The 66,312-nt window shown below is 53.3% G+C and overlaps 1 protein-coding gene across 3 annotated transcripts; it reads left to right on the top strand.

The window, feature by feature from the left end:
• The first annotated feature begins 36,569 nt into the window (after window positions 1–36,569).
• Window positions 36,570–51,334, top strand: DUSP8 (dual specificity phosphatase 8). 3 transcript variants are annotated; one of them, XM_082627189.1, is made up of 7 exons: window positions 36,570–36,689; window positions 42,639–42,977; window positions 44,420–44,558; window positions 48,740–48,906; window positions 49,463–49,622; window positions 49,774–49,897; window positions 50,126–51,334. In XM_082627189.1, the coding sequence occupies exons 2-7, from the start codon at window positions 42,747–42,749 to the stop codon at window positions 51,168–51,170; spliced, it is 1,866 nt and encodes a 621-aa protein (XP_082483315.1). In that variant the 5' UTR covers window positions 36,570–36,689; window positions 42,639–42,746; the 3' UTR covers window positions 51,171–51,334. The 3 variants fall into 3 exon arrangements, with proteins under 3 accessions (XP_082483315.1, XP_082483317.1, XP_082483316.1); XM_082627191.1 differs by lacking the exons at window positions 36,570–36,689; window positions 42,639–42,977; window positions 44,420–44,558 and adding an exon at window positions 45,954–46,703; XM_082627190.1 differs by lacking the exons at window positions 36,570–36,689; window positions 42,639–42,977; window positions 44,420–44,558 and adding an exon at window positions 47,036–47,404.
• The last annotated feature ends 14,978 nt before the right edge of the window (window positions 51,335–66,312 follow it).

The raw sequence follows: 66,312 nt of genomic DNA, 5'->3' as shown, positions 1-66,312 counted from the left end.
TGCGATTCTCTACCTAAATGTAGTGAAAACATTTCGTTTATAAAACAAATTGTGATGGGCGATGAAAAGTGGATACTGTACGATAATGTGGAATGGAAGAGATCGTGGGGCAAGCGAAATGAACCACCAAAAACCTCACTAAAGGCCGATCTTCATCCAAAGAAGGTGATGTTGTATATATGGTGGGATTGGAAGGGAGTCCTCTAGTATGAGCTCCTTCCAGAAAACCAAAAGATTAATTCCAACAAGTACTGCTCCCAATTAGACAAACTTAAAGCAGCACTAAATGAAAAGTGTCCAGAATTAGTCAACAGAAAACACATAATCTTCCATCAGGATAATGCAAGACCGCATGTTTCTTTGATGACAAGGCAAAAAATGTTACAGCTTGGCTGGGAAGTTCTGATTCATCCTCTGTATTCACCACACATTGCACCTTCGGATTTTCATTTATTTCAGTCTTTACAAAATTCTCTTAATGGAAAAAAATTCCATTCCCTGGAAGACTGTAAAAGGCACCTGGAACAGTTCTTTGCTCAAAAAGATGAAAAGTTTTGGGAAGATGGAATTATGAAGTTGCCTGAAAAATGGCAGAAGGTAGTAGAACAAAATGGTGAATACGTTGTTCAATAAAGTTCTGGGTGAAAATGGAAAATGTGTCTTTTACTTTTACTTATAAACTGAAGGAACTTTTTGGCCAGCCCAATATATGGCCAATGACTACTGACAAGGGTGCCAAGATCAGTGAGGAAAGGATAGTCACTTCAACAAATGGTGCTGAGAGGGACTTCCCTGGTGGTCCAGTGGTAAAAAATCCACCCTCCAATGCTGGGGACTCAGGTTCGATCCCTGGTCGGGGAACTAAGACCCCACATGTTGCGAGGCAACTAAGCCCACACGCCACAACTACTGAGCTCGCATGCCTCAGTGAGATAGCCCACGTGCCGCAACCTACAGAGCCCACGTGCTCTGCAGCCTGCATGCCACACCTAGAGAGAAGCCCAAGCACTGCGACGAAAAGACCATGCGCCATAACAGAGATCCCTTGTGCCACAACTAAGACCTGATGCAGCCAAAAAAATAAGGAAAATAAATAAATACAATAAATATTTTTTTAAATGGTGCTGAGAAAACTGGGCCTCCATATGCAAAGGAATGAGTTAGAGCCTTACTTTACACCATATACAATACCTAATTCAAAAGGGATCAAAGGCCTACAATTAAGAGGTCAAAACTATAAACCTCTTAGAAGACATGGGGGTAAATCTTTGTGACCTTGAATTTGGCAATGGTTTCTTAGCTATGACATCAAAACACAAGCAACAGAAGAAAAGAATAGATAAACTGTACTTCACTGAAATGTAAAAATTTTGTACGTCAAAGGACACAACCAAAAATGTGAAAAGACAACCTGCAGAATGAGAAAAATATTTACAAATCACGTATATGAGAAGGGTCTAGTAACAAGAATATATAAAGAACTCTTACAACTCAAAAATAAAAAGAAAGATAACCCAATTAAAAAGTGGGCAGGACTTGCCTGGTGGTGCAGTGGTTGAGAATCTGCCTGCCAATGCAGGCGACATGGGTTTGAGCCCTGGTCCGGGAAGATCTCACATGCCGCAGAGCAACTAAGCCCCTGTACCACAACTACTGAAGCCTGTGCACCTAGAGCCCGTGCTCAGCAGCAAGAGAAGCCACTGCAATGAGAAACCTGCGCACTACTACTAAGAGTAGCCCCCGCTCACCACAACTAAAGAAAGCCTGTGTGTGGCAAAAAAAACAACGCAGCCGAGAATAAATAATTAATTTTTTAAGTGGGCAAATGATCTTCATAGATATTTCTCTGAAGAAGATATAGAAATGGCCAACAAGTACATGAAAAGATTTGCAACATCCTTAGTCATCAGGGAAATTTAAATCAAAGCCAGAATTAGATACTACTGCACACCCACGGAATGGCCATAATAAAGAAGGTCAGTGTGGTAACGACGTGGAAAAATTGGACCCCCCATACACTGCTGTTGGGAATGTAACTGGTTCAGAACAATCCAGCCGTTCCTTGAAAAGCTAAACATCAGGTCATCATATGGCCCAGGAATTCTTCTCCTGGGTTTATAACTAAGAGAAATGAAAACATATGTCCACACAAAAGCTTGTACACAAATGTTCATAGCAGAAAAGAAAATGGATATAGACACAGAACTTATACCTTTCCCAAAAATTAACTCAAAATGGATCACAGACCTAAATATAAACCACAAAACTATAAAACTCCTAAAAGATAAGGGGAGAAAATCTGGTGACCTTGGGTTGAGTGAGGACATCTTAGACACAACATCAGAAACATGATCTATAAAAAAATAAGCCGTACTTTGTTAAAATTAAAAACATCTGCTCTGCAAAAACACTATTAAGAGAATGAAAAGACAAGCCACAGCCTGGGGGAAAAATTAAAAACCTTTCCAAAACACATCTCAGATACAGGACTGGTATCCAAAATATACAAAGAGGGGCTTCCCTGCTAGCATGGTGGTTAAGAATCTGCCTGCCACTCTCTCACTTTGTCCCAGCGTGAGAGAGTGGCATGGACATATATACACTACCAAATATAAAATAGGTAGCTAGTGGGAAGCAGCCGCATAGCACAGGGAGATCAGCTCGGTGCTTTGTGACCACCTAGAGCGGTGGGTAGGGAGGGTGGGAGGGAGGGAGACGCAAGAGGGAAGAGATATGGGGACATATGTATATGTATAACTGATTCACTTTGTTATAAAGCAGAAACTAACACACCATTGTAAAGCAATTAGACTCCAATAAAGATGTTAAAAAAAAAAAAAAAAAGAATCCCCGTGCCAATGCAGGGGACAAAGGTTCGATCCCTGATCTGGGAAGATCCCACATGCCATGGAGCAACTAAGCCTGTGTGCCACAACTACTGAGCCCACATGCCAAAACTACTGAAGCCCACGCACCTAGAGCCCGTGCTCCATAACAAGAGAAGCCACCGCAATGAGAAGCCCGTGCACCGCAACGAAGAGGAGCCCTTGCTCGCTGCAACTAGAGAAAGCCCTCGTGCAGCAACGAAGACCCAATGCAGCCAATAAATAAATAAATAACAAAATATACAAAGAATTCTTAAAACTCAACAATAGAAATCAAACAACTCAATTTAAAAGTGGGCAAAAGATCTGTAAGTACACATTACCAAAGAGGATGTTCAGATGATAAATAATCACATGAAAAGATGTCCCATGTCATAGAGCATTCCGGATTTGCAAATTTAAATGACAATGAGATACATCTCTGTACACCCTGGTGGGAATACAAAATAGTGCAGCCCCTTTGGAAGACAGTTTGGCAGTTTCTCACAAAACTAAACATGCTCTTACCATACTATTCAGCAATCACATTCCTTAGTATTTACCCAAAGGAGTGGAAAACGTATGTCTACACAAAAACTTGCACATGGTTGTTCATAGCAGCATTATTTATAATGACCCAAAATTGGAAGCCACCAAGATACCCTTCAGTAGGTGAGTGGATAAATAAACTGTGGTCCATCCAGACAATGAAATGTTATTCAGTGCTAAAAAGAAATGATCAAATAACTAATAAGGACCTACTGTATAGCACAGGGAACTCTACTCACTACTCTGTAATGACCTGTATGGGGAAAGAATCTTAAAAAAAGAGTGGATATATGTATATGTATAACTGATTGACTTCGCTGTACACCTGAAACTAACACAACATTGTAAATCAACTATACTCCAATAAAAATGTTTTAAAAAAGAAAGAAATGAACTATCAAGCCACGAAAAGACAGAGAGGAGCCTTAAAAGCATGTCACTAAGTGAAAGAAGCCAATCTGAAAAGTTGACGTACTGTATGGTACCAACCACATGACATTCTGGAAAAGACAAAGCTGTGGACACAGTAAAAAGATCGGGGTTTTGCAGGTGGGGGGCGAGGCAGTAAGGAGGTGAGATGAATAAATGGAGCACAGGGAATATTTAGGGAAGTGAAACTATTATTCTGTATGATACCATAATGATGGACATGTGTCATTACACTTTTCTCAAAACCCACAGAGTGTACAACACAAAGAGTGAACTCTAAAGTAAAATATGGGGACTTCCCTGGTGGTCCAGTGAGTAAGACTCTGCGTTTCCAATGCAGGGGACACAGGTTCGATCCCTGGTCAGGGAACTAAGATCTCACATGCTACAGGGCAACAAAGCCTGCGCACCACAACTACTGAGCCCTCGTGCCTCAACTGAGACCCAACGCAGCCAAAAATAAATTAATTGATTTTTTTGAATACATAAGAAAATAAAAATAAATTTAAAAAATAAACTATGGACTTTGGTTAAATGATAATACATCAGTATTGGCTTACCAAGTGTAACAAATGTACCACACTAATGCAAAATGCTAAAACTATGGGAAATTGGGTGGGTAAAGGGCGTATATGGGAATCCTCTGTACTTTTCACTCCATTTCTTCTGTAAACCTAAAACTGTTCCAAAAAAATAAAGCCTATTAAATGTTTTTAAATCTGTGTGTGTGTGAGCACATCTGACTCACCTAAGCTACTCTTCATTTTGTTTTGTTTACTTGTCATTCAACTCCACCAGAAACTCCATTCTAGTAGGAGCTGGTGCCCAATCTCCTCATTCCTCCAACTCTGTCGCCCCTTAAGTGTGATGTAAGACTTCTTGCTGCCCCGTGGTGCCCACTCCACCTTCTAGGGCATCTGTGCTGGCTGCACCCTCCCAAGATGAGGGAGGCAACCTGGGCTCTGGCCCCGTGGACCATCATGCAGCACAAGGCAAGGGTCAGACGCCGTCAGGCCATCAGGTGGAATCCACTCTGCTCCCCAGTGTGTCCACTGCTCTTCCAGGAATAGAGAGGACCCATCCCTCCTTTTTCTTACCTCCTTGGGGACAAAGAGTGAGGACACTTGACTTGACTCCCCCTCTACTCTGTGGTTCTCTGTGGTCGAAGTCCTTCTCCAGACCCACTACATCCCAATCCTTCCCCAGGCCAGGGTCTCTGACTCTTTCCCAAGTTCTCATTAAGCCCAGAGTTTCAAGGAAAGCCTGAAACTTCATCTGCAACCCCATGCATGAGCTCCCTCCCTGCCAACCCTCACATGCGTGGGAATCAAAGTTGGCAGTCGGGGAAAGGTACTACAACTCAAGCTGCCATCTTCCTAGAATCCCCTCCAAATTTTACTTCTGAAGAGAGATGCAAATTTTCTAAATATTAATCAACAAGATCAAACAGTGTATCAAAATAAAACACACACTGTGACCAACCTGGGTTTATTCCAGGCATGCAAGGACGGTTCCATATCAGGAAATCTAGTCAAACCAGATGGATGTAGAGATCACCACCTGACCATTTACTAGGAAGCCTTGAGATAAGGGCACAACCAAACACGGTGCTGCAGACTGGTCAGTGAACTTCACTGTGCAATCAAGTAAAAGGCTAACTTCATGAGAAAAAAGGTGCATCTCTACCAAGATCATCATGTAATTCGCAGGATCCCTTGTCAGGGCCAGAATCAGAGATAGAGACTGAAAGAAAAAGGAAGGAAAGGAGGGGAATTCTCATGCAAAAGGGAAGATGTCCAGCCATGGGCAGCTGGGTTGGCGGCCCGAGGAGGAAGGTGGCCAGCAGCAGCCGGTGCCCGAGGGGATTCAGGAGAAGTGACATCTGGGACTCAGGCTTAAGTCTTCCTTTTCAGTAAAGTAATCCTCTTATGCCCTCTTCAGGGCTTAGAACCATCCCTTCAACAAAGTAGCCTTGTATCAGCAACAACTTGGTGTTTAAAGCTTTTTTTTAAATTTTTTATTTATTGATTGATTTTCAACTGCATTGGGTCTTCGTTGCTGTGTGCGGGCTTTCTCTAGTTGTGGCGAGCGGAGGCTACTCTTCATTGCGGTGTGCAGGCTTCTTGTTGTGGTGGCTTCTCTTGTTGCAGAGCACAGCTCTAGGCATGTGGGCTTCAGTCGTTGTGGCACGTGGTTTCAGTAGTTGCAGTGCGCGGGCTCAGTAGTTGTGGTGCGTGGGCTTAGTTGCTCCACGGCACATGGACCTTCCCGGACCAGGGATCAAACCCGTGTCCCCTACATTGGCAGGCAGATTCTCAACCAGTGCGCCACCAGAGAAGCCCCCGGCTTGGTGTTTAGAGAGGAAACTTCTTTCTCTCACGGAGCAAGGCTGAGGAGGGAGACAGACCAGCAGCTGAAAGACGTACCCTCAGGAGGGAGTGGTCTGGGTGGAGAAAGGAAAGAACAGGACCCAGAGGCGCTTGTGAGGCTCAGGAATACTCAAGGAGGGGAAGGGATTTTCTTCTAAACACCAGGATGGGAACTAGACCATTCTTATTTGGATATTAAAGGAAAGGTACCCCCAGAAAGCTGACAAAGTCTCGGGTAAAGTGAGGCAAAAATACCGACATACTTATTCATGCCTAGAAATCAACCAAAAAGTCATCTTCAGGTGACTGGATGATGGGCAATCTGTTTTCTTCTCTAGCTTTTATTGTTTCCAGTAAAGACCATGCATGACCTTTAAACGCCACCCATGTAAGATTAACACTGTCAGGGAGAAGCGAGCACAGCAAAGGTAAGAGCCCCTGGGCGGACCATGTCATCCGTAGGTCACCTGAGGTCAGCAGAGAGACCAGGTGACCAGTGCCCTGGGGCTCCTAGGGGAGCACTGGCAGCCTAGAGCTGAGGTCCTAATTATAGGGGCCAAAACAAAGGGGAAGAGGACAGACAGGAAACAAAGAAAGTGGATGATCACCTGAGCCAGGAGGAAGGCAAGAGCAAAGGGGAAAACAGGGCTTAGAAAAATAGTATAAACAGTCACAAGGAAGTGACCATGCACCCAGCACCTGGCCCTGGCAGGTATATAGAGGCTCCTCACCCAGGAGGCTCCACACCTGAGCACCTGCCCTCTCTCCCCACCTGCCCCTCTGACCTACTCCACCCTCCACCCACCAGAACCATGGGCTGCTGTGGCTCCAGCTGCTCCGTGCCCGTGTGCTGCTGCAAGCCCGTGTGCTGCTGTGTGCCAGCCTGTTCCTGCTCCAGCTGTGGCAAAGGGGGACTCTGGCTCGTGTGGGGACCATTTGCTGTCAGTGCAAGATCTAAAGCTTGGAACCCAGACGTTGAGTGTCTCACTGTTTGGTGAAACCCGTATTCTTGTGGCTTCCCTGAATCAGCTCCTTTGCACACACCCTCCCTGATATACCCACCACCTTCTACTTCTCACTTGTGTATGTATCTCGCTCCACGGCTCAGCTCTCCCTCTGGGACCTGTCTTTACCCTCCTCACTCAGGAGATGTGTATTTTCTAGTCACTGGAGATGCATCTCCTTAGAATCAGGGGCCGCTGACCGCCACGATTGGCCTTTCTGACTCATGTGTGTGTCAGTTTCTGCTCTTCCTGGGCTGGCTGAGATCTGCAAGGCCAGGTCCGTGTTCAGAGTGATGGCTGAGGACCCTGTGTCCCACTGGGCCACGTCCTCTTTCCCTGGAACCCTCCTCTCCCTACAAGGGCTTCCTTCCTTCCTCTGCCTCCAACTTCATCTGTTTATAAAAATAACAACCAACTTTCCCTTCAATAAAACTTCTCCTGTCTCTTACCCCAACTGTATACTTGGATTGACCCCTTCCTTGTAGCCTTTTTCATGTGTAGTGATGATTAGCATCTTCCTCGTAAATGTGCTTTGGATCCGTCAGCTGTGCTGGGAGATCCAGGCCAGAATGCCCAGCGTGTTCACAAACTGTCCACTGGCTTCTGTCTTTCCAGAGGCCACCAAATATCCTCACCCTCTCTGCTTCCAGGACAAGAGGCTCGGCCCCAGGCGGGTGGCAGTGGGTGCCCGCACATGGGGTCCCGATGGGCAGACAGTCGTGAGTGCTGACAGCCATCAGAGCAGGGACTTGGTGTGTGCACCCAGTTGAGTAAGAGATGCCTGGCCTCCCGCCTCCCTCTCCTCCCAGGTCCCAGTACAGGAATGCTGGTCCTTGGAAGGACCCCAGAGCCAGCCACATTCAGGAGGGGAGGTGTAAAACACCAGGATCCCCTGCCCATCAAGCCACAGTCCACCTTTTTTTTTTTATTATTATTGAATGAAAGATTCTTTAAATTCTATAGAGTGCTTTACAATTTTCAAAAGTTTCACGCATAGGTCAACGTAACAGTATAGAGAGCCCAGAAATAAACCCATGCACCTATGGTCAATAAATCTATGACAACAGAGACAAGAATATACAATGGAGAAAAGACAGTCTCTTCAATAAGTGGTCTGGGAAAACTGGACAGCTACATGTAAAAGAATGAAATTAGAACATTCTTTAACATCATATACAAAAATAAACTCAAAATGGATTAAAGACCTACATGAGACTTGATACTATAGAACTCCTAGATGAAAACACAGGCAGAACACTCTGACATAAATCGCAGCAATATTTTTTGGATCCATCCCCCAAAGTAAAGGAAATAAAAGCAAAAATAAACAAATGGGATCTAAATAAACTTAAAAGCTTTTGCATAGCAAAGGAAACCATTGACAAAATGAAAAGACAACCTACTGAATGGGAGAAAATATTTGCAAGTGATATAACTGATAAGGGGTTCCAACATATATAAACATATCCAACATATATAACATATATATCCAACATATATAAACAGCTCACACAACTCAACATCAAAAAAACAAACAACCCAATTAAAAAATGGGCAGAAGAACTGAATAGACATTTTTCCAAAGAGGAAATGCAGGTGGCCAACAGGCAAGTGAAAAGATGCTCAACATCACTAATCATTAGGGAAATACAAATAAGAACCACAATGAGATATCATCTCACACCTGTCAGAACGGCTATCATCAGAATGAACACAAATAACAGATGCTGGTGAGGATGTGGAGAAAAGGGAAGCCTTGTACACTGTTGGTGGGAATGTAAATTGGTGCAGACACTATGGAAAACAGTATAGAGGTTCCTCAAAAAACTAAAAATAGAGCTACCATAAGATCCAGCAATTCTACACTTGGCATATAATCTGAAAGATACAAAAACACTAATTCAAATAAATACATGGCACCCCAATATTCATAGCAGCATTATTGACAACTGCCAAGGTATGGAAGCAACCTAAGTATCCATCAACAGATGAATGGACAAAGAAGATGATATATTGGGCTGGCCAAAAAGTTCGTTCGGGTTTTTCCGTAAGAAAATCCCAGTATACACAATGGAATACTACTCCCATCCTGGGGAGAGGGGGCAATATAGGGGTGCAGGAGTGGGAGGTACAAACTATTGGTTGGAAGATGGGCTCAAGGATGTACTGTACAACGTGGGGAATATAGTCAATATTTTGTAATAACTGTATATGGAAAGTAACCTTTAAAATTGTATAAAAAATAATATTTAATTTACTTTAATTTTTAAAAAAAGAAAAAGAAAAAAGTTTCACACAGATGATTTCATATAATCCCTTAATAACCCTTTTTTTCTCCTACCCCTATCTTGTCTCTCCCCCTTCCCTCTCCCCACTGGTAACCACTAGTTTTTTCTCTGTATCTGTGAGTCTGCTTTTTTTGTTTTAGTTACTAGTTTGTTATATTTTTTAGATTCCACATATAAGTGATGTCATATGGTAGTTGTCTTTCTCTGACTTATTTCATTGAGCATAATGCCCTCCAAGTCCATCCATGTTGCTGCAAATGGCAAAATTTTGTTCTTTTTTATAACTAACATTCCATTGTATATATACACCATATCTTCTTTACCCATCCATCTGTTGATGGACACGGGTTGTCTCCATACCTTGGCAAGTGTAAATAATGTTGCTGTGGGGGACTTCCCTGGTGGTCCAGTGGCTAAGACTCCGAGCTCCCAATGCAGGGGGCCCAGGTTCAATCCCTGGTTGGGGAACTGGATCCCATATGCTGTAACTTAGAGTTCGCATGCCACAACTAAAGATCCCACATGCCACGACTAAAAGACCCCCATGCCTCAACTAAAGATCCTGCATGCCGCAACCAAGACCCGGCGAAGCCAAATAATTAAATAAATAGTTTTAAAAAACAAACACAATTGTACACAGTAAACTTATGCGATGTCATATGTCAATTACACTCAATAAAAATAATTTAAAAATAACAATAACGCTGCTGTGAACATTGGGGTGCATGCATCTTTTTGAATTAGTGTTTTTGCTTCTTTCGGATATACGTCCAGTAGTGGAATTGCTGGGTTGTGTGGTAGTTGTAGTTTTAGTTCTTAGAGGAGCCTCCACACTATTCTCTCAGTGGCAGAGCCTTTGACTGCACGGTCCACCTTTGATTCAAATACAAACTTAAAATTTTAGACTTTAACTTGAAGGGTGACCGGAAAGGTACAGCACTGCTCACAACGCCTCAGGAGACCCATCTCCCCACAGGACAGGCGAGTTCAGTGTGTGGCGCATGGGGGGGATCTGAAGAAAGTTAAATTGTGTTGTGCCGGCCGGCCAGTCTCAGAACAGGTTACATGTTCAAGGTGTTAGAAAGTACATCGTTTCTGGGGAGGAGGGGACATGAGTCACTCAAGAAAGGTCTGCAACGACACGAACACTGAATGAAAAGAGCGAGGAAAATACAATAGCCAGAAACATGGGTGAGCAATGAGTTCCAATAAAACATGCAGTGAAATCTAAATAACTGTTGATAAGTAGGGGGAGAAATCTAATGTAATTTTGAAGGAAGGAATTCCGAGATAAAGGAGAGATGACGTGAGGGAGAAAAATAATCTACAAGTAACATATTCGAATTTTCAACTACATTGAGGAGGGGAGGGGAGGTCATAAAAGAATGCCAGAGGTCTCATCTCACTAGGGAACATGGTTGTTGTTTATTGGATGATGTTTAAAGAAAATGCTGTTTAACATATTTTGGTCAAGAATTCAAATTTGGGGAAAAACAGAATTCAAATAGGGGAATTCTAGAAAGGTGCCATCAGTAGTGGACACATAGCTTTTGTATATTCCTATATCCCCACGTAAAAAAACAGACAAAGCAACTAGACAGGAAAAACAAAAATTCATAGCTGAAATTTATAACACAGTGAGGTAAACCCCAAAGTACAAAAGTCCAAGAGCCACAGGTCCTCGCGGTATCAGTAGCCACGCAGGAGAAGCAAAGGGACAGCTGACAGACCCAAAGACAGGAAACCATCAAAACAACCAACAGGTATTCATTGGAAAAGCACAGCACTGAGCATGTGAAACCACAAGGGTCTTCCTCACTCCAGCAGAGAATGGGAGCAAGGGCCCTCAGCAAGTCCTGACGGGCAAGGGACACAGAGCAGAGAGGCCATAAAACAGACAGAAATGCAGCCTGCTCGTGAACAGTGGAAAGAAAGTACACAAGACACAGATGGACAACGTAAATCAGAAATAGAACATTTGAGAAATGAGGTGAGGGCACTCAAGGGAAAATTAGAAACTGAAGAAAAAGCATTTTAGAAATAATGACTAAAGGACTTCCCTGGTGGAGCAGTGGTTAAGAATCTGCCTGCTAATGCAGGGGACATGGGTTCAATTCCTGGTTGGGGAACTAAGATCCCACATGCCGCGGGGCAACTAAGTCCGTGTGCCACAACTACTGAGCCCATGCACCACAACTATGGAGACCACACATTCTGCAACCCACATGCCACAACTAGAGAGAAGCCTGTGCACTGCAATGAAGAGCCTGCATGCTGCAACTAAGACCCAACACAGCCAAAAATAAATAATAAATAAACATTGAAAAAAAAAGAAAGAAAGGCTAAAATGAAAGGGACACAAGAGCAAACGAGCACAACAAACTTTAAACGCCAAAAGGCAATGAAGAAAGATAAAAAAAGGATTCAAGAGAGAGGGATCGAAAAGAGGAAAAGAAGATCCAACACATAAATAGTAGGGGTCATTGGAGAAGAAAACCAAAGCTGAGTATAACAGTAACTACTACGGGGAGAAAAGAGAATAAAGGAAAAGCACTAATCAACCCAAGGAATGTAAGAGAAGTGAGAAGAATATAGATCAATTGAGGCAATATTAAATACAAGATAAGAAGGTGGATTTAAGCCCAAATGTGACAGAAATTACATTAAAAGGAAATGAACAAAATGCTCTAGTTTAAATATAAAGATTGTTAGACTTGATTTTTAAAAATCCAACTACATGCAATTTCAAAAGCAACATTTAACCATAAGGATATAGAAAGGTTAAAAATAAAAGGATTGAAAAAGAGATGACAGGCAAAGAAAGCTATATTAATACTCAGCAAAAATGAAATAAAAGCCAAAATGAATTACTAGGGAAAGAGAATCACTTCAATAAACTAAGAGTTCTAACCATTTAAAATCTATGTGTACATAATGACAGAGTCTTTTTTCTTTTTTCCCCCGGTACGCGGGCCTCTCACTGTTGTGGCCTCTCCCATTGCGGAGCACAGGCTCCGGATGCACAGGCTCAGCAGCCATGGCTCACGGGCCCAGCCGCTCCGCAGCATGTGGGATCTTCCCGGACTGGGGCCCGAACCCGTGTCCCCTGCATCGGCAGGCAGACTCTCAATCACTGTGCCACCAGGGAAGCCCGACACAGTCTTTTGTTTAAAAAGTAAAGCAAAATTTGACAAACTACAAGGTGAAAAAAGATAAAACCATAATCATAGTGGAAGATTTTAGCATTCCTATCTCAGTAATTTATACACAATAAGACAAAAAAAATATCAGGGCAGATCTGGAGTATCTGAACCTCAAAATTAACAATATGACCCACTGACTTAGAACACACATGCTTTTTAAGCACACATAGAATATTTTCAAAATTTAACAGGGCTGGCCATAAAGCAAGTCCACAAATCGCAAAGGGCTGAAGCCCTATAGGGCCCCATCTCCACTGCGGAAATAAACCAGAAGCAAGTGACAGAAAGGCAACTATGAGTTTTCCTAATGGTTAGAAATGAAGAAACAAGCACTTTGACTGATTCAGCATCTTACTGTAGGAAGAGAATGAAAATGGGGCGAAAGTGTCACATGAAAATAGGAGAGTTACATGAGATATGCAGTGTGGTCCCATTTCGGGGCAGGGCAGAGAAATATATACATCTTCAAACAATTAACCATTCCATTTGGACAAGGTGAGAAGGGAGAAAGCAAGACGTTCGCTCTTTTCTCTGTATGGTTTTCACATTTTACACTGAGTACATAGTTTATCTCTGTAGTTGTAAAGGGCTTGTATCTCTTTTTTGTATGACCCAATTAAAATATGCATCTATAGAACATCCAGACGCACACATATTTATGCATCGTATGTGTGCCGAGAGTCGTATGGAACCTAATGATAACTTAATGAATCTCCCTGTTTCCTTATTTAACTTTTTTCTCCTTCCTCATCATCCTATAACCCCCAATCCCATCACCCTCTCCACCAACAGGCACCCAAATTGTGCACGTCTTTTTAATCTGTCTTCCATAAGTTTATATATGTGCATACAGTCATGACAAGTACATAGCATTTTTTCAGCATGTATCTTTATAAAGCTTGTTCTGTTTCTCATTTTTTAAAAGCAAATCTGGGGAATTCCCTGGGGGTCCAGTGGTTAAGACTCTCCCCTCTCACTGCTGGAGCCCAGGTTCAATCCTGGTTGGGGAACTAAGATCTCACAACTGAGTGGCGCAGCAAAAAAAAAAAAAAAAAAGGCAAACCTGGTGTTTTTGAGATTTATTTGTATTGGCACATGAAAACACAGGGTGTGGGGACTTCCCCAGTGGCACAGTGGTTAAGAATCCGCCTGCCAATGCAGGGGCCACGGGTTCAATCCCTGGTCTGGGAAGATCCCACATGTCACAGAGCAACTAAGCCTGTGAGCCACAACTACTGAGCCCACATGCCACAACTACTGAAGCCTGAGCACCTAGAGCCCTTGCTTCACAACAAGAGAAGCCACCGCAATGAGAAGCCTGTGCACCACAACAAAGACCCAACGCAGCTGGAAGGAAGGAAGGAAGGAAGAAAGAAAAAAGAAAACAGAGGGTGTGACTTCTGGCCACTAAAGAGTGTTCCTGTTGCATTGGTACCCACACTGCAGGCATCCATCACCCTTTGGGGGGCTCTTTGCAACCACAGAAAACACCACGATGAATACCCTTGACCTTAGCGTCTGCCTGAGTGCTTCTCGGGATGTGTACCCGGGAGGAACCCACCTGTCAAGGGTACGTGAATACTCAGTCTCACTAAATACCTGCAGGGTGCCCTTGATCGGGACTGTGAGAGTGTTCCCTCTCTCCAACACTAAAGTGGGGTTTGGTTTCAATTTGCTTTACTCTAATTAAAAATGAGGGCAAAGATCTCTTCATGTCCTTGAGAGCCACATGTGGGTAGCCCTCCTGTTGATTTGCAGGGGTTACTACTACAGTCTAGACATTAACCCTTTAGTGGTTATAAACACAGCAGATATCTTCGCCCAGATATCTCACCATCCTTGGATGCTGTTCTGCGGTGACCTCCACTGAGCTGACATACATCTGTGGTTTTGATGTGGTTAAATCCAGCATTTTCCCAACTATTACTTACGCTCTGGGATCGTGTTTAAGAATTCCTTTCCTACCCCGAAGGGGATAGACATGACTTCCGACTTTATCTTCTACTCTTTTTCATGTTTTCCCTTTCGCTTTTACATATGCTTTTAGATCTTCAGTCCACCTGGATTCAGGGGGTGTGACGTAAGTGTCTAATTTTAACTTCCTGTATGGGGTGAGCCACCGTCCATGGTCAATTTATTAAAACTTAAGTTTCCCGACGCACGGTCTTTTCTGGGCTCCCATTCCGTTCCTTCATCTACTTACCTGTTCCAGTGCCAGTAGCAAACTCCGAGTAACTGAGAGTTTACTGAGTGGTTTAATATCTGCAGAGGGTCCCCTGCTGCCCATTATTCATAATTGCCTCAGTTATTCATGAACTTTACACATAAGTTTTACATCTATGGAGAAATTCCAAAATTAAATCCTTCTGGGATTTCTATTGGAATTGAAATGGACATATAGAGTAATGTGGGGAAACGAACATTTTATAATGTTAACTCTTTCTACCCAAGAACATGGTCTATTTCTCCATTTTTTCAGTTCTTCTAGGTTCTCTAAAAAAAAAAAGATTTTTCCAATTTCCCCTTAGAGGTCTCGGGCATTCTTTATAGATTAATTCTTAGATACATAAGATTTGTTGGTATTTTAAATAATGGCTTACTTTCCATTAGATTCTCTAGTTATTTATGGTGAAAAGGAATACTTCATTTTTGTTTCTTGATCTGGAAACCTTGAAAACATGAATTTGACTTTGCTACCTGTTGGTTCTTTGAGGTTTTGATGTAAATGATCACATTCTCTTCAAGCGTATAACGATTTTCTCTCCTCCCCGTCGTACCGCGACAGCAGCCAGCCCCTTCTTGCTACCAGGCTTCGGGAGAGGGTTTCCAGTTTCTGCCCTGAGTGTCATGTTTGCTGCAAGCTTTCGGTGGACCGGCTTTATCTGGTAACGGAGTCTTCTATTTTCTTAGTTTTCTAAGAGCAGTTATCACAGATATTCGCCTCTGGCCTTTCCAGCCCCCACAGGGACCTGAATTGCCTTGAGGATCCGGACTCTGGGTTCCCAGCCCTGGTCCAGGCCCGGCAGGTGCCCAGAGTCCCCCATCCCTTCCCTTCCCTCATCTCTCAGAATCCACTGCTCAACCACGGTCCCCAGCAGCCTGATCTGCGTGGCTGCTCCGAGCATCAGCGCCTTCAAAATGTGCTCTGGCCACCAGGCAACCAGCCTCCTGTTGGGGCGGGAGGGCCCCCAAGCCACTGCATGGCGGGCAATTACTTAACGACCCAACAACAAGAGCCCCTCCCCTGCCCCCAGCCAGGGAGCATCCTTCTCTTCTGGTCTCCTCTCTGCTCAGCTCCACTGGAGTAAGAGACATTCTCCAAGATCAAAATCAAGGAGGAAGTGAAAGCAGACAGGTGACTGAGGTGGCAGCTTCTGCTGAGAGAAGCGCGGTGGGCGGGGGAACAGGCCAAGGTGGCGGTAGCTTGGCCAAGCTCAGACCCACCTCAGACGGGGCTGTGCGGGAGTAGGGACTGCTCCCCTGCACGAACCCAGACCTTCACTCGCGGGTGTTAAAAACAAGGCAACAGGCCAAAAACCAAGTTGGTGATGCCACCCCCACGTCACCAAACCGAGACAAGACTTAATTACAGTTTCAGCTTCTCCCAGAAATGGAATCTTAAACCAGTCCATCAGGAATGGGCTGGTCAGCTCTGGTGAGGTCACCTGCCTGACTGTCCCCTGCCAGCCCCTAAAGGAAAGTGACCTTGACACACCCAACCACTCTTTGCTACTGTAACTGCCTTGTCCCACAGCCTTCGGCCTAGAAAAGCCTTTCATTTTGTGCAGCTCCTTGGAGCCCCTTTCCGTCTGCTGGAGGGGATGCTGCCTGATTTATGAATTGCTGACTAAGGCAAATGAGATCGCTAAAATGTAGCGGAATTTTGTTTTTAATACAGGGAAAAGGGGGCTTCCCTGGTGGCGCAGTGGTTGAGAATCTGCCTGCCAATGCAGGGGACACGGGTTCGAGCCCTGGTCTGGGAGGATCCCACGTGCCGCGGAGCAACTAGGCCCGGGAGCCACAACTACTGAGCCTGCGCGTCTGGAGCTTGTGCTCCGCAACAAGAGAGGCCGCGACAGTGAGAGGCCCGCGCACCGCGATGAAGAGTGGTCCCCACTTGCCACAACTAGAGAAAGCCCTCACACAGAAGCAAAGACCCAACACAGCAAAAATAAATAAATTAATTTAAAAAAATACAGGGAAAAGGTAGGCCAGAAAAAACCCAAACACCAGCAAAGGCGGCTGACAAAGAAACCTATGTGACTCAGTCTGGCACTTGGGGGAACACGGGCCTGCCCTCATGTGGAGTGCACAGCAGTACCCCCTGTGGAGCCACGGGGCCCCCAGAAGTGGTCCCATGTCGGAAAGTAAGAGAAGGTCTCTCGAGGAATCCACCCCCAGCTCCAGCTTCACAGGACAATTCCCACGGGTTAAGCACAGATGAACATGCAGTCACAACCCAAAATTAGACACCATAGGAAAAACCAGACCACCTGGGACGGATGTTGTATCAGCCAAAACAACAAGCGGCAGATTTAGAACCCTGGAACCTCTAAGATAGGCGTTCTCAGTTGAAGAATAGAATGTGCTTGAAATATTTCAGCATTAAAAATTGGAAAGGTATCAGAATAGTTTCAAAAAGACCTGGCATCTTTGGGAAAAGACAAAGTCGAACTTCTGACATTTAAAGCTCAAAGTAGCCTTCCGTTAGCTACAGCTGAAGGGGAAGCTGAATCCAGAGAAAATACCCAGAATGTTGCCCAAGAGGCGAAAGACAGTCACTGAGAAAGTCACCTCGGACACACAGGGACAGGTTGGCAGGTCCTTAAAGTTTCAACCATGCGACCAACAATTCTACTCCCGGCATCTACCCAAGAGACATGAAAACACACGTCCACACAAAAACTTTAACGCAAATGTGTAGCAGTATTACCCAAAATAGCCAAAAGATGGAAACAACCCAAATATCCATCAACGGATGGATTCGTAAATATAAGGTGGTCTGTCCACATGATGGAATAGCATTCAGTGATAAGGAGTGAAGTATTGATGAAGTACTGAAACACCGACAACATGGAGGACCCCTAAATACAACGTTCTGAGTGAAAGGAGCCAGTCACAAAAGACCTCATGGGATGCGATTTCATTTCTGTGAAGTATCCAGAATAGGCAAATCTAGAGACAGAAAGTAGCCTAGGATGGGGGGCTGGGGGCGTAGGGTTGGGGAGTAACAGGGAGTGACTATAATGGGCATGGGGTTCTTCTGGGGAAGATGAAAATATTCTCAGATTGATTGTGGTGATGGTTGCATGCCATCACCATCGAATTGTGTGATTTTTTTTTTTTTTTTTTTTTTTTTTTGCCACGCAGCTGGCGGGATCTTAGTTCCCCGACCAGGGATCGAACCCGCACCTCGGCAGTGAAAGCACAGAGTCCTAACCACTAGGCCACCAGGGAATTCCCTGAATTGTGTGTTTTAAACGGATGAACTGTATGATATGTGAATTTTATGTCAATAAAGCTGGGGTTTTTTTTTAAGTCATGTCGGGACAGAGCAGCAGGTTTGACATTTGTCCAGTTAGAGATTAGAGAGACCAAGGAGAGGCCATCTCCAAAGAGAATCTCCCAAGATGGTGAAAAACAAGAATCCTCAGATTCGTGAAGCACACTGCACATAAAGCAGATTAAACAACCAAACCCTCAGCAAGTCCTTAGCAAAAGCGAACCCAGAATGGCAGGTGCCTAGAGAGGAGGGGCAACCAGATGGACCCCAGCAACAGCAGCAGAGACAGTAGGTTGGCCTCTTTAAAGCACTGAGAAAACTAACCGACAACCTGGAATTTTGTCCCCAGTGAAAACAGTATCCAAGGGTGAGGGGGCAAATCCAGCCACTTTCATGGGAAATGGAGTCTGCTAAGAGATGATCAGTGAGGGAGCTTGCCGACGATGGGTGTCGGGAAGAAGGAAGGACTCAGGTGCGGGAAAGAATGGTGAACAGAGGGACTGGCAAACACGCGGGGGAGTTTAATCAAACGCTGACTGTAAAGATAAACAAAAATGAGCCCAGAGGCGACAGGAAAACAGATGGCGCTCGGACACTGGACGCACACCCACGCAGGACGGGAAGTGGAGCAGGGGCGAAGTTTCCTGAGTTCCTGCGCTGCTCTTGGAGGCTGGTAGAAGGCCAATCGCATTTAGACAACGTGTTGTTTAAAATACGTAGGGAGGGGCCTCCCTGGCCGTCCAGTGGTTAGGACTCCGCCTTCCAGTGCAGGGGGTGTGGGTTCGAGCCCTGGTCGGGGAGCTAAGATCCCACGGGCCTCGAGCCCCCAAAACCAAAACATAAAACAGAAGCAATATTGTAACAAATTCAATACAGACTTTGTAAATGGTCCACATCAAAAAAAAAAAAATCTTTAAAAACCAAGTAGGTATGAAATGAATAGGGTTGTCAGTAACACAGGGAATACGGTAAACAACTTCTAAGTCAATCAAGGCAAACAAAAAAAAATCTTTAAAACCCCATACAAGGGCGTCCCTGGTGGAGCAGTGGTTGAGAGTCCGCCTGCCGATGCAGGGGACGCGGGTTCGTGCCCCGGTCCGGGAGGATCCCACATGCCGCGGAGCGGCTGGGCCCGTGAGCTATGGCCGCTGAGCCTGCGCGTCCGGAGCCTGTGCTCCACAACGGGAGAGGCCACAACAGTGAGAGGCCCGCGTAAAGCAAAAAAAAAAAAAAAAAAAAAAAAAAAAAACCCATACACACAAGGAGAAGTGAAAGAAAGCATAAAAATAGGACAGCTGAGTGCAAAGAAGGTAGGAACAAATGTAAATATGTCAGAAATCACGCCCGTCCACATGGATTCGGCTCATGGGTTAAAGGACACAAGCCCCCGAATACGGGAGCTTTCCAAGTAGCTTTACACTAGTCACAAGAGAAACGCTTAAAACGTAAGCACACAGAAAGGTGGAAAGAAACTGGATGGGAGAAGGTACACCAGCCAGAATCAGCACAACTCTAACTTCGTGGGTACCTACTGACAGGGCCTCCAATTCTACTAGGGGAAAAACTGGAAGAATCACAAGCAGAAATTTGAAACTCCAGAATCAAGTGGGAGGTTTTCAACACACTTTTTTTAGTCACTGATAATCAAGCAAGCAAAGTGTTAGTTAAAGATGCAGAATATTTACAACACCATAGGTTGATGTAAAGGATTTATTGAGCCTGGAGAACACAGCGGATTCTTAAACACATTTGGGCCTTTTAGGAAACATTCCCACGTGCCTGCCGAGGGCATCCCCACAAAGACCAGATGGCCAGGACCCTGCGCTCTGGCCACCTCACATATCCAGCAGAAATCAGTCTGTGGCATCAGCCACAAAACCCTGGTCATTAGGAACATTTCGACCATTTCTAGATAATGCATGGGCCAAAGAGAAAATCAAAAGAGAAGTTAAAAAATAGTTAGAACTGACTAATAATGAAACTAGTATGTATCAAAACTCGGGTTATGTAACTAAAACTTTATTTTAAAATAATGGGGACTTCCCTGGTAGCACAGTGGTTAAGAATCTGCCTGCCAATGCAGGCGACACGGGTTTGAGCCCTGGTCTGGGAAGATCCCACATGCTGCAGAGCAACTAAGCCCGTGCGCCACAACTACAGAGCCTGTGCTCTAGAGCCCGCGAGCCACAACTATTGAGCCTGTGCACCTAGAGTCCGTGCTCCACAACAAGAGAAGCCGTTGCAGTGAGAAGCCCGTGCACTGCAATGAAGAGTAGCACCCACTTGCTGCAACTAGAGAAAAAAAAAGAAAAAAGAAATGGCACAACTACAGACCAGTTATCAAACATAGGAGGCGTCTATGAAAAAGTGCATGCCAATAAATTTCAAAAACTTGGATTAAGTGACAATTTCATCTTAAGAAGAAATAGACATGGGCCAGGGATATCCCAGTCACATAAATCACGAGTGAAACTTCACCCTCCGCATGCTCACATGAGACCTGCATTACTTCACAGTTTCTACCAAATGACCAAAGGAGGAATAATGCCTAACGTAACAAACTTTTCCAGCAAGTAGAAGGTGTGGGACATGCCCATCCCCTGAGGCCAGTGTGAGCCCGACACCAAAAGAGGGCAGGGGCGTGAGGAGAAATGAAAACCACTCAGCAGGCTTATTTATGAACTAGACATAAAAACTACGTTAGCAGAGCCAATCCAATAATAACAGACTGTGAAAGTTGTAATAATGCTCAGGAACACGAGGACTATTTACATTTTAAATCAATGATAAAATTCACCATATTAACCAAAGGAGAAACCTATCTAACGATTTCAACGGCTACAGAAACATTCAGTAACATCCACCGAAGATAAAGGGAAAATCACTGGACTAAAAGGAACCTCCCTTAATCTGACAAAATTTTCTCCAAAAGTTCACAACAAACATTTCATCTAATGATGAAATGTTAGAAGCATTACCCTGAATTTATGTGAGCCAGGTGACATTGCAGCCCACGGGGAAGACCTGTGATATTGGGCAGGGCAGTTACCCACTTGGAAAAAATAAGAAAATGGAATCCCTACTTCAAAAAATATCCAAAATTTAATTCCAGGTGGATTTTTAAAACTCCAATCTTTCAAACATATATATATATATATATATATGGAATTACATATTATTAACCATCTTGGGGAAGGATTTTCTGAATAAGAAACAAAAATATAATCCCTAAAGAAAGAGACAAATACATTTTACACATTCAAATTTTAAAACTTGAGGGACTTCCCTGTTGGTCCAGTGGTTAAGACTCCACACTCCTAATGCAGGAGGATGGGGTTCAGTCCCTGGTCAGGGACCTAGATCCCACGTGCATGCCACAACTAATGACCCCACGAGCTGCAACTAAGGAGCTGGGTCAATCAAATAAATTAATTAATTAAAAAAAAATTTTTTTTAACTTGGTACACCAGAAATCACCAGAAGGGGGAAAAGAGTAAAAAGAAAAGCCACAGGCTAGAAAAAGATCATTGCAATGCATGTTATTGATTGGAATTCAGAAAATGCAAAGAACTTCAGGTATCAATCAAAATAATAAGCAGCCCAATTTTAAGTGGGCGAAGGCTATGAGGAGGAAATTAACAGAAGAGATTCTGTGCAGCCTCGCAGGTAACCGGGACAACGCGAGACTAAACCACAATAACACACCGTTTCAACAGCGGGGCATATATTTAAGTTGACAACGACAAGTCTGGGTGAGGGTGTGGAGAACCAGACTCTCATACAGAGCTGGCTGGGACGGGGCTTTGGAGGACCACCTGGCAATACCTGCTTAGGGTCCAGGCAGCTGCAGGATCTCACTCCTACCTGCAGGGAAGCTTTGGGCAAGAAAATGGCGGCATTGTTTGGAATAGCAACAAAAATAACAAAATGTCCATCAACAGGTAAAAGGGATTAAGTCAATGGTTGTAACTCTAGCAATGGATAAACAGACCTGTGTGCATCACCTATATTATTATCTATACCCTTTGTAGAGCTAAAATACATCATTTTTTAATCAATGAGTTTCAGACCCTTGGGGGGTCTCCCTCAAGTTTGGACACAGATTCCACAAGGGGGCTGGGTCCCAGTGAGTGACCAGTAACAGCTAATGACACATTGACCTTATCTCAGGAGCTGATATCCAGAGGAAAACAAGAAGAAAGTCCTAAACATGGCACAAACAGGAACCAGGAAGCGAGCAGGTGCCCAGATCGCACCTGGCCCTGACCAGGTGAGATAGATAGATAGATAGATAGATAGATAGATAGATAGATAGATAGATATAAAGGCTCCTAACCCAGGAAGCTCCACACCTGAGCACCTGCCCTCTCTCTCTACCTGCTCCTCTGACCTACTTCACCCTCCACCTACCAGAACCATGGGCTGCTGTGGCTTCAGCTGCTGTGTGCCCGTCTGCTGCTGCAAGCCCGTGTGTTGCTGTGTGCCAGCCTGTTCCTGCTCCAGCAAAGGGGGCTGTGGCTCCTGTGGGGGCTCCCAGTCCAGCTGCTGTGTCCCTGTTTGCTGCCAGTGCAAGATCTGATTTTCAGTGTTTACAGGCCACAGCCAGCGCCATACCTGGTCAGGAGTCATGGGTTCCAGCGCAGCCATCTTCTGCCTTTTCCCGACACCCCCTGAGCCAGACTCTCCTTCCCCACCCTGCTTCCCTGTTTCCCATCCTCCTCCCTTACCAAGTGTGAACATTTCTCTTTGACCTCCTGCCAAGAAATGCTGTGGGCATGCGTGTCTGAGAATGACTTCCAGAGCCCCCCTCCCAGCATCTGGAGACCTTCCCCGGACACTTGCAGCAACGGCCCATCCCAAGCCCTGCCCTACTGCACCTGCTCCGATGAGGACATCTGAGTGGATGGCACAGGGTTTCCTCAGCTCTGCTCGTTCTGGGTCACTAGTTGCTCAAATCTCTCTGTCCTTTAAGCATCTAATAAATCCACTAGCCCCAGGACCCCACTGCTATGTTGGTCTATTTGTCTGCTTATAGCCCTCCGGCAGGGTGGGAGGTGGTACACATCAGAATTACACCTGTGACCATACTCATTCCTGGACCAGCTAAGAGTCCACCTGTCCGAGCTTCCCAGAGTGACCTTGGCAGATGCCGATCTGCTCTCCATCTCCCAAACACCTTGTGTGTGTTTTCTACAGCCAACTAGCTGAGCAGCCTTGAGCAAGTCACTGTCCCTCCCAGAGCCTCAGTGTCCACACCTGTAAAACAGGCTGCTAACAGCACCTTCCTTGTAGGAAATGCTCTGTGAATGGTAAAGCGGCCATGTGAGGGGGGACTCGCTGTGACGGTCAGTGAGCAAGTTCTGCGCACGCCCCTGGCTCAGTGCTGAGCTGCGTACTGTCTTCACTGAAGCAGCCAAACCAAAATGAAACTGCCTCTAAGTGCTTCCCATGTGGATGTGGCACTGTGCTAAGCACTTTACATATGCACCTCACGAATGCTCACAGCAGCCCCAATTTGCTGATGTGAAATGACCCATCCCCTAAACCTGATGAAAACCAAAGCTCACCCACTCCTTCCACTCAAGCCATTCCAGACCAGCTGGGCACCTGCCCAGCTCACCCAGACTCTCATGATGTGAGTAATAAACCCCATCCCTGCCCTCCTGGTGTCATCAGTCTTGATATCTGAGCCAATCTGGGGCAGAGGGTTGGTCCCACCCTCTACAGGACAACCACAAAACGGTAACACCTTCACTGTGTTCCCACTTACAGAGCTGTGGAGCCAGGATCGAAAACCACACAGTCTGGTGCTGAACCCACACTCTTAGCCTCTGAAATGTGACAGTTTGCGATGGGGTATAAAAACCAGGAGAGCAAAGTTTCTGCTTCCAAGGGGGATGTAACATTTATGGAAGGTCAACAATCTCTGATGGTCCAGTGGTTAAGAAGCTGCCTTCCAATGCAGGGGACTCGGGTTTGATCCCTGGTTGGGAAACTAAGATCCTACATGCTGCCGGGCAACTAAGCCTCCGTGCAACAACTACTGAGCCTGTGCACTCTGGAGCCTGCACACCAGAACTAGAGAGAAGCCCAGGCACCGCAACGAAGATCCCATGTGCCACAACTATGACCTGACACAGCCAAAAAAATAAATAAACAAACAATCCCATCGTGGCAACTAGAAAAGGCCAAATTAATTACAAACCCATAGGCTAAAAGACATTAGTACATTTTATACAGCCACTATGGAGTACAGTACGGAGTTTCCTTAAAAAACTAAAAATAGAGTTACCATATGATCCAGCAATGCCACTCCTGGGCATATATCTGGAGAAAACCACAATTCAAAAAGATACATGCACTCCGCTGTTCATAGCAGCACTATGTACAATAGCCAGGACATGGAAGCAACCTAAATGTCCATTGACAGAGGAATGGATAAAGAAGATGTGGTATATATACAATGGAATATAACTTAGCCATAAAAAAGAATGAAATAATGCCATTTGCTGCAACATGGATGGGCCTAGTTATCATACTAAGTGAAGTAAGTCAGGCAGAGAAAGACAAATATCATATGATATCACTTACATGTGGAATCTAAAAAAAAAAAGTGATGCAAATGAACTTATTTACAAAACAGACACAGACTCACAGACTTTGAAAGCAAACTCATGGTTACCAAAGGGTAAAGGGTGGCAGAGGAATAAATTAGGAGTTTGGGATTAACATATACACACTACTATATATAAACTAGATAATCAACAAGGGCATACTGTATAGCACAGGGAACTCTACTCAGTATTCTGTAATAACTTATATGGGAAAAGAATCTGAAAAGGAATAGATATATGTATATGTATAACAGAATCACTTTTCTGTACACCCGAAACTAACACAACACTGTAAATCAACTGTACTCTAATATAAAAGAATTAAGTTTTAAAAATTTAAAAAGATATTAGTAAATTTTATGTGTTTTACTACCATTTATTTATTTATTTATTTACTCATTTAATATATATATATATATATATATATATATATATATATATATATATATATATATATACACATACCAGGAGAAAGAAAAGCCAGCAGAGCTGTTGGCAATCACAAAAGCTGGTGAAGCAAAATGAGACATTTTCTCATTTCTAGGGCTGCAAGACAAGCTACAAAGCTAAATCTGAGGCTTCTACTGGCAAAGTGAAATCTCTATAGCTTCTTGGCGCAATGTCCTTCTAGGGGAAAGGTGTCCACCTCACACAAGGCATATCTGCCCCTTAAGACATTTTCCAAAGTTTGAAGCTGCTTGAACAGAAAATTAAGAGCTAGCCTTAAAATATTTGAGGAGAACTGAATTCCCCACAGCCTTGCAGCACTGAGGAGACAGAGACTAGCCAGGCTCTTAACCAAAACCCCAGGAGTGCCACACCTCCTGCACCTTAGTGCAATGATTCCAAATCCAGCCCAATCTCTAACTGGATTGAAGTGTCCAGCTTCTCGTCCTACCTGCATAGAAGAGGAAAGGCCAAGTGCCCCCTGTCAGAAGACATCAGCTAGACTTTCTGTAGCCCTCTTATACAAATATCTGGAGTACGATAAAAAAAAGTACTAGATATGGCAAGTATCAGGAAAAGGTGATCAATAACAAAGAGGAAAACTAACAATAGAAGCAGATCCATAGATAATCTATACACTGCAGTTAGCAACAGGACTTTAAAAGAACTATTAATATGTTAGAAGAAATAAAGGAAAAAATAAGCCAAATGGATGAAAAGATGGACTTTTTCAACAGAGTTAGAATATACTTTTAAATGTTTAATGGACAGACATTCTAATAGTGAAAAATGCAGTATCTGAAATACCTAAAATTTATGACTCATTGAACAAGTTTAACAACAGAAAACAAGTTTAGAGAACACAAAGAAATATACATAGAAAATATGTTAATTGAAACAGAGGAAGAAAAAATGTTGAAAATAAAAATAGAATGGAACATGAGAAATGCACAACATAGTTTAAAGCATATTTCTGGACTCCCAGAAAGAGAAGCGAGGAATAATGGAACAAGGGCTATGTTGAAGAGATAATAGTATAATATATTTCCAGAATTAGTGAAGACCATGAGCCTGCATATTCAAGAGGCTCAGCGAACTCATAGCTGAGTAAATAAATAGAAAATCACATAGAGGCATACCACAGGAAAAGATGAAGAGAAAGATGAAGAGATGAAGAGAAAATTATCAATGTAACAGGAGAAAAAGGACACATTACCTTTAAGGAGTTATCATAAAAATGAGAGCTGACTTTTAAACAGAAATGATGGCATCCAGGGGACTTCCCTAGTGGTCCAGTGGTTAGGACTCCACATTGCCACTGCAGGGGGCACAGGTTCAATCCCTGGTCAGGAAACTAATATTCCGCATGCAATGTGGCATGGCCAAAAAAAAAAAAAAAAAAAAAAGGAAACTACCAACTTGGAACTTTATACCTAATGAAAATAACCTTCAAAATGTAAGTGGAATACAGTTGCTTTCAGCTGAAATGTTATCACCAAAAGACCTGCATGACAAGAAACACTAAAGTTCTTTGGACTGAAGGAAAATAACTCCATATGGGAATATGGAGCATCAGGAATGAGTCAAGAACACTGGAAAGGGTAAATATGTTGGTAAGTACAAAACAAAATTAACTGTTTTAAACAATACATTAATGTCCTGTAAGATTTTTAACATTTGCAGAAGTAAAATATAGGATGATAAATGGAATTAAAGACTTGTGAGGTTCTTGCCTTGTTCAGGAAGTTATGGGCTTCCCTGGTGGCACAGTGGTTGAGAGTCCCCCTGCCGATGCAGGGGACACAGGCTCGTGCCCCGGTCCAGGAAGATCCCACATGCCGCAGAGCGGCTAGGCCCATGAGCCATGGCCGCTGAGCCTGCATGTCCAGAGCCTGTGCTCCACAACAGGAGAGGCCACAACAGTGAGAGGCCTGTGTACTGCAAAAAAAAAAAAAAAGGAAGTTATGAGACTTCAAGAATGTAAAATTTAATATCTAGGATAACCATTAAAGAATAATACATGAACATATAACTCAAAAGCTAATAGAAGAGATAAAGTTAATTAAAAATATTTGATGGGGCTTCCCTGGTGACGCAGCAGTTGAGAGTCCGCCTGCCGATGCAGGGGGCACGGGTTCGTGCCCCAGTCCAGGAGGATCCCACGTGCCGCGGAGCGGCTGGGCCTGTGAGCCATGGCCACTGAGCCTGCGCGTCCAGAGCCTGTGCTCCGCAACGGGAGAGGCCACAACGGTGAGAGGCCCACGAACCGCAAAAAAAAAAAAAAAAAAAAATTTGATGAATCCAAAAGAATTCAAGAAAGAAGGAATAAAGGAACAGAGAAGAAATGAAAGAAATAAGAAATAAAAACAGCAATTTAGGGCTTCCCTGATGGTGCAGTGGTTAAGAATGTGCCTGCCAGTGCAGGGGACACTGGTTCGAGCCCTAGTCCGGGAAGATCCCATATGCTGTGGGGCAACTAAACCCATGCACCACAACTACTGAGCCTGCACTCTAGAGCCCATGAGCCACAACTACTGAGCCCACATGCCACAGCTACTGAAGCCCACACGCCTAGAAGCTGTGCTCCGCAACAAGAGAAGCCACCGCAATGAGAAGCCTGCACACCGCAGTGAAGAGTAGCCCCTGCTCGCTGCAACTAGAGGAAGCCCACGCACAGCAACAAAGACCCAACACAGCCAAAAATAAATAATTTTTTTAAAAGACAGCAACTTAAGCCCAACAATATCAGCAATTACAGCAAACACAAATAATCTAAACACTCCAATAAAAGTCAAATGTCAGATTGGAAAATTAAAAGTAAACTCAACTATGTGCTATTTACAAAAGGCACACTTTAAATATTGGGACCCAGAAAGGTAGAAAGTGAAAAGATGGGAAAAGGATATACCATGTAAACACTAATTTTATAGAAAACTAATGAGCTATATTAATACCAAACAAGGTAGACCTTAAGACAAAACTATTACCAGAGATAACAAAGAACATTTCATGATGCTGAAAGAGTCAATGAGGCCAAAAAAGAAAATAATCCTAAATGTCTATGAACCAAATAACAGAGCTTCAAAATATATGAAAACAATCCTAAATGTCTATAAGCCAAATAACAGAGCTTCAAAATATATGAAGCAAATGTTGACAAAACTAAAAGAAGAAATATACAAATCCACAAATAGGATTGAGAATTTTTATTTCTCAGTAATTTTAATTTTTATATCTCAGTAAAATTTAAAAGTTAATTTTTATATCTCAGATACAAGGAGATAAAACAAATCAGTAAGGATATAGGCGATCTGAACAATGTGATTAGCCAACTTGACCTAATTGACATCTACTGAAATGTTGCAGAGTATGTTCTTTGACAGAGAGGAATCAAACATGTACTCAATAGGAGAAAGATATCTTTTTTCAATCCCCAAATGTTTGAAAATTAAATCACAGACTTCAAAATAACCCATAAGCATAAGAAATCACAGTAGAAATTAGAAGATATTTTGGACAGCAGTGCTTAAGGAAAAATCTATAGCTCAAAACACATGTTTTAGAAAAGAAGAGTAGGTGAAAATCAACTATGTAAACTTCCATCTCAAGAAGCTGGAAAAAGAAAAGCAGACTGAATGTGAAATAAAGTAGAAGAAAGGAAATAATAAAAGTAGGAGCATAAATCAACGAAATTGAAATCAGATATAAAATAGAGAAAATTAACATAGTCAAATGTTTGCTCTTCATAAAGATGAACAAAATTTACAGGGAATTCCCTGGCGATCCAGTGATTAGGACTCCATGCTTTCACTGCTGAGGGCCTGGGTGCAATCCCTGCTCAGGGAACTAAGATCCCATAAGCCATGGGGCACAGCCAAAACAAAACAAAAACAAACAAAAAAACCAACAACAAAAACAAAAAAACTTTACACACCACCAGCAATACTGATCAAAAAAATAGAGAAAAAGATAAATTACAAATAACAGACATAAAACAGTGACGTCACTACATATCCTACACCCAATAAAAACATAATAACTAGGTATGAGAACAAATTTACATGAATAATTTCAAAATTTAGATGAAATAGGCAAACTCCTTGAAAAATACAATTTTATCACAACTGACATGAGAAGAAATAGAAAGTGTGAATAGTCCTGTATCTGTTAAAGAAAATGAATCTGTAACTGAAAATCTTCCCATGAAGGAAGCAGAAGGCCAACGTCTTCAACAGTGAATACTTCCAGATACTTAAGGAAGATATCATGCCAACTGTGGTAGACAGAATAATGGACACCCAAAGATGTTCACATTCTACTCCTCAGAGCCAGTGAATATATTATCTTACATGGCAAAAGAAACTTTGCAGATATGACTTAGTTCAGGACCTTGAAATGAGAAGATTGTCCTGGGTTATCAAGGTGGGCCCACTGTGGTTATCAGGATCCTTGTGAGCACAAGGGAGAGTCTTAGGAGAACTGGTCTGTATCCTGACCATGATGAGGGTACATGAACCTACACATGTGTTAAAAGTCACAGAACTACACATGTGTTAAAATTCGCATCAATTTTGTCGAGGATGTTGAGAAATTGGAACCCAAATGAACTGCTGTTGGGAATATAAAATGGTCCACCGGGCCTTCCCTAGTGGTCCAGTGGTAAAGAATCTGCTTTACAATGTGGGGGATGGAGGTTCGATCCCTGGTCCAGGGAGCTAAGATCCCACATGCCACGGGGCAACTAAGCCCTTGCATCATAACACTGAGCCCACATGCCTCAACTAGAGAGCCCGCGTGCCACAAACCATAGAGCCCACACACCCTGGAGCCTGCATGCCACAACTAGAGAGAAGCCCACGTGCCACAATGAAAGATCCTGCATGCTGCAATGAAGATCCCGCAAGCCACAACTAAGACCCAACGCAGCCAAAAATAAAATTAAATAAATAAATAAGTAAGTAAAACAGAACAGTGCACCTGCTGTGAAAAACAGTTTATTGGTTCCTCAAAAGTTAAACACAGAATCGTCATACGATCCAGCAATCCCACTTCTGGGTATATCCCCCAAATAATTCAGAGCAGGATCTCAAATAAATACGTACACACCCATGTTGTTAGAAGCATTATTCACAGTAGCCAAAAGGTAGAAACAACCCAAGTGTCCATCGACGGATGAATGGATACACAATGTGCTCCATCCACACAATGGAATATTAGTCAGTCATGAGAAGGAAGGAGGGACGTCCCTGGTGGTCCAGTGGTAAAGAATCCGCCTTCCAATGCAGGGGACTCGGGTTCGATCCCTGGTCCGGGAACTAAGATCCCACATGCTGCAGAACAACTAAGCCCATGTGCCACAACTAGAGAGCCCACGTGCCGCAAAGTACAGAGCCCATGCACCCTGGAGACCACACGCCACAACTAGATAGAAGCCCACACACCGCAACAAAGATCCCGCGTGCTGTAACGAAGATCCTGTGAGCCACAAGTAAGACCCAACAGAGCCAAAAAATAAAAATTAATTAATTAATTAATTGGATTAAATTTAAAAAAGAAGGAATGAAATTCTGACACATGTTACCACAGGGTAATCTGGAAAACATTATGTTAAGGGAAATAAGCCAGTCATAAAAGGACAAATCTGTGCTATAGCACAGGGGACTACATTCAATATCTTGTAATAACCTATAATGGAAAATAATCTGAAGAATTATGTATATATATATATAAATATATATATACACACATATATATAACCGAATCACTTTGCTGTACACCTGAAACTAACACAATATTGTAAATCAACTATAGTTTAAAAATAAATAGTTTTTTAAAGGACAAATCCGTATAATCCCACTTACATGAGGTCCCTAGAGGAGTCAAATCCATAGAGACAGAAAGTAGGACGGGGGGGCCAGGGACTGGGGAAGGGCAGGGGAGTGAGTGTTTCATGGGGACAGAGTGTCCGTTTGGGAGGGTGAGCAAGTTCCGGGGATGATGGTGTTGATGGTTGCACAACAATGCGAACGTGCTTCATGCCATCAAATTGTGCACTTAGACATGATCAAGATGGTAAGTTTTACGTTACGTATATTTTACCACAATAAAAAGTCAACAAAAAAGTCAATTTTATGGCACAATGATTGTAACCATTAACTAAAATGGTGCAAAAAAGAAAAGCAAAAAATCAAATGTGGGGGCTTCCCTGGTGGCGCAGTGGTTAAGAATCCACCTGCCAATGCAGGGGGCACAGGTTCAAGCCCTGGTCCTGGAAGATCCCACATGCTGTGGAGCAACTAAGCCCCTGTGCCACAACTACTGAGCCTGCGCTCTAGAGCCCATGAGCCACAACTACTGATCCCGCCTGCCACAACTACTGAGGCTGCGCACCTATAGCCTGTGCTCCGCAACAAGAGAAGCCACCGCAATGAGGAGCCCGTGCACCGCAACGAAGAGCAGCCCCTGCTTGCCACAACTAGAGCAAGCCTGCGCGCAGCAACGAAGACTTAACGCAGCCAAAAATAAATAAATAAATTTTTTTAAAAAATCAAATGTGCCTATGAATCTCCCAGAGTTGTTAAAACACAGATTCTGGCTCAGCAGGCTTGGGGTGGGCACTGAGAGTCTGCGTTTCAACAGGCTCACAGGTGATGCTGACACAGCTGGTCCGGGATGACTATGAGTTACGAGTTAGGTGGCGCTAGGAGGTATCTACTAGAATGTTCCTCGCAGCACTGCTCCATGTAGGAAAACAAGCCAAAGGTCGACAGAGGAAATCTATTCATCAACGGAAACTTGCACAACAGCTACAATGGATGGACGAGGCTCATCTGCATCAACAAAGATGAACAGACTACAACATGAAAAAAAGCAAACTGAAAGAGAACAGTTACTATGATTCTTATAGGTAAATATTTTAAACCGTACAAGATAATACCATGTGGTGTACATGGGACTTAAACATGCAGCAAAATGATAAAGACAGAGCCAGGAAGACACTTGCCATCACGAGTGGAGGCCGTCTCTAGACAGAGGGGCAGGAGAGGTCCAGGGAGCCCGCGGAGGTCTGCACTGTTGCTTTCTAATCTGAAGCAAAATGGGAAAATGCTGACATGTTTGGGTCTTGGAGTTGAGTGTTTGTTATATCATTCTCTGTATTTATTTGTACATTCTAAAAATGTCATAAGATACTAGGAAAGAAAATAATCTGAAATGCGTTAGTAAAAGCATAAGAAGGAGGACTTCCCCGGTGGTCCAGTGGTTAAGACTCCTCGCTTCCGCTGCAGGGTCACCGGTTGGATCCCTGGTCAGGGAACTAAGATCCTGCGGGCCCTGAGGAGTGGCGGAAAAAAAAAAAAAAAAAGGCATATAGAAGGATGCTGCTTCACTGCACTGCTTTTAATAGCCAAGGTATGGAAAGAATCTAACGCATAAAAAAGGAGAATTGGTTCAAGTATCACCGCACACCCACAAAATACAATACCACAGACATTTACAATCAGGTTGTGGGAAACGGGAACGTGGATGAGCCTCAAAAGTATTGCCTTGAGCGAAAAAAGCCAGACACAAAAGAATACACACCTCCTGTCTCCGTGTCTATGAAGTTCAAGAACAGGCAGCATTAACTGATGGGGGTCTTCAGGAGGGCAGGGGAGAACGGGTTGGGACGGGTCGAGAGGGAACTTTCTATGACTTGTTACGCCACGGATACAGGTATACTTATTTGTTGAAACACTGAGTTGGGAGTCAGCAGGAAAAAAGGAACCCCGCTTTTCCTTTGCCCGGGAAGAAACTTTAAGAAATGCCCGGAGGCCACGGTCCCGCGGCGAGGCGGGCGCAGGCGGCCGGCAGGGGGCGCGCACGGACCGCGCGGACGGCCGCGCTCGCACCTGCCGGCCAGGGGCGAGGGTCCCTCGGGGCTGCGGGCTGCGAGCGCGCAGGGCAGGCCAGGCCGGACCCGAGCCCTCGCGGCCGCGGCTCCTCCCCGGCCCCGTGCAGGGCCCTGCTCCACCCTGGGGACCCTGAGGCGGCGGCCGCGATCACCTGCCCAGCTTGGACTTTGACCCGCCTGGCGCGGCGGCCCCAGCCGGAGGCCGGGCCCCGCTGGGGAGACGTAACCCCCGCGAGGCGTTCCTGCCCCTCCACAGCCGCGCCCCGCGGAGATGCTGGCCTCCCCGCGCTGACCTGGGCGGGTCTGGGGGCGTGAGCGGCAGGGACCACCGCCCAGGCAAGGCGCCTAGACCGCTGGCCCTCCGCCTGGGCGGAGTTGGGGGGTGGGGGTGGCGAAGGGGGAAGGGATAGAGTCTAGCCCCGGGCTGCAGAGAACCCAGGGCCAGAGCTGGTGGCCTTGGAAGTCACTGTCCTCTCCAGAGTGGGTACCACTGCCCCATCGTTTTGCACGAGAAATGACCGTTAGGATTATAAAATAATCCTGGCCTGGGAATTCCCTGGGGGTCCAGTGGTTAGGACTCCGTGCTTTCACTGCCGAGGATGCAGGTTCAATCCCTGGTCGGGGGAACTAAGATCCCGCAAGTCGCGAGGTGAAGCCAAAAAAATGAAATGAAATGAAATGAAATAATCCTGGCCCAAACACACTCCCCTGGCCAAGCACAGGAGGGGGAAGCTGCAGGCCACCACCACCCTCCCAGAAGGGGCACTAGGACACCATCCCCTTCCCTCAGTTTACTGCTGCCTGCTCAGGCCTAGAGCCAGAAGCTGCCCCTGGGGCCACGTGCAGGTGCTAACCACATCTGGGCCGGGAAGAAGAGCAGCCCACCTGGATGGCCCTCCTTTCTCCTCTCCACTGTGCTCATCCTGGGCCTGGCCCCGGGAGCAAGCTGAGTTGGGCATCCTCCCACCCCAGGCAACAGCTCCTCTATCCTCCCACTCCTGCGGGTCCCAGGGCCTTTGGGGGTCTGTCCATGCTTCCCCAAGGGCCTCAGTTACCGGCTCAGACCACCAGGCCAGCTGGGGTGCTGAGCCTGAATCCTCCTACCCCCTCCCAGGACCCAGCCTCCTCCACTTTTCAGACATGGAGTGAGCCCAAAGGTAGCAAGGCCACTGCCACACCCCACACTCCATCGCGGACCTGACCTGGCTATGCATGGGGGCTGGGCATCTCCCTGAGCTCAGGTTCCACCTCCAGCCAGGGCTTCTCCCCTAGGCAGGACCTTCCTCCTTTGGGGCCCACCTGGGGCAGGGAAAGAGGAAGGACCTGATCCCAGCCCCAGCCCCAAAGAGCCCCGGAGTTACCAGTGCTTCCTTCCGGGACAGCCCCACCCGCCCTCCACCCCCCACGGATGTTTGTTATTCCTACGTGCTGGCTCTGAGCCAGGAACACACTCTTTCCCCCCCCACACACACACACCCCGTATACTCAAAGCTACCTGGGCACTCCTCAGGCTTGCAAGGGAGGGGCCCCAAGCACTTACTAAGCACCTACTGTGTGCAAAGCTCTGAGGCCAGAGATCTGGAGAACTGAGCATGGGAAAGCTGAGAGGCCCTCCAGAGCCCTACCCATCCCCCTCCTGCTGCCCTCTCCCACTCCCACTCAGAGCACTGGGGTCCTGAGTGCCCACCTGTCCCAGGAGGGTGCAGGAAGCAGTCCCCTGCAATGTTTTTTGTGAACCTTCATTCAAACAGCCTCTTAGATCCCTCCCTCCATGGGAAGGGGCTGCACTCCCCGGGGTCCGAAGCCTCTCTCGGAGCCCTAGGGTGGCCCCCCGGGGACCTGCCATGGCTGGGGGTTCCAGACTGGAGGAGGAACTGCCCTCACTCTCCACCCAGCAGCCCTGAGGGAGGAGTTTTAGGAATGCTTAGGCCGTCTGGTCACATCTCCCCCCAAAAATAATTACCTTCAAAGACTCCCAGGGCTCCTTGGCTCCCTGGGCAGGGGTCTTTTCCCCTTTCCCAGAGCTAAGCCCCCAGTATCCGACACAGGAGCTCAGTACACATTTGGCCCATCGTAGATGCATGACAGCATGTCCCCTTCCGCCTCACCCCCTCCCCCTCAGCTGCTCTGGCACCCGGCGGAGAGAAAAGGCCTTTCCAGCCTGGGGTGGTCCCTGCTGCACCAGGGCGCGTACTTGGCCTCCAGTCACTGCTTGCATGTCCCATCTTGGGGTGACCTCCCAGACGCCCACCGGCTCCAGGGTGTTTCCGCTCGACACTTGCCCAAGTTGTAATTACCTATGTTTGTTCCCGCTCTGGACAACCAGCATCCAAGCGCCCAGTGGTTGTGTTCCAACCGCGGTCGGCTAGGGGCGGACCCTCAACTGCCTTTACGGAGCGGTGGGGGGCACACTGTCAGGGCGGGTCCCCTAGAGCGCTGCTTAGGGGCCACTTTTCACTGGAAGCGACAAAGTCTGGAGGTCATCGGTGGGGCTGGGGGAACAGCGCTGCACTGGGGACCGCCCCCCACGCACACCACAGTTCATGAGACGTGTGACCTGAGGCAAACCTTCTCGCCTCTGAGCTTCTCATTTCCTCCCAAGTAAAATGCAGACCCAGGTTCCCACCTCCAGGGGTCGTGGAGAGGGGAAGCGCGGATGCCGCAGGTAAAGCGCCGCGCAGGGCCGGGCTCGCAGTGCGCGCTCGTGCCCGGCCCCGGGCTAGCGAAGGCTCTCCCCGCGGCAGGCCCCGCACAAACAAAGGCTGCGGGGAGAGGAGGGGGCGCCAGCTCCGGCCAGGCCGGCGGGGAGAGGACCCTCGTGCTCGGAACCTGGACAACTGGACCCTCCGCGGGTGTGTGTGCGACGAGTCTGAGGGTCTCCGGGTGGGGCCGAGGGCGGGAATGAGAGGTCTTCCTGGAGGTGGGGTCCCGGCGCGGGATCGGACACCGCGCGGCCCCTTTAAGAGGTGAGGGGTGAGGGCAGAGGGCGCCGGGCGGCGGCGGTGAGCCTGGCCCCCCGCCCCCTGCCGCCGCCGCCTTTAATCTGCACCCGAAGCCCGGGCTCCGGCTGACGTCACCTGCCCCCGAGCCGTGCACGCTGATTGGCTGCAGGTGACGTCAGGGCCTTTTTTCGCTCGGCATGACCTCATCCCCGCCGGCGGCCCCGCCCTCCGCCCCGGGCCTGTCACTCGCATCTGAGCGCAGCGGCCGAGCCGGCTCCGCGGCCCCCCCCGCCGGACGCCGGAGCCCGAGCCCGAGCCGGAGCCGCACCGGCCGCGCCCGCCGAGCCGCGGGGTGGGATGCGCGCCGCGAGCGCGCGTGCCCGCCCGCAGTGCGCGCGCCCGGGCCCGTGCGAGCGCTCCCCGCGGCGGCGGCGGCGACGGCGGCGGCGGCGACGCGGCCCGCGCGCTCCCCCGGCCCCTGCCCCGGCTGCGCGGGCCCCCGCCGGGCCCATGGGCTGCGCAGCCGAGCTGGCGCTCTGAGCGCGGCGCGGGTCCCCGGGCCGGCCCGGCGGCGAGCGTGAACGAGGTGAGCGGGGGCGCCGGGCGGGGGGCGCGGGGACGCACGGGGCGCCGGCGGGGTGGGGGTTAACCGGCGCGCGGCCGGAGCGCCCGGCCCGGCCGGATGGGCGCCGCGTAGGGAGCGCTCGGGGGGCCGCGCCGGGCGGGCACCCGGGTGGAGGAGACCGCCTGGAGGTGAGCGGCGCCGGCCCGCGGGGCGCTGGCCCCCAACCCGGCTTGCGGGGACACCGCTGACCGGGCCGATAAGTCCTTCCCCCGCCTACCGCGGCGCCCAGCGGACCCCGGCCCGGCCCGGCCCACACCCGGCCACCGCTTAGCCACCTTTCTCCGCGCAATTCCTTCTTTTTTTGGTGGGGGAGGGGCATGAATTAAGGACGAGGAGGACCATTGCGATCCAGCGTGGATCTGTACGAGCCTCTGCGCAAGCCCCAAACGCCCCCGGACGGCCCCCTGCTGGGGCCAGAATTGGAGAAGATCGTCCTTTCCCGGGCCGGGCTGGAAGATGCAGAGGCCTGGGCCATAGGAACGGAGGGTCTTTGGCCGGTGGGAGCCTCAGGACAGAGCTCGTTCCGCGTTCGGCGGGGAAGGTCTAAAGATCCATCTCCCCCGTCTGGCCAAGCTACCATGGGCTCCCCCACCTCGGGGTGCTCAGCTGGCCTCTGCGGAATAAAGGCCATCCGCCAGCCTGCTGCAGACACGGCGGGTGCTGGGGGAGGGGCTGGCACTGCCAGGCTGAGTGCAACCATTCTCGTTCAGCCTATGCGCCCACCTTGGGGTGGGGGATATGTAATAGTCTGGCCTGGAGGGGAGGGGGCAACAGTGGGCCCAGCCCCCACCAGGTCATCCCTTCTGGGAGAATTTGCCTTCTAATTTCCTGCTGTAAAAATGCACTGGCTTCTGCAAAGTGGAGCGCTGGGGCCTGGGCTCCGCAGTAATGAGGGGGCGGGGGGGCGGTTCCATAGGATGGAGGAGAGAGGTGACAGGATCTAGTGTGGCGTCTGCAGTTTTCTTATGCAGCTTGGTGGGGGGGGGATGCTGGAGGCCAGGGGAGCGGTGTTCTTACTGCCCTGTGCCCCCTGTGCCCCTGGGGGTCTGCGGAGGTCTGAGGGTCTGTGCACTCCCCATCGTCTCCCTGAGACCTTGCTCCCAGGGCAGCCCCGGGAATGAGTGTAGCATCCAGCGTCCCGTCCTGCTCAGGGAGGACAGATGTCCCATGTGTTCACTCCTCAGATGGTTGATAAGCACCTGCCAAAGATGGCCAGATCATGTGACCAGGAGCTGGGAGTTCATCTTGAAGTCTGGCTGGAACACCTCCTGCTGTAGGGCCTAGGGCCCCAGGAGAGTTGCTGGGCAGGTTCTCGTCCCCTGCTGCCCGCAGCCCTTGGGAAGGCTCCTGGGCCCCAGAGGCTGCCTCTGGGAAGAGCAGTTTCCATGCACAAAGATGCAGAAAGATGCCTAAAGTCACCTTGTGCTCCAGGACCCTTCCCAGCATCACCTCTCTTCTCAGGCTGAGACTGACCTTGGGACCCAGAAGTTTCAACCAGGCAGAGAGCTGAAGGGACCATGGGCTGGGGGTGGAGGAAGCCAGAGGGTGTCTTCCCATCTCCTAGATGTGCAGCTCATAGGGAAAGGAGAGGAAGGGGCCATACCCACAGCAAGAGTGACGTGGGTCAGACTCTGACCATCGGGGCTGTATAGGCTGAGGCCGCCTCTGCCTGAACCCCTCGGGACAGTGACCGGTAGATGCTGGCCCAGGTATTTAACATGGCGGGGTGTGTGATGAGGGGGAATGGTGACCAGCAGAAGTTTTGCAGATCAGTTGGGCTAAAACAAGCCAGGCAGGAACAGAGGAAACCTAGATTCGTAGGGTCCCTAGCCTGCCTTTCCAAGGACCCACATGCCATGCCAAGCCCTCCTATCCCAGTTCAGCCCCGATCCCCGGGAACTGAGCAGGTAGGGCCTCCACCCCACTGTCTCCCAAGTCCATAGCCTCCCCAGGACAGGCTGGCTCTGCTTGGCCTTGCCAAGCCCAACCGGGACAGATGAAGGCCAGCTTGGCTCCTGTGCCACTCACCCCAGAGAACTGAGGGGGAGCAGAGAGCAGGGACGAGAACATCTGGTAACATAAAGGATCAAGCGAGCTGACCTGGTCTGTGCACGTGGGCCCCCTGCTGCCAGGAGGTCACCCCCTACCAGTCTCTCTCCTGGCCTTCTGAGTGTAGCAGTTTCTGCCTCCAAACCTTCCCCTGGGTCAGAGTGAGCTAGACACCCAGCATCTTGGGTCCATCCACCATCAGCTCTTCCTGAGGCCTGCCTATGTGACCAGGCTCCGCAAGGGCTGGAGATACACTGTGAGTGAGAGCTGCAGTCTCTGTTCGCCCGTCTCTGGGGGTCATGGATCCCTAGACGCTGAGCGCAAAGTACTCTGGTGAAGATGCCTTTAATTGGGAGCTTCCTGGTCATGCATGTGCTCAGGGACATGGATGTGCCGCGTGGAGGGTGTGGGAGCCCGTGTGAGGAGATGCTCTAGCTGCACCTGGGGTTCGGGCACCCTGGGATCTTGGGGCATTCAGCACACAGAATGTGAGGACGCACGCGTCCAGTGACCACATGAATGTGCACACGCACTGTCATGTGAGTAATTGCACACAGAGCTGGGGTGGACTCGGGGAATGGGGTAAGTACCAGGCCCTGAGCTCAGCCAGTGTGCCGAGGGGCATGTCCAGCCTACATGCAGTACAGGGGCCAGGCAGCGCTGTGTCTGTGTACCTGGCCTCGGGGAGCCCGGGTACTGCCTGTGGCCTCCTAGGCCATGTCCAGCCAGGGCAGGGAGGGGAGGGGCCTCCTTCTGCTGTTGGACTAGGAACTGCTGTTTCCTTGGCCCTGGGCCCTCTGATAGGGGTGTGTGGGGCTGTGCCTCCCTCCCACCTGACCCAGGTTCTGGGTACTCTCCCCCCAGGGAAGGGGTCTCGGCTGAGCCTGGGGTGGTTCTTAAAAGCGGGGAGGCCCAAGCCCCTACCATGTCTGTTGCCTCTGTGCCCACCTGGCCTATTCTAGCCCCACTGCTCTGCTCAAGGCTGCCCTGAGCATCTCCACCCCTCCCACCCTGCTGCCCAGCTCCGGGCCCCCCATCCATGTGTTTAACCTCGGGAGGTGAAGGGTCTACCCCGCAGGAGCTCCAGGTCCAAAGGAGGCCCTGTGGGTGCGGGTGCCCACCCAGGAGGCCAGCTCGGTGTAGGTCTCTCGAAGGAGGGGTGATCTGGCCAGACCTTGGTCTTTCAGAGAAGGCCTCCCAGGGGTGGGAGGGAGTGAGCCTGTGCATGTGGCTGCTGGAAGGTGAGGAAGGTTAGGACCGGGTGGAGCAGGATGGAGAGGGGCTGTCCTGGCTGGGGGTGGTCCAGGCCCAGCTACTGGGCACCTGCAGGGTGGAGCGGGGGTGGGAGCCAGCGATTGAGGAGGGGACCTGGCTCTGCAGAGCGAGCTGCTCGGTGCTGCCGCCGCAGGAGCAGTGGTTGCCTGGCACCTCTGCTGTTGCCATGGTGACGACGGAGGTGCCAACTTGCTAATGAGTCCCCCTCGGCTGCAAATAACAATACTACACTGGTTAATAGGGCCGAGCCGGAGGGTTCCTTGGGAGGCGGCGGCGGGTCAGGGACCAGGTACCGGGCCTGGGATCAAGCTGCCCAGCCCTCCAGCCCTGCCCCCACCCTCCTCCCTGGGTCTCCAACCTCACCTCCCTGCCCCTCCTCTAGCCTCCTTTCCCATCTGTGGAGTGGGCAACTCTCCATGTCCCTCCAGTCATTTAAGGACCAGAGGGCGGGAGGTGCGCAGGCTGGCCACGGGGAGAGTGAAGGCCTCTCCCCCTCCCTCCCCCTCCCTTGTCCCTGCACTAAAGTTCCATTTGGCTTCTGTTGTTTTCGGTGGGAGGTAGCCCACCCCCACCTAACCCATGAGGATAGGACCCTCTGGCCCACGGTGTCCCCAGCCCACTGCATCCCTGTCAGGGTCCTGGGCCTCTGAACTGGGCTCTGGTCCCACATCAAAGGGTGGGAAGCTCTGCCCAGGCCTGCCGGAGCAGCGTGTAAAAGGGGACCTGGTGGCCATGGCCTGTCACAGCCTTGACAAGATTCAGGTTAGAACTCAGGAAAAGTGTCTCAGAACAGCTCAGACAGGAATCGAATTGGGGACCCCTTGGCACACAGGCAGGGACCCCCTTAATAGGCAGGCCCTTTGGCTGTTGAACTTGCTTGGCGTGGCCTTCAGGAGGGCAGCAGCCCCAGCTGCACCCCCAGGCCTTGCCCCGCAGTTGAGGAGCTGGAGCGCCTGAGGAGTGGGGTGTCTGTGAACGGGACCCCAAGGCCCCAGCACTGTCCAGGGCCATCCTGGCAACCCCCTTGTCAGCAGCTCCGGTGGCCCAGCCTGGGGCTGCCCACAGCAGGCGGGCCTGGTCCCCACCTGCCTTGCACCTCTGTGACCTCCGGCATCCCCCTCCCCAGCCTGGGAGCTCGGAGGAGGTGGTCCAGAGATGGTGGCAGCTGTCCCCAGTGTCATCAGCGCTGTTTGAAAGGTGACGAGTGTCCTCAGATGCCACACCCCAACGCTCTCTGCAGCTGCAGGCTGGGGGCTTAACGAGGGGGTTCCCTCTCTGTGGTCCCTGGAGGGAGCATCTGTCTCCCGGCCTCCCCCACCCCCAAGCTGGCTGGGGATGTGGCAGAGGGAAGACCCTGAGTGAATGGCAGCCGTGGACGCCCCGTCCAGTCTCGTTAATTGGGTTGATCCCACCCCTTCCCTGAGCCTCAGTTCCCGCAGTTTTAAAGCAAACTCATCGTCCTGATGCTGCATGCCTCCGGGGGGCGCTCTGAGGCTTGGGGATGCCTAGAGAAGGGCCAGTCCTGGCAGGTGACAGGGAAGATGGGTCTGGCAGGTAGGATGGGGGTGGCAGAAGCTTGGCACCAAATTGTGGGAGGGGCCTTCCGCCCAGGCTCTGGAGCCCCCATGTGCCCACCCACCTCCTGCACCCTCTGGGCACCACTGAGCCGAGGGTTCTACGTGTGGGTCACCCACACTGACCTTTGTCCTCGGGTGCCCCCCACCACAACCCATCCTTGGACCTACTGGTCCCCAAAAGGGGCCCCTAGACCCCCGGCCACTGCTATGCCTGGGGTGTCCCGCTGTACCGTCACCCCTGCAGGAGGAGGACGCTGGCCCACGGCATGCCTAAACCTTGGCCTGCAGAACTCCACTCCTGAACCCCCTCCAGCGCCCCGCCCTGGCCTCTGCCTCCATCACCTTGTGGAGACAGCCCCTCCCCAACCCACCCATCCAGATTATCAGCTTATGCAGCGATTGGGCTGCGGGGGCTGGAGACAGAGGGTGTGCCAGGGACGGGGAGTTGGGGGGCTTGGCAGTGGGGGAGGGTGGGGGCATGTTCTGGACCCTGCTTTGCCCTGGGTGCTGGGAATTGGGAAGATGTGGAGGCCGGACTGGGGAGAGGTCTGCATCCCAGGGATGGGATGACAGGAGATGCAGGAGCAGAATGAGGTGTTCTGGAATGAGTGAGATTCTGTGGACCCAAGGGCCCAGGGGAGGGACCCTCAGGCCTCGTCCTGCCTTTCCAGCCCAGCCTGAGCCCCGAGACCCTTCCCTCTGTGAGACCCCACTTGCCTTGCCGTGTCCTGCTAAGAGGCTGGCACCGTGACCGGGAGGGTGCAGCACTGGATGGGCCACTCCCAAGCACCCTTCTATGGGTCACAGACTCCCAAGTCGAGACCAGAGGGGTCAGGGAGCTCAACCTGCACAGAGGAGCCAGAGGGAGGGAGGGCCCCACGGGCACACGTCAGGCCCAGACGCTCCGGTGCCCTTGGATCAGTTCCACCGCTAGCCCCTCTGAGGCCGGCCCTGCCGATGCCCACCCCTGGGGCCTGCAGCGCCTCTCACAGTCCGCCTGTCCCTGCAGATCTGGCGCCATGCCCGGGCACTCGGAACCCTAGGCCACACCCGGGCAGTGGGAGCAGCCCCTGCTCACTCCCGGGCTCGCCCCCTCCCCACTGCCCACGGCCGCGCCATGGCCGGGGACCGGCTTCCTCGGAAGGTGATGGATGCCAAGAAACTGGCCAGCCTGCTGCGGGGGGGGCCCGGGGGCCCGCTGGTCATCGACAGCCGCTCCTTCGTGGAGTACAACAGCTGGCACGTGCTCAGCTCTGTCAACATCTGCTGCTCCAAGCTGGTGAAGCGGCGACTGCAGCAGGGCAAGGTGACCATCGCAGAGCTGATCCAGCCCACCTCACGCAGCCAGGTACCGCCTCATGCCCACCCGTCCCCTCCAGGGCCCTCCGGGGGCCTGGGCTGGGGCAGCTCCCCTTCCTCTGCCTTCGAACCTAAACTGGGCTCCTAAGGGCTGGAATCTGAGCCGTTGTAGAGCAGTTCCCCGCTCCCTCTTAGGGCTACAAGGAGGCCCCTCCCCCCAGGGAGGCCCTCTGCTGACAGGTTCAACACCCGTCCCCGCTTCCTTCCCTCCCAGAGCCACTGACACCGGCTGGGTCCCCACTCGGCCCGCACTCTGATGGCTGTGAGGACTTGGAAGAGGACGGGACTGGTGGCCGAGGGTCTCAGGCAGACAGCTCATGTCCCCAGCCCCCGTTCTTTCCCCTCTGGAGTCTTGAGGACCAGGAATTCTCTCTGTGGCCCCCAAGAATGTCTCAAGTCACCTGCAGAGAACAATCCTGTCTCTATTCCCAAGGAGTGTTGAGTCCGCACTGGGGAGGGACTGGGACTGCTGGGCCATGACCTGGGAAGGCAGTGGCACATCCAGTGGGGGAGGGGTGGCCCGCCAGGCGGCCCAGAGCCTGAGGGAGGGGTCTTGGTCTCAGGCCCTGCCCCGTGCGGAGCTGGGATGTGAGAGGACCCAGATGGGAGTCCCCCCACCCCAAGGGCAGAACCAGCTCCCTGTGGCTCCAGTGAGGGGAATCCAGTGATTAATAACCCCTAGCAAGGACTCCCGGCCAGAGCGCTCTCCCATTGGCTGCCGGTGACATCATCTGGCCCAGGGTTGGCAGCTCAGCTGGCTTAAGGGCTGAGTGTGCTTGGGGGGCGGGGGCATCAGCTGCCATCTGAGCAAGAGCTGCTCCACATCTGGGCCCCGGTGGCATCCGAGGGGGGCGGGCAGGTGGAACCCCCGCTTCCTGCTGCTGCTGCCTGGATCATTGTGGGAAGGGGTCTTGCTGCAGCCCTCAGTTTCCCCATCACTGGCTGGGGAGGGAAGGAGAGCCCAGACCCAAAAGCCTCCCCCCGTTAAGAACCCCCGAAGTGTGCCTCTCGGGTCCCTGAGGAAGAGTTGATTTCCCTCAGCCTCCCTGGGAGCCAGCAACCCAGGCCTCCCTGTGCGCCTGCCATCTGGCCACCTGTGTACACCTCCCGGGAGCCCCACTGCCTTCTCCGTGTCTCCTCCACACGGGCCTGGCCCACAGTGTCTGTTACCTTCACTTGTGTGAGTGCGCGCACCGGGCTCGGCCGCGTTGGGGATGTGTGTCCCCCTGGCCCTCCCTGCTCCGAGGGTCTGCCCGTGTGGCTGTGGGCATTTACACCTGTCCAGGTGTGAACTGTGGCTGGGTGCCTGCCCCCACTCCCCTTGGGGCAGCCCCTCCCTTCTATTGCCTGACCAGCAGCAGCAGTGGCAGCAGGGGATGGGGCAGCTGGCAGGTGCCCGGCCACCCTGACCTCTGCCCTCTTGGCCCCCAGGTGGAGGCCACGGAGCCGCAGGACGTGGTGGTCTATGACCAAAGCACAAGGGACGCCAGCGTGCTGGCCGCAGACAGCTTCCTCTCCATCCTGCTCAGCAAGCTGGACGGCTGCTTCGACAGCGTGGCCATCCTCACAGGTGCGTCTGGAGGACTCTCTCCCCCCGCTGGCAGCCTGACAGGGCCGGGGAGGGGGGGTGTCTGTCTCAGGAGTCATGTTTTGGGTCTGCCTCTGCTCTCCTCTCTAAGCCCGGAGACCAGCATGTGCTGGGGCAGTGGGGGCCCAGTGGGGATGAACCTCCATAGCTCTGGAGTTCTCAGGGGCTCCAGGGACCCCTCCTCTGGGCCGCCACACTTCAGAGCCCCCTCCAGCACAGGCCCATCCCCACCACCAGCAGGTGAAGAGATGGACAGGAGGGAACCCCCGACAGAGGCCTGGGGCAGGGGAGATGGGGGAGGAATCTAGGCCAAGACCTGGTCTGCCTTGGAAACCACCCCCACCCCGCCACACACACACACACACACACACACACACACACACACACACACACACACATATATACACACACCCCCACCCACCCCCACTGAGCCAGAACTTGTCCCACACAGGGGGGGTCCCCTGAACACTCCAGCTGGCACAGGTAGCCTCGCAACAGCCTGCTTGATCATAACTGCTGTCTGGTGGGCGAGTGGAAGTCCCCACAGGGCTTCCCATTCCCCAGAAGCAGCCTGGCCAGCCCCCCGTACACACACGCATGCACGCACGCAGGCTGCACTGTGGTTCTTAGCCACTCCTTCCTCCTGTAGGCAGTGGCTAACATACTTCTGCAGAATCCACCCCCTGCCCAGGGGGCCCAGGGCCTGTCCCAGGGGCATGTGGCCTCCCTGCCTGGGTGCCCCTGGCCTCTGGTTGCCCAGAGCCATAGCGGGGGGGGGGCCCACGCGGGCATCACCCCCACCACCACACAACTGGTGGGATGCTTCTGTTCATTCGGCACGCCTGCCCTGAGCATCTACTGAGCACAGACGGGGGTGGTGGTCGGTGGGCACCAGGCTGGCCTTCATGTGCGGGGAGAGGGGCGGCTGCAGGCGGGCTCCATCAGCTGCAGGAGCCAGGCAGCTCTGGGCAGACCTCTCAGAGGAGGGGCTGCACGAGCGCGTGCTGCCCTCTGCACGTGCGTCGTGTCCGGGACGGAGGGCTCTGCGTGCCCGGCTCTGCGAGGTCAGAGGGTGTCTGCATCTGGCTGTGTGTGTGTGTGTGTGTGTGTGTGAACTCCGGGAACCAGAAGCCACAGAAATGCAGACCCTCTTATTTAGCCACTGCCGCTGGGCTCAGTTTGGGGACCAGGCAGGGGGGGAGTTTTACAGGGGTCCTGGGCAGAACAGGAACCCTCCCAGGTCCCATATGGGAGCCCCTGTGTAGGTATGTGTATGTGTGTGGACGCACGTGTGCCCTAGCCAGAAGTGACAACCAGAGGCCCTTCTGGGAGTCTGAGAAGAGGGTACTGGAGCAGTGCCCTCCCTTACCCCTGGGCTGTCCAGGGAAAGCCCAGAGCCTCTCATGGTCTGTCTCCCTGGGGGACTGGGGGTGGGGTCACCTGGGACCCGGCTGTGCCCCACCTGGCTCACTCAGCCTCAGCAAGCACTGCCTCACCCTGCAGGGTTAGAGTATTCGCTCCCATTTCTGAGGGCCAAGCCAGGGAGAAGCCATGACCCCCCACCACATGAGGAAGGCTCATAGTGACACCAAATCAGGACCCAGACTTGGGGACAGCCTCCTGGCCTAGCCCACGGTGCCCACCTGAACCAGTGAGAACGGCAGGGCAAGGCTGAGGGGGTTAGAGGGATGCTACCCGCCCACAAAGGGGAAGTGAGTCTCTTCTCGGGGATCACCAGCACAGGCTGTGGGGCTCCGCAGAAGCCAGAAGGGAGGACCAGGCCCCCTCCCTGGGTGGGGCACAGCCAGAAAGAAGGCAGCTCCAGGACATGGAGGTTTGCTGGAGAGGGCGGTGGGGCGGGCCGTGCCGGGGTCCAGAACCGGCTGCCGTGACCGCTGCCGCGCCCCTCCCCCCACAGCTGCTCCGCTGGTGACGTCCGGTGGGGGCGGGCATGGGAAAGGGAGCCTAGCCCTTTAAGCGGCGGGCGGTCCTGCCCAAGCCGGCTGCGCCCCGGTGCGCGTCCCTGCGGAATGCGGGCTGGTGATGTCGCCGCAGGCAGCTCAGCCCGCGCGCGCCGCCCTCGGACCCTGGTCGGAGACGGCGGAGGGAGCGGCCCCTGCGCGGAGGGTGGGTGCGGCCCCAGCCCGGGACCGCGGAGGGGCGGTGGGGGCTCCCGGGCGCGCCGCCCCGGTCCGAGCAGGAGCGCGTGGTGGGAGAGGCGGGTGGGGCCGGGAGTCCTCCCAGGACGTGCGCTTTTGTGCGGGTTCGGGGTTTCATTGTGAAGCCTGGGAGCTGCGTGTGGCTTCCCCTGACCTGCAAGGCAGAGAGAGCAGGGGGTTGGGGGGGGGGTCCCTCCGGAAGGAAGGTGCCCTGGAGGGCCCTCGGCGAGGCCCTGAGAGTGCGGGCTGGGGTGGGGGTGGGGGACCTGCAGAGGGTCCAGGGCTGCTGGCACCCTCCCTTGTCACCCATGGGTGGCCCTGAAATCGCGGAAGGACTGGAGTCTCAGGCCCTACCAGACCTGGTGTCTATAGGGGGTTTGTAGGGGGCACCCGAAGCTGCCTGGCTCTGCCTGGAGGGGGTTCCTGGGGGTTCCAGAAATTGCAGCAAAGGCTGGCAGGTCTTTGCACCTGCCCTGAGACTCTCTTTAGGTGGGAGGTTCCTGATGGAATTCCCCCACCCCATACTTGTCTGTCTTCCGCTGCTGAGAGAGCAGAGAGTAGGGGCACCATCGCAGAGAAGAGTCTTCGGAGAGACGGTGCAGACCCTGCCCGTCACCGGCGGGCGCTGTCCTCCAGCAAGAGTATCCAAGGGGCCCCTGGCTCTGGACTGTGAGTTGGGGCCCACCCCGGCACCCAGCTAAGCCCAGCTCCCCTCCTGAGAACCTGAGAGCCACGGCATTGTCCACGCGGACAGTCACCTGCTTCTCCCTGTCCAGCCAGCAGGTTTCTGAGGAAGGGACCCCTTTTCCTCCAAGGCTGATACCTCCACGCCCCTAGCCTGCAGGTCCCCCACCTCTGTGGCCCCCCAAGGTCAAGCCTTTGCTGGAGGCACAGGGAGTGCACACGTCAGGCACTCTGGTTGGGCACCGAGCTGGACCGGGGCGAAGGCTGAGGCCACCAGGCATCTCTGTCCTCCGGAATCAGCCAGGTCTCTGGCACCAGCTGTGTCTGTGGGGCCGGGCAGGAGAGCACAGGGCGCCTGCCTGGCTCCCCTGCCTCCTCTGCGGGACGGGGGAGGCCTCGGCCTGGTGGTTTCTTGGTCATCTTCCCTGGGCCTCACAACAATGCCTGGGGCGCACAGGACCAGGACACTGAGGCCCGCGATCACTCGCAGAGTCAGACGTGTGCCCGTGGGTCCCCCTCAGCCCTTTCTGGCCAGCGGAGGGTCTCCCTCCACCAATCTGGCCCAGCGCACACGTGCGGGAAAGGCGGCAGGACACATGCCAGCCACGTGTATAGCGCGTGGCCTGCGCGCGCTCCCGGTCCCCAGCGTTCCCAGCTCTCAGCCGAGCCTCTGCTCCTCCGTAGTCCCCTGCTGGGTGGAATGGAGCCGTAACCTGAGCACAAATGCCCCTGCTGGCTGTGCCAGCTCCAGTGGGTGATGTCATGCCCAGTGTGGGGGGGTGGGCTGGCCCTCAGAAGCCCTTGCCTCCCGGTCCTGGCATCCAAGCCTGTCCCGGGGCTCCCGGCCAATTGGAGGCAGGGAGGGATTGCATCAGCCCAGGGGAGAGGCAGGAAGGCCCAGCCTGGCCCAGGCCACGGTGTGAAGGGGCTGGTGATACCCCCACAGGAAGACCCCCGTAGCCTCTGAGCCCACCCCTCTGTGGGCCCTGCGCGTGCAGGGCCCGTCATTTTTATGGGCCCCGACTTTTATGGGCATCACAGCGGCGTCCTCAGCGAGGCCAGCCCCTGATTAGTGTGAGGAGGAATTAGCGCAGGGGCAGGTGATGTAAATGTGCTGGCCCACACCCCCGCTGTGATGAGAATGGCCTTCCAGTACCAGCACCGAGACCAGGTGCTCAGGCCAGAGGCTCACCGGCCAGCACCAGATCGGGCTGGGCGTCCGGGTGGGTGTGGCTGAGCCGTGGTGGTGGGTGGGTGGCCTGGCTCCCCTGCCCCAGCCAGCCCACCCCATGACGCCCGTCTCCGCTTCTCCTCCTGCAGGGGGCTTTGCCACCTTCTCCTCCTGCTTCCCCGGCCTCTGTGAGGGCAAGCCTGCTGCCCTGCTGCCCATGAGCCTCTCCCAGCCCTGCCTGCCTGTGCCCAGCGTGGGCCTGACCCGCATCCTGCCTCACCTCTACCTGGGCTCCCAGAAGGATGTCCTGAACAAGGTGCGTGCACCGCCGGAGCCTGAAGCAGCTCCTAGGCTGGTCTGGGGGAATGACGGGTGCACACAGGTGTGGGGGAAGCACGGGTTGGGGGCGCGGGAGGACCCAAGGGGGCCTGGCAGGACCAGAGCAGGGCTCGGGCAGGGCCTGGCCAGGCTGGGTGGAGAGGCAACTCCCTGCCCCTTTGGCAGTGCAGCCCACATGCCAAACTGCTGATGTCACTGGGCCCCTGGCCAGCCCTGAAAGAACCCCGTGTTTTAAAAATGGTGACGAGGGAAGAGGGTAAAGCCACCGCCCAGGCAGCCCAGCCGTAAAATTCCTGGGAGCCTACGGCAGGCCAGGCCACAGGTGGGGCTCTCAGGGACTGCCAGCCTCCTCACCCACCCGCTTCCCAACTCTCCCCTCCTCCCCGCATGGGGCCTGCAGGCTCCTCAGTGGGAACAGGGGAGGCTCCTGAGCCCAGGGCTCCAGAAGCCAGGCTCCCACCGCGAGAGCATCCCAGCTTTCGGGCCTCCTGCCCAGCTGCACCCCCTTCCAACCTGTTCTCCTGCCCTCCCAGGACCTGATGACCCGAAACGGAATAAGCTACGTCCTCAACGCCAGCAACTCCTGCCCCAAGCCTGACTTCATCTGTGAGAGCCGCTTCCTGCGCATTCCCATCAATGACAACTACTGTGAAAAGCTGCTGCCCTGGCTGGACAAGTCCATCGAGTTCATTGGTGAGGTGGACAGCACCCTCCTGCCCAGTCCCGGGGGAGGGCTGGAAGCAGGGGGCCAGGAGGGCAGAAGTGCTGTGTCCCAGGGGTCCTGAACCTGGGGTCAGGGAAGGACTGTGCAGCCCCAGCCCTCACCTGCTCCCCCCGCCCCCAGATAAAGCCAAGCTGTCCAGCTGCCAAGTCATTGTCCACTGTCTGGCCGGCATCTCCCGCTCTGCTACCATCGCCATCGCTTACATCATGAAGACCATGGGCATGTCCTCCGATGACGCCTACAGGTAGCCCCTCCTTCCCTCCTGGGCCTGGTCCCTCCCCTCTCTACCCCCAGCCACTGGATTGGGCCCAGCAGTGAAGGACACCCACCTTTGGCTGCCCCAGCTGCGGAGGGGGGCCTGAGCCTAGCCCTGGCACACTTGGGTCTGCACATCAGCTCTGGGCCCCAGAGTGGGCAGTGGGGGCAGGGGAGAGTCAGGAGCCCCGCCCCCACTTAGCGGCTCTCACCCCAGGTTCGTGAAGGACCGTCGCCCGTCCATTTCGCCCAACTTCAATTTCCTGGGCCAGCTGCTGGAGTACGAACGCAGCCTGAAGCTGCTGGCCGCCCTGCAGGGCGACGGGGCGTCCCACCCTGGGACCCCAGAGCCCCTCCCGGGCCCTGCCGCCCCACTGCCGCCGCTGCCACCACCTACCTCAGAGAGCGCTGCCACCGGGAGCGCAGCGGCCACCACCACCAAGGAGGGCGCACAGATGGGGGGTGGGGAGACCCCCACCCCCGCCCCCGCCCCAGCCACCAGCGCGCTGCAGCAGGGCCTGCGTGGCCTGCACCTCTCCTCTGACCGCCTCCAGGACACCAACCGCCTCAAGCGCTCCTTCTCGCTGGACATCAAGTCGGCCTACGCGCCGAGCCGGCAGCCTGAAGACCCCGGGCCCCCAGACCCCGGGGAGGCCTCCAAACTCTGCAAACTGGACAGCCCATCGGGGGGCGTGCTGAGCCTGCCCTCCCCCAGCCCCGACAGCCCGGACGCGCCACCCGAGCCGCGCCCCAGGCTCCGCCGGCGGCCCCGGCCCCTAGCCGGCTCCCCGGCGCCCGGCCTCGGCCTGAACTTCGGTGACGCCACCCGGCAGACTCCGCGGCTCGGCCTCTCGGCCCTGTCGGCACCCGGGCTGCCCGGCCCAAGCCAGCCGGCCGGCCCTGGCGGCTGGGCGCCGCCGCTCGACTCCCCGGGCACGCCGTCCCCCGACGGGCCTTGGTGCTGCAGCCCCGAGGGCGCGCAGGGCGCGGGCGGCGCGCGGTTCGCACCCTTCGGCCGGGCCAGCGGGCCGGGCGCGGGAGGCGGCGACCTGCGGCGGCGGGAGACGGCGAGGCCCGAGGCCCGGGACGCGAGGACCGGCTGGCCCGACGAGCCGGCCCCGGAGACGCAGTTCAAGCGCCGCAGCTGCCAGATGGAGTTTGAGGAGGGCATGGTGGAGGGGCGCGCGCGCGGCGAGGAACGGGCCGCCCTGGGCAAGCAGGCCAGCTTCTCGGGCAGTGCGGAGGTCATCGAGGTGTCCTGACCGCGGCCGGGAGCGGCCCCTCCGCGGGGACCCGGCGCCCCAGCCCGTCCGCTGCCCTCCCTCGGCTGGGCCCGCTATAAATACATATTATATATAATGCAATGAAAGGTAAATGGTTTTACTGCGATTTTTATCGAGAAGTAAATATTTCAATTTTTTATTTATTTAAGCTGTTCATTCTGGCAATGATTTGGCAACAGTGCGGGCGGTCCTCGGAGCTCTATTTTTACTGTCTGGTATTTAAACTGAAACCCACGTTTCGAAGCAATATGAGGCCACCTTCAGTTGCAAAAGCTGGGGTGCCAGGCCTGGGGTTCCCCCCCCCTCCCCCCTCCCCCCTGCCCCAGGAAACACTGCTGACCGTTGCAAAGAGGCTGCTGAGCTTTCGTGCACTTTTTACATAAGGGGAAAAAAAGATAAAAAAACCTTTGCCACAAACTGAGCCGCAGAACCTCCCTGCCCCTCCCCGCCCCCCCCCCACGACCTCCTCTCCTCCCTCTTCCTTCTCTGCTCCTTTCTGGGCGCTTCGCCAAAGCCATAGGTGGGAGGAGGTGTCCCGGGAGCGGAGGGGGCACCGCCAGCCCCCGGGCCAGCTCCAGGCGCCAAGTCTCGGTGCCCTAGAGGGCACCCCCACCTCCCATGCCCCCGGGCCTGGTGCCTGGCAGGTGTTGGGGGCCCAGGGTGTTCAGAGGACTGGCGTCTGGAAGAGGGGAGGAGGGCGGTGAAGGGGGCTCCCGAGTGTCAGATGACCTGGGTCCACAGGGCAGGGACTTCAGGGGGAACGCCCCCACCCCTGCCCGAGGGGGGGGCTGCTGCCCTCTCCTCCGTTTTGGGGGTGCCCCCTAGCGCCAGCTGCCAGTGGGAGATCCAGCCGGAGGGGGAGCTTGGCCCCTGGGGGTGGCAGCCTGGAGGAGCTGGGCTGCCAGTGCTGGCTCCGCTGATCAGAGGGGGCAGATAGATTTAGGGGTTTGCTCTGCAAGTGGAGGCCCCTCCGGGAGGAGTGGCTGCCTTGCAGAGGGAGGGGGCAGTCAGCGCCTGGCAGACCCTTATGCCTCCGGGGGCGGGGGCCTTAGCTTGGGAGGGCCGCCTCCACGTAAAGATCCCTGATGTGAACAGATGCAGGAGGTGTCCCCCATGTCTGCCTGACCTCCACAGGGACCTCGGAGGAGAGAGACCCCTGTACACCCCTCTCCTCTCCTCTGAAGCCTCCCTGGTATCTTCAAGGTGACATGCCAGTCCCTACTCCCAGGTGGCTTTTTGGCCCAGGTGGGCCAGCCCGGGGGTGAGGGCAGGAGAAAAGCCCCAGCTACCCCTCCTCGGTCAGTGGGACCCAAGGCTTTGGGTCCCCCCTCCAGATGTCCTAGAGTGTCCAGGAGTGGGGGCTGGTCACCTTGGGGAGAGGCCAGGGGCTTGGCAGAAGGGGTGGCCTGGGCAGGACTGAGTCCTCAGGCAGGCGTTGGTGGGGGGGGGCGTGCCTGCCCCCAGCTGCCCTCTGGCTGTTTCTTGTATTTGTTCTTTTGACCCCCGCCTTATGTCCCGTCGTCCTTCCTTTGAACAAAAGTTCTGTTCCTGTTCCCTCTGTCCCCACCCCGTCCCCCAAGAACATAAGCTATCGTTGTATTTGCAATCTATGGACTAGAGGTTTAACTATTTATTACTATTGGTTAATTATTATTATTATTATTATTGATTATGTAAATTTTCCTCCTGTCTGTCTATCGCGTTGTGTTTCTGAGGTGACCCCGGGTGTGGAGGATGCACTGGTCCCCCCTCCGCGCCCTACCCCTAAGCTGTCCAGGAGACAGTGCTCAGGGCCACTGGTTGGGCCCCACCACCCTGGGGGCAGGTCCCACGGCCCGTTCTCCCCTCCCTCCGTCCTTGTCCAGGGCTGCAGACCCCCTGTGGCTTCTGTCCTGGGGCGTGTGGAGGCTGTTGCTCTTGAGACGCTGGTGGAAGTGAGCAGCTGTGATGAGAGAAGTTCCTGTCTCGGCCGCCCCCTGCCCCCCGTGCTGGTGGCACTGGGCACCGGGCAAGAGCCCCTCCCTGGTCACTTCCACCCACTGTCCCAGGCAGGGAGGGGAGGGGGCAGGGCCCCAGCCCTCTCCAAGTCTCTCTTGGCCCTCCCACCCCTCCTGCCGGCCCAGTGCCCTGGCATCAGGGGTCCCCCAGAATGGACCCGGCCCCCTCCTATTATTTGCTGGAAAGTCCAGCGGAGGAGAGGTGGCAGGTCCCCCTGCATGGCTCCCGGTCCCTCTGGACTGGGCCGCCCCACCTCAGAACCCCTTCCCCAGCGCGGCCACTCTCTGACCCCTGTCCTGTCCCCTTCTTTTGTATTTGGAAACGACGTGTTGTAATAAATCCTGAGATGGATGTTTTCTCCACGCCTCTGGCTGCCTCCTTTTTTGGGCTGGTGGGCGGTGGTGTAGAGGGGCTTCCTGGGGCCAGGAGGCTGGGGTGTGGGGCCTGGAGAGTCAGACTGCCCCCGACTCACTGCTCAGAGCCCCGAACCCAGAACCCAGTGGGCCTGCTGTGGCAAAGGGGCAGGTGTACGATGTAGAACAACCTTTTTTGCTGTTTCAGGCTACTGACAATTTAAATAACTTAGAACTGTATAAAATGGAAACTCAGTTTTGCCCCTCAGCTGCCCCCACCCCACTCTCCAGAAATAACCACCGGGAATAGTTCCACAGCTCCCTGCACACCTCCGTGTGTATGCATGTGTGAGCAGCGTGTGGGTACACGCATGTACGTACCACACAACAGCTTGTCTTCCCAACAGAAATGGGGGTCTAGCTATACAGAGTGTCTGCAACTGGCTTTTACGCTATTGTTTAAATTACTTATTGAAGGTTCAAGGCCCAAAGGCACACAAGGGTACCTGGTGGGAAGTACTGATGTGTGTCCCCAGCCACCGGGTTCCTCTCCCTGGCACCAGCGCCCCCCTGCGGGCCTCCCTCCCTCACTGCCAGGGCTGCAGAGACTGCAGTGTCAGTGCGGTGGGGCTGAGGTTCCCGGCCCACGTGTGTTTACAGCTGCAGCTCTGAGCATCCGTGCAGTGCTCTCATAGGACATTTTAGACCTGACTCCTCTGGGCCACTCCAAAGTTTGCCCGGCCGTTACTATAACAACGGCTCTGACATGCTGAGCGCTTGCTCTGTGCCAGGCACCACTCTCAGAATTTCCTGGGACCCTCACCTCCCAAGTCTCTGGGCAGCCTCCCCAGCAGGTCTGTGCCCTCGGCCCCAGGGTCCTCTGGCTAATGCAGTGCAAGCTCCCCGCAGGGGGTCTGACCCTTCCCGGAGGTTTGGCCTGCTTATCCTGGGGACCCTCCCCCTTTGCAAGCAGGCAGGTAGCCCAAACCAGTGACACCAGCCAGACCTGTGTCTGTGCATGTGTGTGTGACCACACACACGTGTTATATGAGCACACACACGTGTGTGTAGTAAATATGTGGTGTCAAGAAGCAAGAGAAAGTGAAAGGGTCAGGCAGGGAGGGCCAGGGCTGCAGAGGAGGTAGGGTCCTTGAAGCCTGCATCCGCAGGAGTCCTCAAAGAGGCCGAAAGCTAGAAACATTGACTGCCTCTCTGGCAAGGCTATTTTTAGCTCGAGAACATCTATTTATAACTCTGGCAGCCCCCTGGAGTCAATGAAAGGAGGACTGGAAAAAGCTGACGGCCATTTGGAGCAGCACCTAACCCTGAGGGAGGTGGGGTACCCGGCAGGGGCCCTGGGGCCAGTGGAAGACTCCGAATCCCCCAGGCTCCCAGGGGTCAACTTGCCCAAGCGCTGAACAAGGCAGGTAGTGAGGCTAGATCTGAACCCTGGGGGCTGGCCTCCCCCCTGCTCTCGACCACCACAGTCTGGTCCCCACCACACCAGGTCTCCTAGATGCTAGGCACCCCTGCTTCTGCCTCTGTGTCTTCCCCCCTAGGCCAAGAGCTTTAGGCACTTGATGGGTTTGGGATGGGGGGGTAGATGGGTGGCATGGGATTGTCTGCGGTTGGTCTCAGCCTATAGACAGCGATGCCATGGGCTAGGGATGCCCGCGGCCCCTGCCTGGGCCTGTCCTACTTGTGGATGCCCCCATAAGTAGGACACACATTTGGTGGCACACATCTCAGCAACGACCATCAGGGAACTTTGAAAAAACAAGGTTAACTACCGGGCCTGAAGGTACACAGTACGCCTGGGGTCACACAGAGACGTCACCGGTAGAGAGAGACAGAGTGTGGGCCTGGGGTTCTGCTTGTATTGGGGTCGAGTGGGGGGTGCCTAGGGTTTCATGTGTTCACTCTTTATTGGTAAATTAAGACATAAGAGTGGGAATTAAGGGAAGGGAAACACGGGGTCACACGAGGGGTCAGTTATCTAGGTCACCCAGGGCTTTCTGCATGGGGACCCTCATGGGTGGGGCGGCCTGGCTCTTTAGCTGTGTAGTTGGCATTGTGTTTATTCCAGATAGATGTCTTTTTTTTTTTTTTTTTTTTTTTGCAGTACGCGGGCCTCTCACTGTTGTGGCCTCTCCTGTTTTGGAGCACAGGCTCCGGATGCGCAGGCTCAGTGGCCATGGCTCACGGGCCCAGCCGCTCCGCGGCATGTGGGAACTTCCCAGACCGGGGCACGAACCCGTGTCCCCTGCATCGGCAGGCGGACTCCCAACCACTGCGCCACCAGGGAAGCCCCAGATAGATGTCTATGAAATGAATGCCTCAACAATCAAAAGCTTAGTGTCAGGCACTGACTTTACAATCAAAAAAGCTAATTATCAGGCATTTACACTACAGGGGTGGGTGGATGGGTGAGTGGGTAGATAAATGAGTGGGTAGGTGAGTGGATGGGAGGGAGAGTGGATGGATGGATGGATGGATGGATGGGTGACTGGTTGCATGGATGGGTGATTAAGGAGTGGATGGGTGAATGGGGTGTATGGGTGGGTGGGTAGGGGGCAGAGGGATGGGTAACTGGGAGGAAGGCAGGGAGGGAGGGAAGGAAGGTGGGTGAGTAGTAACCTTCTATCACACACCTAGTACACCTCCATTAGTCGGCCGTATATTACAGCTGTGTGCTTGCCTCCATCCTCCCACTGGGCCATAGGCATCCTGTCCTTGCTAAAGAAGGTGCCCAGTGAACGTTCAATGAATAAACCATAAACTACCAGTCTCGGAGCTGCACACCACTGTAGAGACCCAGTCAACCCTCTTCAAGGCCCAAGGAGGGGAACCAACTTCTCCAATGTCCCCCAGAGGGTCAGGGTCAGCCTCAGTGGCCCCTCAGGCCCCTTCTAGCTCAGACCCTGCTTCTGTGGATGGATCTGTTGAGGCACTCCTGAGGCTCAGAACTGATGGGGCTCAGAGCAGGGCAAGAGCGCAGAGGGCCGGTTCTCAGGAAGGCTGTGGGTGGTGGTTTGGCGTCCGGAGGCCAAGCTGTATGTGGAGAGGCTGGGGCATGTGTGGGGAGAGGGCAGAGGTGGGATTGTGCCCTGCTGGGAAGCTGACCACCTCTGGCCAAGGGATGGGAAGGGAGGCACGGCTCTGCGTGGCTCTGGACGGCAGGTAGGCTGGGGGTGGGGTTCATCTCTTCTGCAGAAAAGTGGTCCATCCTGAGCAGGGGAGAGGCCCTCTGCCATCCAGGAGAAGCCATGGAGACTTCGAGGTCTGAAGAATGGAAATGGGGAGTTGGTGTCCCATTCTCCCAGAAAGGGAGGGGGCTGGGTGCTGGGCAGACAGTTGGAGGTGGGGCTGACTCCCAGCAGGGCTTCTCGTGGGTACCTAGCCCACCCAGTCAGTGGGGGCTCATCAGGCTGAGCCCCCGGAGAAACCTCATCCTTCTTGGCAGGGGCAGGGGTGTCGAGACTAGTAAAAGGCAGTCCCAGGACCTGCTTCTGGCCCAGGGGTTGGGGGTCTCCAGACATGGGGTCCTTTTGAGGGAGTGGTGGGGCCCTGATTATGTGATGATGACTTTAGAAAGGGAGAAGGGGTTGGGGGCAAGAAGGAAGTGGCTCCCCCCTGAGGACGGGACCAAAGTTGGTCTTGGGCAGAAGGGAGGGAAAGAGGCTGCCATAGGCGGCCAGTTCCCAGAGCAAGAGCTGGGGAGGGGGGCGGGGAGGACAAATGAACTCCCCCCACAAAAAAAAGACAGAAAAGCTGCGGGTCAGGGTAACGCCAGGGCCAGGCTTGGCCAATTCTACGTAGGTCCCTGGGGGAGCTCCCTCCAGCCCTTCAAAACCCAGCCAGCTTTCAAACGTCCCGGCCTGGGGAACTGCGGGAGGAGGGGCTGGGGAGGGGGAGGCCTCCGGGAGGCTGCGGCAGGCGGACCTCGGTTTCTCAGTCTCTGTGCAAACACCACATGTGAGACCAGAGCTGCGAAGACCTTTCCTCAGGGCAGCCCAACCGGGCAACTCTGGGAACAGAGGGAAAGCTGCCCCTTTCTCCGTCCCTTCCTTGAATTAAGCGGGGTACCCCACCCACCCGCCGCAGCAGGTGCACTCCCGGTGCTCCTCGCGGGCGCCCCAACCCCAAGCAGGGCGCTCTCCCCGCTTGCACACCTGGGGCCTCCGCGGGGGCCCAGCAGGGCAGGTGACTGTCCGGGATGGCGGTGTTGGCACCGTGGGCATCCGGGCGGGCGGAAGCCAGACTCAGCCTGACGCAATTGGCGGACATAGCTATAAATAGCCAAGGAGAGCTTGAAATAGAAGTGGGGGGAAGGGAGAGGGTGGGTGGTGAGGGGCCGGAGTCCTGGAGAGCGGCGGGAGGAGAAAGGGCCTGAGCGCCAGACACCAAGGGAGGAAACAAAGCCCCATTTTAGAGCGCGACCGTCCAGTGGGTGTTCACACCCGGAAACATTTGGGAAAGCAGGGTGAAGTCCAGCCAGCCCAATGCCCACGTTGGCGGGGGAGGGCGGGGTGGGGGTGGGGGGTCTGGGACAGGATGGTGACCAGTGCCGGCCACAGCTCACGGCCCGGCTCTCAGCCTTCGGCTCCCAGGTGACCTGAGGGCAGAGCGGCCCTCCTCCCGCTGCCTCCCAGGACCGGCAGAAATGAGATTTCCTTCCTCCACCCCTTTCCCAGCCAAGCCCCTGGCGCTGGAGACCCCTCCAACACCCCCCACACACACACACTCCGCAGGGACCCGGCATCAGGGGAAACTAGGCCTGGCAGGAAGGAGGCTCCGCCCCCTGCACCTTTACCTGAACCGGTCTACCAGAACCTCCCTGGCTCAGTGGCATTGCCCACCTGCCCCAGGACACGCCTTAGCTTATGGGGGTCCCACGTATCTCGGGCTCTGGACATCTAGGTCAATACTGGGCAACCACAGGCCTGCAGGACTAAGACCCCACGTGGGCCCAGAGGGGTAAGAGAGAACCCCAGGGCTCCCTCCCTGAGTATCTACCCTCCTCTCCCCGCCCCTGCAAGGGATTTCAGACCTAGTTTCAGACCTCACTCTCTCTGAGGTTCCCCCACCCAGGCGCCAGTCCCTCTGCTCCTGCCCTCTGCTGGGGGTCTGCCATGCGGAGCTGGGCGGCAGGCGTTAGGGCAGATCAGGAACAAGGGGGTGGCGCGGGAGCAGCTGATAAGGCCCTTCCCCGTGAGGCAACCCTAACAGGAAACTCCAGGAAGGGCAGGATTTGGGGTCGAAGGACGGGGTGGGGGAGGGTACGGTCGGGGGCCTCACCTCACCCAGCCGGTGGCTGGCTGCCCTGCTCCTCCCCGAGGGTAAGGATGAGGCTGCACCGCCAGTGGCGGGACCGTGGGCGCGGCCCCACCGGCCAGAGCGGGGTTGTCCCGCTGGGCGGTGACGTCAGCCCAGGTGTAGGGGCGCCCAGAGCCTCTTGGCTGGGGCGGGAGCAGCCGGCCTCTGGGCCCTCCGGAAGCGCCCCCATCACACTCCGGCCCCTGGGGTCCCCCTCGTGGGAGCCCAGACCCCACCCTACCAGCGCGCACAGCCGGGCCAGCCCCGGGCTCCAGGGACCGGGAGGCTGGGTGTGGTGGGTGCTCCGCGCGCTCGCACTGAGCTCACGCCGGGAAGGCCGCGCCCACTCCCGGACGCCGCCAGCCCGGCCCGCCACGGCGTCCTTCATCCTCAAAGCGCCGCTGCCCCTGGGCTCCCGCCCCTCCGCGCGCCCCGGGCCGCGAGTGGAGGGGGGCGCGGTGAGCACCTGCTTCGCGCCAAGCCCGGGGGCATCGCGCCCCCGCCCCCGGTCCGGCCCCAGGTGGGCAAACACCTGCCGGGCGGGGACGAGGCGAGCGCCCTTCCCAGCGTCCCGGGCCGCGCCACACGAGAGTAGGCCTGCCCGCTCAGGGGGCGCACTGTGAGCTCCTCTCCGGCCTCGGCCTCGGGCTCCCACCTCTGCGCTCCCGGAGCCGGGAGCGCAGCCCGGCAGCGCCACCTGCTGCCCGCGCCCGGGGAGGGGCGGCCGGTTCGCGGGCCGGGACCCCCAGCCTCCACACATCCCGGGGGCCCTGCTGGCTGGGAGGAAAGCGTGGCTTGGGAGTTCGGGTCTTCACTGGTCTCCAGCACCACGGCACCCTGCCCCACCCTCCTTCTGAGGCCTCGCCCTTGACCCATCTGCAGCCTCAACTGCCCACAGCCTCCACCTGCTCGGGGGCCTCCCAGCCCCACCGCCACACCCTCAGAGACAGCTCTGCAGTCAACAGCCACAGCTGTTTCTCCAGCCAGATTTCATCCTTGGCCTTCAGACCCGGAAAGGCCCAGATGCTGGGTGCCACCTACAGTCTAGCTGGCATCTCGGCTCCCTCCCCTGCCCCTCGCCCACACCCCCTCACCTCCCTTCCCTGCCCTCACCCCACGGCCCTCCAGTAAGCAACACAGGCTGTGGCTCTTGACTGTTACTGTAGCCCCACTCCCTGCACCCCTCATCTGGATGGTGACGCCCACGTCCAGGCCTCCAGTCTCTGGTCTCCTCCATCGGCCCCCACCCGCACTCACCTCCACTGAGCGGCCTACAAAACACCCACCTTCTGCCAGTCCCTCTCTCTCCCTGGAAGGTGCCCCTGCCCTGGTCTGCAAGTGTGCTCCATGCTCATCCATGTCTCCCCCAGTCTTAGGCGCAGGGCCTCAGTCAAATCCCCCCCATTGCTGAGCAGATATACACACTTGTCCCCCTCCGCTGGGGGTCTGCCTCTGCCCCCACTGCCCAGCAGGGCATGGCACTCAGAGTCCCTGATCTCTGCCTTCATGTTCTCGTGACATTCTCCTGTGTGTGTGTCTGTGTCCAAATATCCCACTTACAAGGACACCAGTCATATTGGACTGGGGCCCACCTTCATGACCTTAACTAATTTCATTTGGAAAGAACCTACTGCCAAGTAAGGTCACATTCCGGGGCACTGGGGGTCAGGACTTTGACATATCATTTTGGGCGGGACACAGTGCAGCCCATGGCGGGTGTCAGCAGGTAGACGCGCACACTTCAGGACGACCAGGAAGCCCCTCAGACCTTGCTCACGGCACTGCTCAGCAACCTGCTCTGGGAACAAGGCTTTATGGCCACAGAGCCGGCCTCCCCCACTGACTAACTGGGGTCTTTACAGATCAGAGCAGGCAGCAGGTTGATCAGGAAAAGCCACTAGGGGCCGTCTGGTCCAGGGCTCCTGATCCGGCTTGCCATTCAGGATCCCCTTCAAATACAGATCCCTGGGCCCCACCCAGACCTACAGAGTCAGACCCTAAGGAGGGGACAGGGCCCAAGCATCTGTAGTCCCAAAGTTTCTCCGGGGAGCCTGCAGCGCCTGCAGACTAGGAGATCTAGCATTTGGAGACCCCCGATCTTGTAGCCTCTTCCCATTGGATGGAGAAGGGTGAGCCAAAGCTGGCTCGCGGCAGGGCTGGGAGGACGGCCCAGTCTCCTGGCTCTTTCACTGCTACCAGCCAGGGGCCATGGGCTAGGGGTCCTTAGCCTGTCCTGCCCCAGCCAATCCAGGGACTCGAGCTGGATGGAAGGGGCAGGCTGTATGGAACAGGGCAGAGGCTGGGGGGAGGGGAGAGGCCAGGGGCCGCCGGCATTAAGCATTAGGATGGCCCCTGGCCAGTGGTAAGTGCCCCAGAGGTAATCCCAGGTGACAGTGATTCCTGGTGTCTCTATGGTTACCGGGCCCTGAGCACCAGTGCCCACTCCCTCAGGGCCTAAGCCAAATGCCCCACAGAGGGGGCAGGGGGAGGGGCCCTGGAGCCTGAAGCTCTCCCAAGGCAGCTCAGCCCTCCTGCTACTGCCAGAAAGAAGGGCCGCTGAGCGGGCTGCTCCCACGTGTGACGTCCTCCACCATTCTCAAGTCCCAGGGAGGAGAGCCCCTCTGTGAGGCAGAATGTAGTGGGAAGACGGTGGGCTTAGGAACAGATGGTTCTGGAATCCCAGCTCTCCACTTGCTCACTGGGGGACCTTGGACAAGTTCTTGTCCCTCTAGGAGCCCTGGTCTCCTTCCTGCAATCACTGCCCAGAAGGGCACGAGGCTGAAGTGAAGAAGCGTGTGTAGCGCAGCCAGCCCGGCAGCGCGGGTCTGCAGGAGGGCATTCTCGGCAGTATTGGCTGCAGGCTTGGAAGGGCCGATGCCTTGGGAGGACCTTGCTGCTCCCAGGGGATTGGTTTTCTGAGGTGCCTTCCCCAGAGCAGACCCCCAGGCTCCGCTGAGACAAGCGATGCTGACCCTCTGCCCCATGAGGCTGGCCCCCTCTGCTGCCCTGCTGCTGCTGTCGCTCACCCTCAGCCTCACTGGGGACTGTCCCACCCACGAGAACCAGCTCAGGAGGCGAGAGGGAGCCACTGTTCTCCAGCCCCCGAGGTGTAGGAGAAAGTGTATCCTTCTGGCCAGGCAGCCCGGCACTGGGAAGGATGCTCTGGACCTCCGACTGGCCACGTCCCCCATTGGCTGTCGGACACAAGGGAAGGCAGCCAGAGGCGGGCCCTCTGCCCACAGTATGGGCAGTGAGTGGGCCCATGGGGTGGACAGACAGGGTCAGGCCAGAGACAGTGAAAGAGAAGGAGGACCCAGCAGGGCTCGGCTTGTGCCCGGGGTCGCTGTTGAGAGTCAGCTTTCTCCGCGAGACTTGTCATGTGGTCACTGTTATCCTCCGCCCCACAATGGAGGACAACTTCCTCTGGAGGATTGCTGCAGGTCCTGCCTTCAGGGGGTCCCCAGTCTACAGCAAAGCATAACTGGGAAAACCAAGTCCCTCGTTTCCCTGCCCAGGAACTCCCTGCTGGCACACAGCTCCAGGCGCCCCTCTGGGCAGAATCTGGGCAATAGGCAGGTGGCTGGTGGAAAGGACAAGGTTGAGGGTTGGCGTCTGCATCAGTGTCCTGTGGCTGCTGCAACAAAGGACCACAAACTGAGTGGCCTATGACAACAGAAATCTGTTGTCTCACCGTTCTGGAGGCCGGAAACCAAAATCTTTGGTGTCAGCAGGGCTGGTTCCTTCTGAGGGCTTTGAGGGAAGGCTCTGGCCCACGCCTCTCCTTGGCCTGTGTCTCTTCACACCATCTTCCCTTTGTGATCAAATCGCCCCTTTTTATAAGGACATTGTTGGACTAGGTGCCCATGCTATTCCATTACGACCTTGTCTTAACTAATTCAATCTGCAATTTCTCCATTTCCAAATAAGGTCCCATTTTGAGGTGCTGGGGGGTTATGACTTCAACACACCTCTTTTGAGGGGTTAGGGGTGCGCAATTCAACCTGTAACAGCCAGAACTCCTTGTCCCCATCATTGGCGTCATCATTCTCCAGAGTGCTTACCACTGCCTAAAGTATTATATGTCTGGATTTTTTTCATTGACTGTGTACTCCCATTAGTCTGTACGCTCTATGGGGGTTACTTCTTGTCCGTCTTGTCTGCCGTTGCATTCCGAGCACCTACGGAGGGCCTGGCACATGGTTGGCATGCAATACTTATTTGCCAAGTAGATGGATGAACGGGAAGAAGGGCTAAGTGGAAAACCCTGCAGTTCCACCTCCCTGCAAAGTAGCAGACCACAAGCAGAACTGAATCTCCAGAGAAGTCACAGAGGTTGGTGTCACCATCAGAGAACTGCAAGGTGCAAAGGTCCTGTCACGTTCCAGTTTCACTCCCACGTGTTGTCTGTGCAGGAGAAGGAGGCCTGTCCGTGACTGACAGTGGGTTACTGCAAGTTTAAGGCCCTGATGATTCCAGCTACACCTGTCCTTCCAGATGTGGCATCCTTCCTGGAGCCAGTCAGTACAACAGTCCCCACCCTACTCCCACACCAAGAGCACCAGGAACGGTGAGCTGTCCTTTGCCAGGGTTAGGGGTGCACCTCCACCATCTCACTGCAGGGTCACATCAGCACTTACGCCCTCCACCATGGTTTAGTCCACGCAGAGTCTGATTATGTCAGGATGCCACACCGTTCCATCATATGGACGATGTCCCGTTGATAGGCTGCACAGCCCAGGGCTTAGTGATATTCTAGACACTAAAATAACATACATGCCATAAAAAGAAACGAAATTGAGCTATTTGTAATGAGGTGGATAGACCTAGAGTCTGTCATACAGAGTGAAGTAAGTCAGAAAGAGAAAGACAAATACCGTATGCTAACACATATATATGGAATTTAAGGGAAAAAATGTCATGAAGAACCTAGGGATAAGACAGGAATAAAGACACAGACCTACTAGAGAATGGACTTGAGGATATGGGGAGGGGGAAGGGTAAGCTGTGACAAAGTGAGAGAGAGTCATGGACATATATACAGTACCAAACGTAAGGTAGATAGCTAGTGGGAAGCAGCCGCATAGCACAGGGAGATCAGCTCGGTGCTTTGTGACCGCCTGGAGGGGTGGGATAGGGAAGGTGGGAGGGAGGGAGATGTAAGAGGGAAGGGATATGGGAACAGATGTATATGTATAACTGATTCACTTTGTTATAAAGCAGAAACTAACACACCATTGTGAAGCAATTATACTCCAATAAAGTTGTAAAAAAAATAATAACATACATGGTTGCCAAAGGGATAGATCCCATGAAAATTTAGGAACTTGCCACACCTAAGTGAAATTTTGGAGGTTCAGTAATCTTGGAATGTCAAGACATCCCCTCCAAGGTGAAGGACACCTGGAGCACCTCAACACTAGGAAGAACACACGCATTTTGATGGATATGTCTATCAGACAATTGTCTTTAACTTCAAGTAACAGAAACTGGAAGGAACAGCGACTTGAGATTTTTTCAATTAAAGCAGTCCAGAGGTAAGAAGTTCAGGACTGCTGTGGAGGTTCCAGAGTTTCAGCAAGAACTCAAATTATTTCCATCTTTCTGCTCTGCCATCATTAGCATGCCTCATGGTCCCAGATGGCTGCAGAAGCTCTAGCCGTCATTTTCCTATTATTGGCAAGAACTAGGAGACTAGGCCAGGTTGGGGTGGGGAGGAAAGACAAAAAGGATTTCCTGGAAGCCACCCAACAATTTCACTTCCATCTCATTGGCCACCCTGTCTACATGGGAAGCTGGGAAAAAGAAGGAGGAGGAAGAGAAGGAAGGGAGAAGACGAGGATATGAACATCGGGCAGTTAACGTATCATCTCTGACCAGTGCTCACTGAGGGTGCTGTTCTTATCTAGTTAGCAAGAGACCTGAGGGTTTGCCAGCTTTGAATGTGCTCCAAACTGAGGAGAAGATTTAGCTGAGTCTGCAGTACAAGCAGTCCTACCAGTTGGCACTTATGACTCAAGGGATCCAGTTGTGCCTGGCGGAGATCGTGGAGCTCCAGCGGGTGAACGAGATAGGAGGGCCCCAGGGTCTTGGAGCAAAGCCACATCCTCTTACAAAATAAACCATGATTCTTTGAGACGTGAGTTTTGACTTGCCACTGGGCTCCACTTCAGACCGTGCATAAGACCACGGGACATCTCATGACTACGTGATCTGAATGGCCCATTATGGACTGGGTGACACAAAGCCATAAAGTGGGGTGTACCCGGCAGTAAACCACCATCGGGGGGAGGGGGATGGACCTTCAGCACAGGTGAGCAGCCTGAGCAGGGGGATCACACCCTCAATACGCTGAGTCATAGCTCCCTGCTTCCCCATCTTCAGCCTTCACCTGTGACCTTATGAAGTTTCTTAGGGCACTATTATTCCCATTCCACTAATAAAGAACTTGAGTCACAGGGACATTAAACAACTTCTCCAAGTCACCCAGCCAGTAAGTGGAAGAGCAGGGACCCGAAGCCCAGGCTACCGTGGGGACGTGGGATGGGGGGGTGGGGGGGTGGGTCGCGGGGCAGGAAGATGGATGCAACCTGGGGGGTGGCCCGAAGCTTGGGTAACAGTTTAGGGAAGATTACAGCAGCCGGATGCAGGCAGGGTCCCCAGGGGCTCATACTCCTCGGGAAGAATGGTCTGGGTCACTGTCCTAGATAGAGATGCAACCTGCAGAGTGGCCGGCCACAGGCAAAGTCCTAACTGTCTACCCTGGCCACTTGTCCAGCTGTGGCGGCGAAGGCCCTGGCCCATACCTGCGTGCTTTTCCTCCCTGAGATGGGACATGCGACAGGACTTCCCCTCGTCCCTCTGTCTTTCCTCATTATTTCATCTCAGGTGGCTGGTGGTCAAGTGCACAGTTTTCCCCCACAAGCTTCATGATCAGCAAGGCACCAGAGAGAGAGAGGCAACCTCCGCACAGCTGGCAGCAGCTGATGAGACTCAGGTGGGGCCGTAGGGTGGGGCGGGACCAGGGCCAAGGGCAGCAGCACTGGGCGGCGGGCGGGAGGGGGGTGGGGGTGGGGACGCAGCGTGTCATCCGTCTCAAGCGTCCCATGTATCCCAAGCACCGTCTCCTCCATTCTTGATCTCAGCCAGCGGCTTCCACCACCGATGTGGTCCCTGGACAGGCACCCGTCCCTCCAGGCATCTGCCCTGTAGGGCAACCAAAGCCCAGCGCCTGCCCCAGGCTCTCTCCTTCCTTGGGGAAGGAGACGCCCTACAGACCTCTGTTTGTCTCGTTGACTGTCCCCGCGTCCAGGGCCTCATGGCTGCCAGGAGGCTGGATGGAGGGGTGTCGCGGGCTGGTCTCCGCCGCCGGGACGGGCAGAGAGTGGGGCTCAGGTCACGGGAGAGGCCGCTGGGATGCGAGGGCGCGGGGCTCAGAGGGTCTCGCTCCTTTGGCC

Source organism: Mesoplodon mirus, assembly GCF_964341445.2.
Source record: "Mesoplodon mirus genome assembly, chromosome: 7".
NCBI lineage: Eukaryota > Metazoa > Chordata > Mammalia > Artiodactyla > Ziphiidae > Mesoplodon > Mesoplodon mirus.
Note: the sequence above shows the minus strand (reverse complement) of the source record. Positions and strands in the feature narration are given on the sequence as shown.

What these genes read in the sequence shown, in the direction of transcription:
- DUSP8 (XM_082627189.1), top strand. Translation starts at nt 42,747, where the DNA reads ATGGCCGGGGACCGGCTTCCTCGGAAGGTGATGGATGCCAAGAAACTG. An exon ending in CAGCGTGGCCATCCTCACAG is followed by an intron (nt 44,559 to 48,739) that starts GTGCGTCTGGAG and finishes CTCCTCCTGCAG; the next exon opens with GGGGCTTTGCCACCTTCTCC. An exon ending in CAAGTCCATCGAGTTCATTG is followed by an intron (nt 49,623 to 49,773) that starts GTGAGGTGGACA and finishes CCCCGCCCCCAG; the next exon opens with ATAAAGCCAAGCTGTCCAGC.